At 36.3% G+C, this 61640-nt stretch overlaps 1 protein-coding gene across 1 annotated transcript; it reads right to left on the minus strand.

Moving 5' to 3' along the window:
* Positions 1–29080: 29080 nt before the first annotated feature.
* Positions 29081–56475, minus strand: LOC115419172 (endothelin-3). The gene is made up of 4 exons (XM_030133824.1): positions 56253–56475; positions 53488–53722; positions 34467–34619; positions 29081–30091 (listed from the first exon to the last, which is right to left on the minus strand). Exons 1-4 carry the CDS (start codon positions 56320–56322, stop codon positions 30040–30042), a joined length of 510 nt encoding a protein of 169 aa, XP_029989684.1. The 5' UTR covers positions 56323–56475; the 3' UTR covers positions 29081–30039.
* Between the last annotated feature and the right edge of the window lie 5165 nt (positions 56476–61640).

The following is a 61640-nucleotide window of genomic DNA, read 5'->3' on the forward strand; positions in this document are numbered from 1 at the left end:
TCTAATTTAGTCAGACAACTCTTCCTGATGGAAATCTTTGTCTTCGCAGTCAAAAATGAGAAACTGTAGTGTTATTTGTGGACTTTAACCGAAGTTGACATGTTTAATAAATTACACAGTCCAACAGCTCCCATGCTGTTTTAGAGGAACCCTCACTCCATTGCACAACCTACAAGCTCCAACTTCATGGACAACATCTCTAAAAATGGCAAGTTCTGGCACATTTAGTTCATTGTGGTGTTCTATTTTTCAATGTTTTGGCCATTTTACTGCTGAGGCTCACCTCAATATGTTCCAGTGTTCCAACACAACACTACCAACATGGACTTTTCTGGTTTTTATCACTTCACTGCCCACATATGACAATTTGGGCTCCACCTGCCAGATGTTATGAAACAGCGGAGCTAAATGATTTATCACACGATGGTTGTTCAAAAAGAAACTATTGTGAACATCTGCTACAGCACCTGTGGTCATCTACAGAAACTAGTTGCCTCAACCTCAGGCTACAGCAGCGTGGAGTACAGACAACTCATGAGCGTGAGTGATAAGTGTTGGGGGTGGAATTTGACCAAATCAGTGGGAGGAGTGCGGCATTGAGAATCCACTTCCTGCCTTCGAGCAAAACACTGCAGGTTTCAAAGAAGTCAGTCTGAGCACATCTGCAGTGGTGAAAGATTTTATCGGGCAGAGTTGGACCATCTACGCTGACCGTTAGATCTGACTAGGACCAACCTCCAACAAAATAAATAATGCTGTTTCAGGGGATCACAGGTCTCAAACATGAGGCCCGGGGACCAAAACCGGCCCACCAAAGGTTCCAATCCAGCCCATGAGATGAATTTGGAAAGTGCAAGTTAGGACATCCAACTCAAGAATAATATAATAATAACTCATAAATAATGACAACACCAATTTTTCTTTTTGATTTAGTGCAAAAAACATTAAATTATGAAAATGTTTAAATTAACAAACTATCCTTTAACGATAACATGTGAATAACCTGAACAAAATGAAGAAAATTAAGTGCAATTTTAACAATTTTCTGCCTGTTACTAAATGTTTTGTGCATATTAATTTATATTCTCATACATGATGCTGTTTTATCTCACTCCTCATTTTTGCATTGATTTGACAGCATGATGTTATGTTATCCCTACTCTCTTTACTCCGATTCACTTAATTTATTCAAAGTGTTATGTTTTTGCAATTTGTTGTACACATCTCTCTTATTGTGTTGCTTCTGTTTTAGTGTTTTTATTTGCATCTTGTATCCTGCTGTTGTGCCCTCTGCTTTGTCTGTCAAAAGCACTTTGTAAACTTTGTTTTAAAAGGTGCTATATAAATAAAACTATTATTATTATTATTATTATTATTATTATTATTATTATTATTATTATTATTATTATTATTATTATATGTATAAATGATAAGTCAAGGCATAATATTGATAAAATTGTACTTATATTTCTTAACAAATTCCGTTTTTTTTTTCAGGTTATTCACATCCTTTTTGTTTGGAGAGTTTGTAAATGTAAATATTGGCATAATTGAACGTTATTTTTTTGCGCTAAAACAATTTGGAGTTGTCTCTGCTCCCCAACTCTGGAACTCCTTGCCACCGGATCTCAGAAACACCACTTCACTCCCTCTCTTCAAATCCAGACTCAAAATGCATCTGTTTAGGACCTCTTTCTCTTTGTGAACACACTTGCATTGTCCAATTTTTTTTAACCTGCCTTTTATTTTTTACTCTGCTTTATTGCTTGTTTTATACTCTCTTGTTTTACTGTTTCACTGTATGGTGTCCTTGAGTGCCAAGAAAGGCACCTATAAATAAAATGTATTATTATTATTATTATTATTATTATTATTATTATTGGTTATCATGCTATTATTTGACTGGTCCGGCCCACTTCAGATTAAATTGGGCTGAATGTGGCCCCTGGAAGAAAATTAGTTTGATGATGAGTGGATAATAACCATCCACATGGTTCACACTCAAACAGAGCAGATGACAGTAATGCACATTAATCCTAACCAAAATATTAATTTAAAAGTGTTAATGATGATATCCTCCTGAGACCCAGCAATGCATTTTTGTTCTCTGTAGTGGACAAGAATTTCACAGCTGTACTTTAAAATAAAAAATGTAAAAATGTCCACTGAAAAGGACATTATATTTTTAAAAAAATGCATCTGAAAAAACTGTTGCATCATGCTGTTTCCAGTTAAGGCAATTATTTAATGTAAAATGGTGAAAATGTTTACTTACTGAGTCTCAGGAGGAAATAATGATAATACCACCCACTGCCCATAATAAAAGCAGCTTGGATCCAACCCATAACTACTGTACAGGAGAGATTTTTCTAAAAGTCACTTGTTTAAGTTGTATTAACATTTACAGTTTCGCATAATTAAAGGAAGGGTGTGGCTTCCTGGAGTGAGATGGACGTCTGGTGAGTTGGACATTTTCAGCTTCTAATCTGCAAAAATCTAAATATTACCAAGTGTATTTTTCTCATTTCTAGTCCAAACATCTCATCACACTTAAAATGAGACACAATCACCTAAAGAGGAACTTTTCAGTGAGATATAAGAACTATTATGGAACCAAAATGGATGAACAAAAGGTCATCTACAGATATCAAGTGTTGAAATAAGACAAGGCAAATGTATTTGTATAGCACCATTCATGCACAAGGCAATTCAAAGTGTTTTAAAAAGGAATAGAAACACATAAAATTACATTAAAATCATAGAGAATAAAACATTAATCAAAAGGAAAGTGCAGAAAGGATAAAAATAAAGAAAGAAATTCAAACAAGAATAAGAGACAGTTAAAAACAGTGTTAATTAAAACCAATCAAAAAAGTTAAAATTGTGAGTTGCTGTGCAGGTATTAGAACTAAAAAAGAAAAATATATTGTGAACTGTATATGTGCAAACATGGACAAATGTGTTGTTCTCCTTATTATTTTTGGTTGTTTATTGTAAAGCGTCTTTGAGTACTTAGAAAAGTGCTATATAAAACTGATGAATTATTACTATTATTATTATTATTATTATTATTTTTTTTTTTTAGAAACAGAGGTTCATTCGTCCATAATAGTCTCATATATACCTGCATGCCTGTAGTATGTGACTGAGTAAAAACCTGTTAAATTGTGAAAAAAAAGTTTATTTTACAGTTTATTAAAATAGCTTAGAAATATTTCTTCGTATCCCTAAAGGAGACCATAGTTTTTTTTTGTCTTTTTTTTTTTTTTTTTTTTCATTTTATTGATACAATAACACAGTGGTTCTAGCCTTTTTTGGCTCGTAACCCCATTTTAACATCACAAATTTCTGGTTGAATTAAGCAAAACAATCTTGAATTGAGCACACAAAAAAATCTGCCAATGGAACAAGTGAAAATTAACAAGTGATAATTAAGTTAAGTCTCCAAACAAAGAACCCATCTCTGTGACTCCCCGTCCTCAAGAGCCCCAGAGTTAACTTTTTCCTCCTTCTTTATACCCTTTACTTGGGGTGTTGTGTTCCTCCCCCTAACTTCAGCCAATCCCTTCACGCATCACCCCCCAGCCCCACAGCTGTCCTAGCCCCTAGCCCCACAGACCTTACCATCTTCTCTTTATGACTAAAAATACAATAAAACTATAAACATTCCACATTCCCAAAAACTAAGCTAACCCACCTGTGACCTCTGTCTGTATTTTCCCATTCTACCCCTTGAAGCCTGTAACCTTCTAATGCCAATAAGTCACACAAAATACAGGAATCAGGGCTATATCGTATTACATTCTAATTATATAATGCTTAGGTTTTTATATGTTCTTCATCTGTATAATTCTAACAGTTTATTGAATAAAACTTTTTTTTTCCTGCCAGGAAGCTCTGCTGCAGGGGTGTGAAACCCCACAATGGCTCACCAAAGGGTCCAATCCAGCCCACAGAAGGAATTTATGAAGTGCAAACATTACATAACAGATTATATATTAAGTATTTTATTTTCTATTCCACATGCCAGTTACCAAATGTTTTGTGTCTTTGTAGATCCATTAAATCTCATTAAATGGCATTGTATATCACGCTAGTTCTGAAGGCTTTTGGCGTGATATACGAATGCATTTTTGACCATTTGTGTTATTCAGCGCCATTTAATCGTGTGTCAATTTACACCAAGATCTCTGGTTCACATAACCCCAACCCTTAAAGGAGTGATATTTAGCTTTTTTTTCTTAAAGCTGTACCTACCGATGTGTCATGTCTCACAACACTTAGTAAAAATTTGAACATGAACAACCCCCCTCCCTCCAAAGCCCCTCCCTCTTCCCCCTGCCTGAGCTCTGATGCTCTCCTCCTCTCACCTGATGCGTGCGGTGGAAGCGGACGTGGAGGCAGAGGTCCGGTCTGCTTTGGTATGTCCCTGGACCCCTCCCTCAGTAATCAGATACATCATCCACCTGCTGGGGCTCCTGTTCCATCAGTAGACCCTGTATTTAAGGGTCTGGTCTGCAAGCAACTCTTAAAAACTCACTTTTATAAACAAACGTTTCATTAAATCTCTTCTGTTTACGCCCCAGTGAATTCATGTTACTGACTTGACTTCTTCCCTGGAGTCTCTGTGCTTTATCACCTCACAGGTTTTCCCAGGATCAACAGCGGTTTTCCCTGGATCTTCACAGGTTTTCCTAAGATCATCTCTGGACCTGCTGCTGTGGTCCTGCCTCTCTCCACCTTTATCTTCTTCACTCACTTATCCATATAGTTACGATAGTGTTTATTATACTGTTCTATACATGTTCTAGTTCAGTTATCTGTGCATGCATCTCCCCCACCTCCCCCCTCTCCCCCAGTCTCTCTCTATCTCTATCGCTCTCTCTTTTCTCCTCGTTTACTTTCTCGCTCTAACCCCAACTGGCCAAGGCAGACGGCCATCCTTCAGGAGTCTGGGTCTGCTCCAGGTTTCTGCTGTTAAAGGGAAGTTTTTCCTCGCCACTGTCTCCAGTCATAAGTGTTTGCTTCAGGAGGATTCTGTTGGGTTTCTGTAAATTGGCTTAAAATTTGATTTGATTTGATCTATCTCCCCTTTATGTGAAGCACTTTGTAACATGTTTTAAAAAGTGCTATATAAATAAAGCTTTACTTACTTATTTAAGGGTCTGGTCTGTATTTAAGGGTCTGGTCTGTGCAGCGCTGGGTCAGTGTCTTCACTGCACCTCATCACCATGGAGACGAGGTGTCCAGGCGATGGGCGCACACATTGTGAACGCGTGGCCTCCTGCAAATTTTCCGTGTACATTTGAGGTTTTATAATCCATACATTTATTATCCTACATCATCCTACATTGTGTGACACCAGATACATGTACATGAATGAGTCCCACAGTCATGAAAGCTGACCTTTGACCTGTCCGTTTAGTCCAGTCCATCTGACTCCTGGACTTTTATCTCCATCCTTCATTCATCAGACTCCTTCTGCTGCAGTCAGGTTCTTCTGTTTGTTCTCCTTAGTTGTTGTTTCTGTTCATAAATCCGTTTTTTCCTTCCTTTCAGTTCTATCCATTCTCATCCTAGACAGTAGACTGTGGTCAGTGACAGGAGCAGCACCAGTGAAGCGTCACATTCAGAGGTACACATATCAGATGGAGTAGTAATGGATGATTGACAGGAGGCTCAGCCAGGCTCGGCCAATTATTTCATTCGGACTGAATAAAATGATTGGTCAGACTTTTATCAGAAATATATGAGAATTAAACATTTCTGAGTTTCAGTACCTGGTAGATTTCTTTTACATTTTAGTTTGACACACGCTTATTAGGAGCATTTGAAGATGGCAAAAGAAAAGTGTAAAAATGCCACATCATACAGCAGAGCTTTAACTAAAATGAGATTGACACCCATGCTGTTCCCATTACTTTTGCAAAATTTTCAAAGAATCCTGTAGGAACAAAACATTTCTTCCAGCCTTCCAGTTCTTTATCACAACACCACGTCTGTTAGCAGAATCTTCCAATGTCTTTTTTTTTTTTTTTTTTTTTAAATGTCACTATGAATTAGGTATTGCGTTATATGGTCTGTCAGTCAACCTGCTAATTACTGTGTTAAGATATTACAGAAGTTGACGGCATTGTTATCAATCACAGCTGTGTGTCAACATTTAGTGGTTGCAAACATTTCTTGGTAATGGTGTTATTAGGTATTGTGATCACTTTGCTTTGTGTGTTTGTTTGTTTGTTTGTTAGCAAGATAACTCAAAAAGTTATGGATGGATTTTCAGGAAATTTTCAGGAAATGTTGATACTGGCAAAAGGAAGAAATGATAAAATTTCGGTGGTGATCGGGGGGGGGGGGATCTATCTTGGCAGAGGTCTGTGCTCTCCGAGTGCTTTTCTTGTGTACTAGTGTTTTTTACTAAATAAATATCAGCTTGGAAAGTTTCACCTCAGATTCACACACACATAGAAGAAAGAAAAATAAAGGTGTGCATGACTGTTCAGACGTTTCAAAATTTTAGCCCTCCGAAAAGGCTGGACAGGCAGCCCACAATGTTATGACTCGTGTTTATCCTTTTCTTGTTTTTTATGTATTTTTACCACAGGTCATAAACCTTTAAATAGAAAGAGACACATAGAAATACATAATTACAACATATTCTACACACATAGAAAACAAATAACAAGTAAACAAAGTTGTCTTCCACAAAACAAGGCAGACTTAAATCACAAAATGTTTATGTTTATGTTTATGTTTATGCATTTGGCAGACGCTTTTTTCCAAAGCGACTTACAGTGGAAAACCAATTAAATCACTCAATCAATCAAATTTTATTTATATAGCGCCAGATCACAAAAAGTTATCTCATGACACTTTATATATAGAGTTGGTCAAAACCAGACTCTGAGCCAATTTACAGAAACCCAACAGAATCCTCCCGGAGCAAACACTTGTGACTGGTGACAGTGGCGAGGAAAAACTTCCCTGTAACAGCAGAAACCTGGAGCAGACCCAGACTCCTGGAGGATGGCCGTCTGCCTTGACCAGTTGGGGTTAAAGAGAGAGGGTAAAGAAAGAAAAAAAGAGAGAGCGATAGAGATAGAGACTGGGGGAGAGGGGGAGAAGGGGGGAGTAGGGGAGACAAATGGAGGCAGTTGAGGATAAGTGAGTGGTGATGACGAGGGCAGGGAAGAGGCAGGACCACCGCAGCAGGTCCAGAGATAATCCTGGAAGAATCTGTGGTTATCCTGGGAAAAAACCTTATTAGAATATTTAAAATGGAATGTTTGTGTCATGATCTGTGCTTGTGTGACTCTAAGCTCCTCCCTCTGTCATGATCTGTACCTGTGTGGCCCTCAGTTCCTCCCTCTCCTCATCTCCTCATCTCCTCATTATTGGACTCACCTGCTGGCGCTGCGTGGCTGCGGCCAATCACCTTCCAGCCTATTTAAGGCTTAGGTTTGCAGCTATGCAGCGCTGGTTCATTTCTCTCCATTGCCACTCCATAACCCGGACATTTATTCATCTTCTCTACGGACTCTGACCCAGGTTTTGTGTTTTTCTGTTGTTTAGTTTTCATTTATGTTTAATAAACTTGTGTTTTTTTTCCCTTCAGTACTGCGCATTTGAGTCCTCTCATTTTCCCCGTTGTGACAGTTTGAAAGTGCTAGGATAGGAGGTGCTCTCGGAAAATACATTAGACTAAGCACAGTGACTGTATTAACCCGGGAACTACATAATTCCAAATTGAACAAACCAACAGCTGACATCAGTGTTTCATATTCATGGCCAAAGAAAACAGGATTTTAATTAACGGTTCGACATGATATGTTAAGTATCTTTACTCTAGCGCACATCTGAGGTACTTGTACTTCACATAATTATTTCAATTTAATTCTACTTTAAACTTCCACCCCATCCAACAGGACGACACCGTTTTCTTTGCGCTCTACATTTGTCTGACAGTGTGTGTGTTTGAGTAGGTGTGTGTGTTGTAAGGTCGTCACATCCCTGTGGTTTGCAGAAATGCGCTGTGTTCCATTAAAGGATTTGGGAGGTTTTTAAGAAACTGCACTGTGCACGCTGAGATCTGTCAAATCTGAAGTCAATTAGAGATAAATTCTGTGTGTGTGTGTGTGAGTGTGAACTGAGTGCAGTATCAGTACAAGTCAACAGGTTCAAATCTGTGGTCGGAGAATGCATTACAACACCAACACCAAAGAGTGACTGTGACTGATCTCAGCTGTACATTTGGATCCACATGGATACTGCACTCAGTCCGACTGTACAACACAACTCAGCATGACACAGATTCTTTAAATAACTTACAATGAATCATAGCATAAAACATGTCATGCAATACCCTGACCCATCTGCCACAACGTAAACCTTAAGTCAAGCTTTGTTTCAGATTTGTTGAGGGGAATTTCTGCTTTTTAGTGACTCAAATCAACTCTCTCCTTCAGCTCCTGAGTACCCTCTGACTAATATAGAGTGTGTGTCGTACAATATTACACAATTTACATTTAAAAATATACAATTACATAGAATTAAGGCTGTTAGAATTAACACAGATTAACCCATAAAGACCCAAACATCCAAAACCATCTACTGACTGAAACTGTTTAACACCTGTTGATCCATAAATTTTATCAATCCATGTCAATAATTGGTGTACAATACAGTTTTTCACCTTTTCATGGTCATCAGATATGACCCATTTGGATGTTCAGAGGCTCCGTAGTTACCGTGGAAACACCATCATCTTCTACAACATTGATTCACCAGTAAAACCCGTGCAGTCGGATCAGTGACAGTGGAATAACATGAACAAAATTGAAAAAGAAAACAACAACAACAACAACAAAATAATAAATAATTCGAAAAAATAAGCAAAAAAGTGCACTAAAATAAAAAAGAAGAAAATAAACAACAAAATGGAAAAAAAAAGGTCAAAATAATGAATAGTGAACAAAAATTTATAATAAATCACCAAAGTAATAAGTAACATTAACAAACACTGCATGAAAAGTGGGGTTTTCGTCAGTTAACGTCCCTGTAAATTGCTGTGGAACTTGAAATTAACGCCTACTGGTGGGAATTTGAAGTCACCACAGAAAATTATCTCTAACTGCCGGGAATTGCCGTGAATTCCCCCCCCTCTGGCTAGAGAGCCTTGGCAATAACCCCTCCCCAGCCCCTTGGGCTATGTGAGGTTTTCGTATGTAAATGGTCCTGCTGTGAGGTATACAAATGCAAATGGAGTCGTACATGACACAGCAGTTTACAGTGGAGGTGAGACAACAACTCACTGACTTGAACCAGGCAGACACTGGATGAGCCACCAGACTGTGGACAAGAACCAGAAAAAGGCTGGAGCACAATCCAAAAATTGTGGTAAGTATAAATTCAATTAATTATTACACGTGTGCTATTTAGGTGGGAATTTTATCTTAGTGTGACTTTCTTAGTTAATTGCACAGTGTATGATAGTGTGGTTTGACTGGTGGAACTGATTAAAGTAATGAATGTGTCACATTGACCTGCTTGAACCTGGAGGGGTTTGTTCCTCAAAGTGACTTAGTCTTGTATTTTTTTAGGAAGGTGTGCACCGTCTGCAAAACAGTGAAGGAAACAACAGATGGTATGAACCAGAGCAAGGGTCAGATTTTAAAGAGTTTGGATCCAGTCTGCTCTGTAGAAGTAAATGTATGCCTTTAACGTCTGCTTTTTCTGAACTATTTCTATTTGGTTTTCAGACTGAGCTCACCCACAGTGAAGCAGGGACTGCTCATTTAATGGCAGCTCCAGCTGAAGGTCCAGGCTGGAATGGAGTAGAAAGTGGAGTCCTGTTGATTAAGGAACTTTAATAGTTTGTTGTGTTTTGTTTCTCTATTGTTATAATCCTATGCATCTATTTTTTTACTCTTCCTAACTTGTATATTTTAATTCCAGTGGCCTGTAAGACATAAAGATACATTGTGATGGAACTACACATACAGCCAACCAGATCTAACAGTCCAGGCAGAAGCCATGAACATTTCAGCCCACAGCAGAGAAGAAAGACGGTAAGATTTATACGAATCTGTGTTTAATCTGAATCTGACACAAACACCACATTCTACTACTGTTAACCTCACAGTGCAGCACTGATGGTACTTCTGTCTGGACAGCAGCTGGAGGCAAAAGAGGCTGAACTGGACAACAAGGAGGAGATTTATGGAGGGGATCACAATGGATATGACGTCTGATGAAGAAGATGGCACTGCTGATGGGACATCTGGGTGGACTGTAAGGCCTCCATCCTTCCAGAGTCTGGAGCTCTAACCTATGAGCTGCACTCTAACACACACTACAGCAGAACCAGCATATGTTCTACCACCACAGACACTACAGCAGAACCAACACATGTTCTACCACCACAGACACTACAGCAGAACCAACACATGTTCTACCACCACACACACTACAGCAGAACCAACACATGTTCTACCACCACACACACTACAGCAGAACCAACACATGTTCTACCACCACAGACACTACAGCAGAACCAGCATATGTTCTACCACCACAGACACGACAGCAGAACCAACACATGTTCTACCACCACAGACACTACAGCAGAACCAACACATGTTCTACCACCACAGACACTAAAGCAGAACCAACACATGTTCTACCACCACACACACTACAGCAGAACCAACACATGTTCTACCACCACACACACTACAGCAGAACCAACACATGTTCTACCACCACAGACACTACAGCAGAACCAACACATGTTCTACCACCACAGACACTACAGCAGAACCAACACATGTTCTACCACCACAGACACTACAGCAGAACCAGCATATGTTCTACCACCACAGACACTACAGCAGAACCAACACATGTTCTACCACCACAGAAGACTGGACTGGACCACCCTCAGAGAAGATGGCACCAACACTTGTCTGATGTGATGTTTTTAGGTCAAAGATCAAACTTATTTCATACGTTGTATAAATTACTTTCATAAGTTACAATAAGTTGATAATAGATAAATCAGTTAAAATCTGTTAAAATGCAGTTGGCTTAAGAATTGATAGGAGTGAGATGTCTTCTCCTTAAGGATCTTTGTGTTCGCTGTGCGCTAAGGTTGTATACAGAGTGGGCGCTCTTTTGCTAGAGATGATCTTTGACGTATATTTGCCGTTCGCTATTTTCTCTGCAGTTAAAGTTCAGAAAAACTCATGTTCGCTAAGTGTGCTCTACTACTGTGTGCCTTGGAAAATTTTCTTCTTTGTAAGTGTATATATCCGAAAACAACATTAGGTTCTAGATGTTGGTTGACTGAAACTGTTCTGTGAACGTGTAATGAAGCTAACGTTTATGCTATTCAAGCTAGTGATGTGAGTGCATTACGTGTGTAGAGTAATTAATAATAACTGTCTGTTAGTAATTTAAGTTGGATGTATTTTATATGTTGCAGTTACAAAAACGTTAAAGAAAACGTCAAGTAAAGGAGAAGCTCCAGCTCAGAACACAAAGCCTTGTTTGGACTGTACTGTGTTGTTGTTTGTGGCTGGAGCTGCACAGACACATGTTGTGAGGACAGCACATCTGACTGAACTGACTGTGGACATTCTAAGTTTGTTTAATTTGAAAGTGTTGGCACTGTTTTCTTAAATATGTAAGTGTGCTTTTTGCATTCTACATTTTATTAAAGCTTGTCTTTATTTTTTAACATGATCTTGGCAGTCGTGTTCTTTCTTAATTGATATTGGTGGTGATGTTTTCAGTATGTGAATTATTACCCTGCAACAATAAATAAATATGTAAATAAATATCTGAATAATAAACATAATAATAACAATAACAATAATAATAATATTTTTAATGGATGGGGCATATTATAATGCTGCACAGATGACCAATCACATGTGAGCTGTCCTTTGTGGTAACATCCAATGGGATGCTATAAAAAGAAAAAAAAACATCCAATGTGTGTCTCTGTGGTCGGACATGGCAGGCACCAGTGACATTCAAATGGAAATGAGGGTCGTTCACACCTCTGCGAGCTGTTAACCCCCGCACCCGCTCGCCCCCACACCCGCCCCGCTCCTCCTCCCCGGTTGGCTCCGTTTGCGGCAGTTTCCGGCACAGCTGAACTTTTCTGTAAACTCACGATAATTACCGGGAATCTTTGAAGTTGGCGGGCGTTTACGGGGTCGATAATCTAGTTTTTCATGCAGTGAAAACAAGCCACAAGCTGAACTAAACTGAAGAAAAAAACAAAACAAAAAAACAGACAAGAAAATGATCAAAAACAAGTAAAACAATAAATAAAACTACAACATTGATTCACCAGTAAAACCCATGGAGTTGGATGGACACAGTGGGATTATGTTCAGTTAATGATAGACTTTACTGAAAAAGTCACTTTTTCGTCAGTTTTCGCTGTTTTTCTTATAATAACCCTCAACTTTAATCAGAGATTTTATGAACATCTACATGATCAGTGAATTAAATATAGTTAAATTCCTGATTTATACTGATAAAATACAAAATACAGAGGATAATATTATAGATAAATGCTGATAAATCACTTACGACAGGTTAGATATAGTGAAAATTTTATTTAGGAACTGACATAAAAGTAGCACTGGGTCTTTATGGGTTAATCCATCATTCTGATTAGTGTGATTGTAAATATTAACTCCTTGAACTCATCTGCAGAATGACTCTGAGCATCTCCTCCAATACATTTGGGTCAGTTTGTCCAAGTAGAGTTAGCGTTAGCATTTAAGAAATATAAACTGATTCAGAACATCTTCACTAGTTGCTTTTCCATTGACCCTCAAATTGCGCAAATATAACTTGCGCATAAAAATTTGCCTAATGGAAAAACGACAATTTCGCCAAAAGTCTCATTTTACAATTAAAAGTTTTTGCGCTGGCAAGGGGTGGTTTTTCAGGCGTAATGCAAGTGGTATATCACGCAAAACTGCAATGGAAAGACCTTTTTCTGCAACTAGAGTCAGGTGAATTTAAAAAAAACAGATGTTGATGGACATTACAACAAGCAAAAAGAAGAAGAAGAAATGTGTCGGTATGTGTGGACACAACCCAGTTCTAAGGTTGTGCCAAAAATGGAGACGGAGGAGGTGGTACAGAAAAGTAAGTGATTTATTAAATCAAACTAACAATAACCAAAATACAATGCACAACAAAAAACACCAGTCGAGAGGAGCATGTGGACCAGGGCAGGGCAGAGCAGGACTGGACCAGATAGAGAGCAGACCCGAGAGAGACCAGACCAGACCAGAGCCGAGCAGAGCAGACCTGAGAGAGAGCAATCATCCACGTCGGACTGCTTAAATAGGCACGTCAAAATTCTAATAGTAAGAGACAAGAGTGGATAAAAGATTTAGGAACAGACGTCTCATTAAATGAATGGAGTACAGTTTGTTCAGTGACTCACACTAGAACCATCAATACCCGTTTAAGGTTGGTACAGTGAAATACTGTTGTATGACGTTAGTTTAACCCTTTCATGCACAAATTATGAGAACCTTAATCAAAATTTTTTCCTGAGTGTTTTTATTCTTCTTCAGGCGTGAAAAAAACAATGCGATTGAAAATTTTCTTCTGAAAAATAAATTAAAAAAAAAAAAATAAAATAAAAAGAATTTTAAAAAATTTAAAAAAAATACATTAAAAAAAATAATAATGAAAAAAAAAAAAAATTCTTATGGACCTATTTTTCATGAAGTTGCAAAAATGTCCACTCGGCTGGACACCACACGTTTAATTTTTGACGCACAGAAACATGTATTTACTGATAAATTGCGTTAAAACTATGGAGAGGGCTTTGTGATTCTGGGGGTTTCTGCTCAGAAGAGATCTACATAATGTTACCAATTCATGTCAGCTGCATCACCCAGAGTTTAAGGACACGGTGCCGAGTAAGCCACCAGCGGCAAACCAACGCACACTGCTGTGCCTCACCAAACTCCCTGCCAAGCATGGATAAATGTTTAAAACTGAATAAATGTGAAAAAGACATTTGAATGTCTGCATTCGTCATTCTGTCTTCCAAAGCAGACTGGAGAAGATCATGAGGATCCTTTGTACACCTATAGACTGAAGCAGAAATCATTATGAATCCAATCGTTTTGAATCGAATTGTAGCCCCAAAAATTGGAATCAAATCGAATCGTGAGATAGTAAAAGATTCCCACCCCTAATAACTACAATGAATGACGTCTGTAAATCTGAACACATTCATCTATAAGACTAATGTTCCAGTTCCAGTAAAGCTGCATTTTTTTCTTTGATCACACTGTGGGAAAACATTCTGATCCGATATATATGATGTGTCAGGTGCAGAAACATAAAGAAACAAAAACAAAACTAGAGTTGATCAACAGAGGATCTTAAAAACAGCATGAAACCCATTCAGTAGGTTGAAAACAGCTGGTGTTCTGTCATGAACTGCTGCTCATTGGAAAAATGATATAAGCTTTTAAGAGGACACTTATCTTCCTGTGCCAAAAAACTGTACATCATAAAAATAATAAAAGTTAACTTACAGCTCTGAAAAACAAAAAAAAAAGTAAGACAGCATTCCAGATTTCCAGATGAATAACATAAAAATCTCTGGAAAGTAATCAAGAGGAAGACTAATGGATGAAGGCCAGAGCTTTGGCAGGGTGGTCCCATATAACGTCTTAAATGCAGCTGAATAAAGTGACAGATAGGGTCAGCTCATATGGAGCGTACCTGCACAATATCTACATGAGTTTTCTACAGGTCAGACCAGTTACTCTACTGAAGTGACAGGATGTGTTTGTGCTCTGAACTATAGAACACAGAACAGACTGTGAATAAAATACTAACCCACTGTTGGGTTTCGGTCTGTTTGTTTTTAGTCTTCTTGATCTATCTATCTATCTATCTATCTATCTATCTATCTATCTATCTATCTATCTATCTATCTATCTATCTATCTATCTATCTATCTATCTATCTATCTATCTATCTATCTATCTATCTATCTATCTATCTATCTATCTATCTAAAAACAGACCGTACAGTCCAGCTGAATAAGCCTGTCTGTCTCCTCGTCTTCATCTGCCTCTTCATCAGTCTATACCTGTTCCTCTTCTGTCGTCTGCTTGTTCATTTCTTTATTTATGTTCATCATGACCGCTCAAATGAAAACATCATTATTAAAAGGTTCAGCCTGTGAGTTTTAGGAAAGTGTAAAATAAGCATGTCACCGGTCAACAGACCATGAGCTATTGCGAAGGCACTAGTTCCTTTCCTTTCCTTTCCTTTCCTTTCCTTTCCTTTCCTTTCCTTTCCTTTCCTTTCCTTTCCTTTCCTTTCCTTTCCTTTCCTTTCCTTTCCTTTCCTTTCCTTTCCTTTCCTTTCCTTTCCTTTCCTTTCCTTTCCCCATCAGCTGTACCATAGCTACAAATATTCTTCCTGTGGTCCTTACAATAATCTTTACAACTACTCAATGCAAATAACATACAATATAATCATACGAAACAATTTTTCCACATACAATAAAATATGAAAGAAAATAAATAACAGACACGACAGCTCCTTTAGGTCAGCAATGGTAGAGTATATACAGTACATACAGGGTGTGATTTGTTATGGGGGATGGGGAGGATCAACCCCCCCTCTGGTTTTTACATCCCTACTTCTGCTCATTGAATTTCATCCTTGGTGGGGGGGCAACCAACCAATGTAAATAACAGCAAGTTGTGACAATTTCCTTCCACCCACAGTGGTGTACAAAAATATTAGAACACTTGTCAAATCTTAAGAAACTGGTGGTTTATTTTTTTCCCAGAGCCTGAATTTCACTTTTTTGCCATTGCAAAAGGTAAAGGCAAAGGTACTGAGAACATTAAATTTATCAGTCCAGTCCTTTTTTTTTTTTTTTTTTTTTTTTTTTTTACATTTTACTCTAATATTTAGTGTGGCCCCCCTTGGCAACAATCTAAGGAAACTCTAAGGAAACTCTCAGGAATGAGCTTCTGAGAGCGTGGAACGACACTGGGGTTGAAACTCTCAGAAAACACATCGACACAATGCCAGAAAGATGTGCTGCTGTGATTGTTTCCAAGGGGGTCCACACTAAATATTAGAGTAAAATGTAAAAAAAGGACTGGACTGATAAATTTGTAGGTGAAATATTCTCTCTACCTTTGCCTTTACCTTTTGCCATGGCAAAAAAAGGGAAATTCAGGCTCTGGGAACAAATAAACCACCAGTTTCTTAAGATTTGACAAGTGTTCGAATACTTTTGCACACCATTGTGTAGCCTACATTACTGACACTAACGTTCACCTGAACTGAACTGTCGCAGTGTCAGAATTTGTGAACGTCCCCACTGTATTAAATATTCTGTTTCTCCACTTCATTGGAGACAAATGAATGTTCTATGGAACCTTAAACAGCTTATATATTTAAGCTTTTGATTCCTTTTTTTAACAGTAGCAGTATTTGACTGGTGTCCAGGATATTTCAGATCTTTCACCGTTTTGGCGCTCTCTATTTTGACTGCTCGTCATTTTATGCACCTTTTAACCTTTTTCCTCACTCCTTCTGGCAGTAATACTAGATGGAACTAATTTTTCTGCCTCTCTTGGCAGTCACTTTTCTATTTCTTTCAGTTGTTTACCATTTATTTAGCAACTGTATTTCATCAAAATATCAGTTCAAAGGCCTCACCCTTCTTCTGCCATATATATTGTTGAGCATTATGTCAAAACAGCTCTATTTATGTCTCATCTGAACAGATAACAGACTTTCTAAAGGTTTCACAGTGTTCTCCAAACACCTAACTTTAGTCTAACTTCTGAACTCAAGTTTGGAAAAGCCTGTGATGCTTCTGAACTCGTCCAAGCAAAACGTGTCAGTGGCCAAGTGGCAACATCACACACTGAAACATGAAGCCAGTGTTCAAGTTGCTGAACCAGCATCTTCATTTAAAGTGGACTGAAAGTGGGTCAGACCCTGTAGACCCCTGTGCCAACATGAACCACTTTAAAACTGTACAATGAGTTATTTTTAAGGCTTTGAATAATGCATGATTCAACCCATAAAGGCCCAGTTCTACTTTTGGGACAGTTCCAAATTGGTTTTTTCTCTATATTTAGCTTGTTTTAAAGGGCTCATATTTATCTAAACCCACTTTTATTAGTCTTTGGTTCATTTATTAGCTCCGCCAAGGAACGGCGGAGGTTATGTTTTCATCGATGTTCGTCTGTTTGTCTGTCTGTTAGCAAGATAACTCAAAAAGTTGGACGGATTTTGATGAAATTTTCAGGAAATGTTGATTCTAGCACAAGGAACAAATGATTCAATTTTGGTGGTGATTGGGGGGGGGGCACTGATCTGCTTTGGTGGAGGTCTGCGCTCTCCAAGTGCTTTTGTAGTTTCTAGATGTAACTATCTGAATTCCAGAAATCTTGTCCAGTGAAATTCTCAGGGTGCATGGCATTGAATTTGAACCCTCCAGCTGCTGCAAAACTGTCTTTATATTCATTTGGGCAAAAATCCAGTGGATTTCTACAACCTGTTTGAATTCCTTCTTAATTAGTTCTATAACTAATTCCGTCTCCACATTTGCACATGTCAGGTCCAGACTTCAGACGAACATTTCTCCAGTATTTCTCCATAATTGTTTTTCAGCAGCAGCGGTTGTAGTCCAGACTTAAAATATGTCCAAACTTGGAGCCCATTACCTAAAATGTTCAGTTGTTGGTTGAACGGGACAGAGCAGCACAGCCAACAACCTGGAGGGGGCGGGGCCTGAAGTGTCTCATGTGCATTTAAAGGGCCAGCGCTCCAAACCACCTTTCTGGTGTCATTACTCAGAAATAGGGTTGAAGATGGACCTGTGGAGTTGAATTAATGAAGAATTCAGACCCAAACAGAGCATTTACAGTTTATGGAGACCACAGGGAAATGTGGGAAAAGGAAGAATTCCATTTAAAAAAGCAAAATATCACCCCTTTAAGTGATTTGTCACCATTTACTATGACATTGTCCTCTGTATTTTGCATTTTTTCAGTGAACATAAGATATTTCCCTAAATTTCATTTACTGATCATGTAGATGTTCGTTTGAAGCTCACATTAGAATTGAGGGTTATTAGATCAAAAAAGAGAAAACTGAAGAAAAATTGACTTTTCCATTAAATCTATCATTAACTGAACATAAACCCAGTGTGTCCATCCACGGTCATTGATCCAACTCCATGGGTTTTACTGGTGAATCAATGTTGTAGAAGATGACAGTGTTTCCACGGTAACTACGGAGCCTCTGAACAGGTCATATCTGATTACCATGAAAAGATGAAGAACTGTATTTTACACCAATTATTTGCACTTAATAATAAGAATAGTGGTTCAGAAGTTAATAAACATTTTACACAAGTGGATGATTTTGGTCGATGGTGGATATTTGGGTCTTTTATGGGATAATATAGTTCAGCCATTTTCAGAGGCTCACAATAAATAACATAATCTTACTATATAACGTATATTTTTACTAAAGAAGCCTATTTTTCATGGTTTGTCGTTAGTTCTTGTGTTCTTGTATAAATATTGAGAATATTTACACCATGACTCTAGAGGCCTTAGGACAGATTTACAAGCCTGCAACCACTCCTTTTTGACCAATGTGTATTGAGTTTATTTTATTATTACTAGTGTACATTGCTTTATTGTCTTGATCACCTTTATTTATTAATATATTTGCTCTATTAGTTCCTTGTACAAATAAACTTTTGTTTTTTCTTCTGCTCCAAATGAATGAATGAATAAATAAATGAATGGCTCACTGGGCCTTATTTGTTATAAGTTATAAAACCCATTTAAATGATAATTTACTTGGTATTTTTATTTCACTGTTTTTAATTGTACATCTGTTTTTATGTCTTTTTAATCTATTCTTGTATTTTAGTCTATCATTTTGCTTTTTTATTCTTCTGTAGGACACTGTTTTTAATTGTACAACTGTTTTATGTCTTTAATCGATTCTTGTATTTTATTCTTTTATTTTGGTTTTTCCCTGTAAGTCGCTTTGGAAAAAAGCATCTGCCAAATGCATAAATGTAAATGTAAATAAGCAAAATTATCACTAATAATGCAGATGACAACTTACTACTAAAAAATGTAACACATTTAATGTAATTAATTTTTCAATGTGTAATGAGGTGATTATGTGTTTTTTTTTATGTAACTTGCCCAACACTGGTATTCTGAACTCATAATGAAGCAGTAAATGAGGATATGCCTTTAAATGGTAAAGTATTTAAGTATTTATTTATCAAATCTGTCAGTTTCCAAAACATAAATTGATATAATAAAAAGTAGAACTGTCCTATGCACAAAAAACAAAGTTGCTTTGATTGATTTTTGAGTTCTGCCAAAAGTATTACATTCCCTTTCCAGATGAAATATGATTGTAAAGTGGATATGTCACTTTTATTGCATATTTCCCACCGTTTGCCTCTTCCCCGCTGACTGTAACCTGTTCACCTGCTAATTTCCATCACAAACTCATAACAGTTCAGACTTTGGTCACACACAAGGGAAGTAAAAAGGCTTTATTCTTCAAGTTGGCGCTGGATTAGTATCAGATCTGTGTCCCTGCACAGGGGGAGAAAACAAATCTCAGACATGTAGATGGAGCTCCTGGCTCAGAATGCACCTGAGGATATTGAAAAAGAAAGACAATACATGCTGGAGTGAATGCTATGTATTAGTCACATAGATTTTACAGTACATTTTTATAACTTAATCTCAATGTGCTATGAAATTTTTCTATAGAGCAAATAATCAATCAGATCCAGTTCTCCAGTTTGAAGATAAAACATGTGAACTCACTGTCTTCTGTTACTCAAAGTCACTGTAATGCCTCATGAACACTTTTTGAACATCTCATCCACACATATACAGTGTTTTAGATCACTAAAATTTAAAACACCTTCCAAAGTGAAGATTTTTATATCCTGTAGGCGTACAATAGTGGACAGAGGAATGAGATTAGAAAATAATGGAGCACATCCTTATAAGTGCTATAGATAGATAGATAGATAGATAGATAGATAGATAGATAGATAGATAGATAGATAGATAGATAAAACCAAAACTAAGCATTTAGAAACAAAAAGAAAACTAATAAAATCTAGTAAACCTGCTCTAAAAACTAATTCAAACTAACTGAAAAAAAGTCAAGCCTAAATAAAACTAAACTATAATAAAAAATCCAAAACTGTTATAACCTTGGTAACTCGTTGCTGCTGATCTTCATGAGAGACTAAAGCCGCTTCATCTGCTTCATCTGCTTCGTCTGCTTCAGCTTCATGTCCAACAGAAGCAGTAGTTTTCCTGATGCATTGTTGGTTGGTTAGTGAAGGTCATTAGAGCCAGAGACGGGAGAAACCCAAAGAAAATACATGAATAATTGTAGACAGGACGTAAAACATGTCACTGTTCTAGATCAGTCACAGTTAAACAATACAGTATTGTGAGATTTCCTAATTACACTGATGCTTCTGGTGTTCAGGGGTTTTATTAAACATGTAAGTTGGAACAGAATGCATGATGGGACTTGATAAATTGACTTCAGTTTTGGCTGTTACTGCTGGTATTTGATAGGAACGTCCAAACATTAGACAGAAAGGCTTCGGATTTGGAATCGACCTGTGCAAAACATCTGAGCTTAGACCCAATAAAAACATATGGTCAACACCGGCCTGAGTGCGAAACCTTATTTTTTACATATTTATATATATTTTTGTAGCATTTGTCACAGGTTACTTTATGATATTTGGGAGATTAGGAGCCAAATGTAGAGGAAAATCATCATCTGTTCCAAAAGAGGTTAATTTTTTATTTCACTGTCTTGTCTACAAGGACGTATTCTAAAATGTCTTCAGTTTATGTTGACTTATTTTGGCTTGATGATTATGAAAACGTTATTCACCCTCAGATGGGGAACTTTGTTTTCTGGGAAATTCAATTTGCCAAAACTGGGAATCAAGATGGAATGTTTTATTTATGATCGACCTATAAAATTGAAATGTGTCCTCTGGTGACCTCCGTACATATACAAAATAAAACAGTATGTCTTCTATAAGCAGGTGATACTCTTTTATGTGTTGACTGGGTATTGTTTAATGTCTTTTTACGGTCTTCGACTATGTGAACTGCCGTGGAATTCTCATGTATTATGATGAAACTGCGTTGAAATGATACTTGGTTAAACCTTACGTTACCTCTCTAACCTCAAATCCTCCCTCATGATATAGGCCCCTGGTGTTCCACTGTTCCTCCTGCACAACTAAAATCTCTCATCACTGTCATAGACTTTTGACGTTTCTCATGATTGTTTCTGTTGCCAAGTACGTCAGCACTGACAGATGATAGAAGAAGACGCTCATACAGATGACTTTACGCACCTGCAAAAAGAACTGTGTTCAGTGTCATTTAGCACTGGGTATTAAGAAATGTTTTGGACAGCGGTAGAAATAAGTCGGGGATTTTATTTTTATTTTCTACTTTTTTGTTTTTTTTAAACTAACTTAATATTGCATTATGTTAAAAAAAAAAAAAAGTTTGATCTGGAAATGAAACAAATAACTTTCCTCAAAATTATCCAAAATCATAAGTTAAAATATATGACTGGATCCAGTAGTTATTCAGACACATACTTCACTTCCATTGAGAGGACATCTGTTTCGTGAGCCCCTTTTCCACATCACTTCTGTTCCGGGAATATTTCACCTTTACTCCTGAGCGAAGTCTGTGTAAATGAAATGGTGGATCATTTGTTCCACCTCTGTAACTCCTCTGGAGGTACTAATAGAGCCCTGATAAAGGTGGAATCAGGATTCAGGAATGCTACGTAAAAGGAACATCTCTGGTTCTGTAACCAAGGTTTGACGTTTTGATGATGTATTGCATGTGTGGCCTCCACGCCAGGGGATTTAAAAATGAGCGTGGGCTGTGTACAGTAAACAATAGGCCTGTAATGGTACAGAAAATTTTCGGTTTGGTACATTTTCGGTTTTGAAAGCCACAGTTCATTTTTTTTTTCCAGTTCAGTGCGGGAAGAAAGAAAACCCCTCAAAATGTCTTTAATGCATTTATGAATTTTGAACATTTTCCCCCAATTTTTGGAGACAATAGAATATAGAAAAACAGAAATAATATAATTCTGCTGCTATAAATCAAATAGAAAATAAAATAAATAATATATTACTAAATGTATTTTAAACATTAGTATTGCACTTTTCCCTGACAGGTAGGTTTGAACAAACAAAAATCTAATCACAGTTCTGTCAGTTCCCATTCTGCATAAAAATAACAACAAAAAAATTCCACATGAAGTGCAACATTAACAAGAGGGTAAACTGGTATTCTGTTTAAACAAACTGAAGAGAAACACTGACCACACAATGAACCAAATTATTTATTTTAGGACAGAGAACAGACTGTTTAGGACACTGTGTGTGTGTGTGTGTGTGTGTGTGTGTGTGTATGTGTGTGTGTGTGTGTGTGTGTGTGTGTGTATGAGAGAGAGAGAGAGAGAGAGAGAGAGAGAGAGAGAGAGAGAGAGAGAGAGAGAGAGAGAGAGAGAGATAGTGTGTTTTAGAACTACCGTAGTTCATAGGTGTCCGTCTCATCAGCGTCTCTTTCCTCGTTGTTGTCTTTCACCTGAACCCGTAGTGATCCCAAACAGGACTGATGATGGTGGAGGGTCTTCAATCTCTATCTTCCAGGTTCACATCATATTATTTGTTTTGTTTTTTTTTTTTTTACCATATAACAGCTGCTATTTTGTATTTCAGATCAATGTGCGCTCCTTCAATATCAGTGGCGGCTGCTCGTCTTTCAGACAGGGGAAGCTCATTGTTGACTTACATTAAAAAAATGTCAAGTTCTTTAAACATAAATTCGTCCCTCCGTTCCTTTTTAAGAAAATGGTCAGTGACCTTATCGTACCAACTAAACAAGAAAACGTTGAAATTATATTAAATTGAAACAAGGAAGTACAATGAGTGTGTTTTATTTACAGTGCAAGAAATGAACAAGTAATTTCGTAGTGGTTTCTCTCTTGATTTCACAGCAGAATGTGCGATGGTATTAAACTGAACTGTGTCAGTGAAGGAGTAGATCTCATAATAGCTGTCAATCAAACAGGATTCCGCCTTTTGACTGATCCTCCAATCAGCACGTGGAAGCTCAGCATCCAGCCCGGCTGAGCTCCGCCCACAGCTCCATTCACCCTCACAAACACCGAGCGTCCGGGGGCGGGACAACATGGTGGCATTTATCCAATTACCGTCCAGTTTTGAGGCAATGAAAAAAAATTGTTTCCACTCAGTCCCATTGAAGTGCATGGACGCTGAGATTCTACAAACAAATGCACTGAGCAGAGATCGAATGAGAAAACAGCGACACGGGAATGGAGGAGAAGTGAACAACATCGAGTCTGTTGATTTGTGATAAAGCTGATTCTGAACGAACTCGTCTGTGAGATGAACGTGTTCTAACACATTTGGAGTCAATAAAATGTCAACACAACCATACATATTTAACCATTTAATTTTCATAATTTTAGGGAAAGCCGGGCTTCCCTTGCAGTCTATGAGAAATCGCCCCTGTTCAATATATCCATGTGGAACTTAAGTGGATTTAAAGTTTCGCATCAAACAACGTCTTTAGTTTCTTTTTCTCAACATACTGTGCCATTTCGGTACAGCTGTGTACCAAACCGAACAGGTGCGTACTGAAACAGTTCGGTTTGGTATGTGTATCATTACAGGCCCAATAAACAAACATATCAATGCCACCAGACAGATGTGGAACTGGGGAGATGCCCAGATCCACCAGCTGTTGGCACTTTGGGCAGAGGACTCTATCCATGCTAATATTTGTAGAACAGTGAAAGACGACAGAGGTTAGCTAATGCCGCATTTCTACTACGTGGTACCGGCTTGACTCAACTTGACTCGGGTACCAGGTCCTATTCCTGGAGACCGTTTTCCATTACAGGATAGTACCAAGTTTAGAGCACCTGGAGACTAGGGCCTCGATAAGGGGGGGTAAACGTACCAAATTCATGGGGCCCAGCATTTGTGGGGGGGCCTATAGAGCAGAGCAGTGGAGGGGGTCCAGTGGATACAGGCGAGAAGTTGTGAAACTTTGTGTAAGATCTGAGAGGAATAGAAGTCAGGAGCCGAACACTGAAAGTATATAAAGTTTCATTTTTATTTTCATTTTCATGCTAGTGTAAGTGACGTTGTTATGTATGGACCACACCCCCCCATCCCCAGGCTCAAAAACCGACCTGGAACACAGCATTAATCCTCATTGGATACGTTTTCAGAGAATGATGTGTTGTCTTTTTTATTCAGGCAAAATAATTATATAGGCGACATCCAAAAAATTATATATATAAAATAAAATAAAACTAGATATGTGATCAAAGAGAAGCTAACTAATCCATTTAACTATGTTTTCTCACAGAGAAAAGGGTTTAGTTCCCAGTATTGCATGTGTTTGTACCATAGACTGCATTTTTTCCAGAACATTCACCACAACAAACAATCCCACTTTGATTTTAAATTCAAAAGCCATACTCATACCAAGTCTTATTAGAGTCTTATTAGACATCTGACGAAAGATTTTGAAAAAGATCAAGAATGCCCGACTTTATTAAATTCAGACCAAGACCAGGCGCAGTTTTCCCAGGTGTCTTAAAATTCTTTTTGTCTTTATTTTTATTTATTTTTTTAAAGGTTATCCGTTCTCAGTACCACCAACAGCCACAAAGAATAGTAAATGTTTTTTTCTTTTGTTTTTTATTAACATAATGATTGCATTAATCAGTGTTACTCCAACATTTCTGGTGTGTCTTTATAACCACTTGTGGGCAAAGTGGGTGCTTGAGAATTTATGTGGAACATTCTTGAATAGTTTTTTTTTTTCTTAGTTGGCAATAATCCCAGAATGAAAATGAGTATGAACAGCTTCATATTCGTTCAGGGCACAATCCTGTGATGTGCTGAACTGACCTGATAAACACCACAACAGTGTCCGTACCTTTATAACGGTAACGGTCGGTAAAATAAGGTATGAGACATTACAGACAGACCTACTCGTTCATCCATGTTTTAAGGCAAAATCATGGAGATTATTGACACTGGTCTGTTTACATCTGTGTGATACATGACTCAGTTAGGTGATTACACTAAGGTGTCATCAGGGACAGGTTTACTGTGTGTTCCCAAAATCAGAACCAAACTAGAAAAGCACTGAAAAGCCCGATTAGGTACTTTATTACGCCTTCCCAGACAGACAGACAAACAAACAAACAAACAAACAAACAAACAGACAGACAAACCCCGATGAAAACGTAAGCACCGCTGTTCCTTGCAAGGTTATAATAGTTTTGGAATTTTCATTATAGTTTAGTTTTATTTTGTTTTTACTTTTTTTCTCTAATTCAATTATTTTTAATTAGTTTTTAGAGCAGGTTTGCCAGTTTTTATTACTTTTCATTATTTTCTAAACACTTAGTTTTAGTTTCTTCATATCTTTTCTCTTCTTCATCGTCGAATTCAAATAAATCCCAGACAGGACTCTGCTGCTTTCTCCTAACTTTAGTCTCCATGTTTCCAGGTAGAGTGGGGACCAGAAGACGACTGGAAACCACTAGTGAACACAAGTGACGGACCGTGAAGTTCCGTATGGTACCACCAGCTAAAATTACTTGAGGGAAATAAATTGATTTTATATCAATCCGACATTGACAAAGATGAAAACGAAGGGAATTTTATCCAGAATTTTTATCTGTTTTAGTTTTGTAAACACACAATACAGTTTCAGTTAGTTATCGTTTTTTCTTTTAATTATAGTTTTTATTTATTTATTTCAGTTAATGAAAATGTTTTTATAATTCTAGTTTTCGTCATTTTGTGAGTTTTCATTAACGATAATAACCTTGGTTCCTTGGTGGAGGTAACAAAGTGAAGCAGCGTCCAGTTGTTCTGCTCCTCACCTGTGGGACAAACTTCCTGAACACCTGAGGTCTGCTCCAACTGTCAGCTCCTTTAAATGAGGCCTGAAAACATGATTTTTTAATGGAGCTTTCTCTTAAACTCTTAATTAATGTATTTTAAATGAACTTTAAAATCACATTTTTATCGCTGATTATTTGAAAGTGTATTTTAATTTTAATGTTAATGTTTTTAATATAATTAATGTCTTTTACTTTAACTTTCTCTCATCTTAAATGTATTTTTATGCCTCTCCTGTGATGCTTTTATGTTTCATGTGAAGCACTTTGAATTGTCCTGTACATGAAATGTGCTATATAAATAAACTTGCCTTGCCTCATAACACTTCTAGATTAGGTCTCCCTTGCAAAAGAGATTCCCAATCTCAATGGGACTTCCTGGTTAAATAAAGGTAAAATAAATGAATAGATAAATAAAATAATTAGTATTATACCGTAATGTTAACTTGGCTTAGAGGTGCCAATGCACTGTATAAAACATACATAAAGTGTAGCTTTAAGGTAATGTGATCTTTCACCTGGATAACTGTAGGTATTGTACATATTTTATTTCTTTTATTGTTATGGTTTTTTTTTTTGTCAAATAATTGTTATTCATTTAATTGTATTTATTTATTTATTTATACTTTTGCAATGTTTTCACATTTACAATTTGTGTGAGTGCTATGTGCCTCCTGTTCATATTCCTGAGGTCTTTTTTTATTTTATATATATATATATGGGATTTATGTTAAGAAGGACAGCAAAAAACTTCATTTTTATGTATTTCTCGTAGTTAAATTTTTGGATTTATCAAGTCATTTAAAGTGGATTAAAAGTGTCAGAAACAATATAAAAAAGCAGTGACAATGGTAAATGGTGATTTAAAACATACTTGTAAAACAATGTTTGGTTTGAAATCAATACTGTGTATAAAGTTTATTCAATGTGGATCACATGACCAGAGCAGAAATGACACTAAGGCATCATGGGTAGTAACCAAATTGATAAAGTCAGAGATGCAACAGATCCAAGATGATGTTAATTCCACCCAAAGTTCAAGAGATACAAAACAGTACATGGTGTTTATTCAGTATTTTATGCGTTTACTTGGACACTGTGATGTGTTTTGAACTGTATATCGGACGTTTATTTAATGCATCCACTTTTATATTGGTACATTGGGACTTGTCTATTTCCTGGCATTAGCCTTAGCAACATTCAAAGACTGAAATATGCAGACATTGTTCGTATTTTGTATTTTTTCATAGTTTCCATGAGGTGGCAGTTGCTCTGTTGGACCAGTGTATCTACAGGTACAATCAGAGAACATACTTTATTCACTGAGTATAATAGATTTAGATGTGACTGTAGTTTTTCTCAGCCGAACCAAGGAGGGCTCAGGATAATTAACTGTAGTTTGGTTTCCTTTTTACAGTAAAAAACTGGATTAATCATAATATTAGTCTAGCTTTCTTTACCCATCTTATAGTCACACTTAATTCAGTTTAACCCTGTAAAGCCTGAACCATTAAATCATTGACATAAATTTCCAGTTCTTTGAAACTGGAGCCTTTAGTGGTCCTTCTGAACAACCCAAAAATGTTTTTTTTTTTTTTTTAAATCAAATATCAATTTCCATGTATGAGTTTCAATTTTGTATCATATTTGATCCATCGGATCTCAGTGCTCAAATATTATTATTTTTGAACAAACTAAAACATAATATAACACAAACATGTCTAACAAATTGGTAATTCCTTTTCAAAATTGTCAAAGTTGTGCCTCCTTCCTCATTAAAGGTGGGGTAGGAGATGTTTTCCTGGAGTATTTTTTTACTATATTGCTTAAAATCCCCTTCACACTCTGATTGCAACCAATTAATTAAATGCTCTAACACAAAAATAAAAACTTTTAGTCATCTGTGGAACGGACAGGACTGAAAAAACACCATCCAATCATTTCAACTGACCCATTGAAATGATTGAACGATATGTCTATCAAACTCAACTGCCATTTGTCCCTCCCCCCTCTGCGAGTACAATTAATATAATGGAGGCGTGGCTTCGGAGGAAAGTCTGAAGAAAGGGGTTTGGTCTTTTGAATTGTGTATTTTCAAAATGTAGCCATTTTTCCAGGATCTCCTACCCCACCTTTAATGACAGTCTTGTAGTGTCACTGGAAAGGCCTCTGGTGAATGAACTCCTCCCCCTGGTGGATTATCTGTGTATTGAATGTATCTAATTGTATACATCAGGTTTTTCAAGAAAAAAAAATATCACACTGATCATGTAGAGGGCTTCAAAACTCATGTATCAAATATGACACATTAGGTGTTATAGGGTTAAATATGCTTCAATAAAGCCAGATGTGCGTCAGAATATTTCAAACAAAGCAAGGAGTCCAAGTTTTCCTTTTGTCAGAGAAGGAAAGTGAATTTTGCATGAACATTACAGGGAAAACATTCAGAAGACAAATTCCCAACTTTAATGAATCTGTGTTATTCGTCGCTTTTCCATTGACCCTCAAATTGCGCAAATATAACTTGCGCATAAAAATTTACCTTATGGAAAAATGACAATTTTGACAAAAGTCTCATTTTTCGATTAAAAGTTTTTGCGCTGGCAAGAGGTGGTTTTACGGGCGTAGCACAAATGGTATATCTCGCAAAACTGCAATGGAAAGACCTTTTTAGAGTCAGGTGAATTAAAAAAACGGATGTTGATGTACATTTCAGCAAGCGATGAAGAAGAAGAAACATGTCGCGGTACGTGTGGACACACCAGGAAACCCAATCTTTTTTAATTTAGTATGAGATAGAGGGGTAATATGTAACAAAAATTAATATATGTGTAAACCAACACCATATTTACGTTCGTTGTCATGTTTATGGAATGACTTCTCGTGTTGTCTCATGATAATAAATAAACAAATCATCGCATTTTTGATTTCATGGAAAAATTGACATTACGCACTTCTGTTTTTCGCCATTTAGTAAATATCGGTAAAGTTTTGCACAGATGTCCAGTGGAAAAGCGACTAGTGTTAGAATTCTGTCTGTGCAGATGACTGGTTGTTGTCTGAATCACACATAAAAGTAAATAAAGATAAATAACATTGCATTATAGTACTGGTCATATTACAGCTTGACTAGAGACTGTAGAGGACTGCTGATTAGCATGATATATCATTTTATATAAAACATCTTATTATAAACCTTTATTGTACATATAAGTATTGTATGAAAATATAATTTATATATACTGAAACACATTTCATTTACACAAGAAGTGGCATAGATTCAGCTCGATAGAAGAAATACTGAAACACCAGAAAAGCAATTTCATTTTCCAGTTTGTTAAATCCACCAAAACTTCAGTGAAAATTATAACAATCCACTGAAATGCTGACATCTCCACAAAATGGTTAGAAATGAACAAATTCCATTCATGAGGGGAAACCTACAAACCAAAGTCGAATCTTGGATGTTTCAGAGGCGGTGACAGAGCAGTTAAATGTTTTTTCCCGGTGGAGGAAACAGTCACATGACCTGCTTCTGCTGCTGATGTTGGAGTGATACAGGATGAGGTTATGGAGTCCGACGGCAGCGGCAGCTCTTGAACTGACCTCCATGTGACGGGGCGCCGACATATGAGTGGATTTTACACAGTCTGCTCAGTCTTTCACGGTCCACTCACTCCTGCTGGCCACGGTAACTATCCTTGGTTGTGATAGATAATGAAAAACATGGTCCACGCCTGCTGAGCAGACACATGCAGCACGCTGGGGGACAACAGCTCCATGTTGTAGCATCTCAGCTGGAACCTCAAAAGACTGAAGGTTTTTGTGCAAGCAGAGCGGCTCGGTGGTTAATAATCCATCCGTCTGATGACAAGGTACAGAGCACATTAAAAACACGCGTCCATTTTTCAGAAATGAGTCACTGTGTGTTCATTCCTTGTGCTGAGTCGTTCTTTTCACGTCTGTTTTAGGCTTCGTCTGCCTGCAGGGAAAGAAAATAGTCTTTAGTCAACACTGCAAAAAAGGGCAGTCTAAAAACAAGACAAAGACACTAAATCTGAGGAAAAAGGTACAGATTATCTGTCCATGCAGCACAAGAATTTCACTGGACGAGATTTCTTGAATTCAGATCGTTAAATCTAGAAACTAGAAAAGAAGTCAGAGAGTTCCACCAAGGCAGATCAGTCCCCCCGCCCCCCCATCACCACCAAAATGTCATCATTTGTTCCTTGTGCCAGTATCAACATTTCCTGAAAATTTCATCCAAATCCGTCCATCACTTTTTGAGTTATCTTGCTAACAGACAGACAGACAGACAGACAGACAGACAAACCCCAATGAAAACATAACCTCCTTGGAGGAGGTAATCAGACATAATCACCTAAAGAGTAACTTTTCAGTGAGATATAAGAACTTATGTGTAGACAATTGACCTGGAAAATCTTATTTCAAGAAATCGACACAGTATTTTTTAATATCGACACAGTACTTTTTAATATCAGCACAGTACTTTTTAATATTGACACAGTACTTTTTAATATCGTTACAGTACTTTTTAGTATCGACACAGTACCTTTTCATATCGATATAGTATTGTGAAAACAGATATTTTCCTCCACCCCTACAGCAGTAGTTCAACTCTAACAGACCAAAGCCTCATTGTCCAGGACAGGAAGAAGGGAGGAGAATTAAAAACAGTAAAAAGACACAAGTAATATGATGAATGAGCATGTTATCTGCCGCATAGTAGTTACCAGAGGAGCACTTTACAGCATACTTTGGATGATATTAACGCTCACTAATTTAATAAATAGTTCAAGTTACTCCCATCTTTAATTTATTAAGGTGTTTGAGGAATAATCGAAAACATAAATCTGAGAAATACACTTTTTCTTTTCGGTGAGCTGCACGAACCATCCCCTGCCTGTCTCAAAAGAACGTCCACAAATTATATCGACATCTTATCTAACTTTTAAATGCTTCTTCTTCTTCATTTCCATCTTGTAGGGAAGTGCTCACTGAAGACGTCTATTTTACCTTGTGTTATTGATGACACTGTGACAGATCTAAAAAGGTTATGTAACATCTAATGCTTGCACAAACCAGTTTCTTTTCAGATGTACTTTTAAAAGGCTTTTAAAATAAACCCCATTCCTGTAAATCCTGGGTTAGTTATGAAACCCTTCTCCACCTCAGCACATCCAACAAATATACAGCTGTAGTTAATTAACCCTTTCATGGGCGGGGTCAAGGGTGTTGTGGATGGACCGCCCACTAGTTTTTTGATTCAGAACTTTTGAACCAGACAAGTTTAACACAAATATTATACATAATTGTAAAGGTCAAAATGTCATCTTAAACAGACTCAAAGGGAAAAATTTAGTTTAAAATATTTTTAAATGACAACTATCAAAAACTACTGTATCACAGATGGACAAAAAATTAACGTCTATTTTTTGCAAGCATTGATGTGAAAATTTCCACACATCTTTTTAAGGTATTTCAAACAACATGATTTGCTTTGTACTCTACAAGCTTAATTCAGTCAAACCAACTTAATTTTAACCTCCTCAGACCCAGCTGTGGGTTTTCTGTCTACATTTGTGGACAAGAATTTCACAACTTTATACAAAAAAAAAGAAAACTGTCCACCACAAAGGACATTCCATAAAAATTTTAAAAACTGCATCTGAAAAACCTGTTGCATCATGATGTTTCCAATATAGACACTTATTGAATAAAAAACAAAAACAGCTTTTACTTTGCTGACATTTCCTGGGTCTTAGGAGGTTAAGACAAATATTCCACATAATTGTAAAGGTCTAAATGCTGTCTGAAACAGACTCAAAGGGCAAAATTTAGTTTCAAATATTTTTAAATGAAAAATATCAAAAACAAAAAATGGACAAAAAAGTAATGTCTATTTTTTTGCAAGAATTGATGTAACAATTTCCATGCATCTTTTTAAGGTATTTCAAACAACATGATTTGCTTTGTACTCTACAAGCTTAATTAAGTTGAACCAACTTAATTATAATTATGTAAAAACTACTCCATTTTGTTATACTAACTTATTGTTTTACTTTTATTCTACTCAAAAATATCCATGCAAATTGATACCTTAAGTTTTTGAGTAGGCCTAACTTATACACATTGAAATTCCAGTTTTATGATCAAACTGTTTATTTTAACACCATACATCCCAGTTACCATAACTGCCTGCATATTGACATTTTAATAGCACAAAAAACTGTAGCCTCCATAAAAGCGTCTTATAGTGTCCAAGAAGGCGCTATACTGAAAAAACAAGATTTGGCGTAGTAATATTATTAGGTCAACTGTCACAATTTTTATTTTCTAATTGTAAGTATTAGCGAGAACTGGAATTATTTAAGTAAAACTAAATATATCATTCATGTAATAAATAAACTGTGTGGGAAGAGTCAGTTGTATTCTGTATTTTCACTTAATATTCAAAGGTTTTAGTCACTACACATGAACCTAGAAATACCAAGTAAGTTTTAATAGACAATCTAAACTGCAGAAAAAATATGTCAAATGTTGTGTAAATGTTACTTATATATTGTCTGTTAATAAAAGTTAGAAAAAGTATCGTAGCGAGCCACACTGATCATAAAGGGGGCAGTTTGGGCTGAGTCATGTGACTCACATAGTTTACAGTGTCACTGAGTCATGTGACAGTGCTCTACCTTACAGGTTGTAAATATTGGTTCAAAGCCAGTGTCTGTTGTGTGTTCTGCAGTTCTATGACTCATGTTCTGCCTATAGGGGACAGTATCTGAGTGAACTGAAGGAATATTTCAGTTTGACACCATGACTGAATGCTCTGTGCTGCTGTCAGACAGTCTGCACTGGTTTACACATGTGTAGTTTAATAAAACTAAATACCACTGTCTTTTCATAAGTGTGTGGTGTATTAGGACCCAAGAAGTGTGACCAATATTCACTCTCCTGTAACTTTGTTCAACCAAAATGTCAGTATTTTAAAAATTACCTTGAAAAGCCAATAGCTTTAGGTGCATTAGCATTAGCATTTTTCAGTTTGAAGCAGTTGGAGTCAAAGTAAAACTTACAAAGATGGAGAAAGTCAAATTCAATTCAGTAAAATTCAACCCTAATCCTAATCAGTAAATTACCTGAGGTATGCTAGTAAAAGAAACTTATATCCGCAAGTAAAGTTTACTTGATGATCGCCCTTGTAGGACTTACTTACAATTCTAAGTGCAAATACTTCCCTAAGTTTTCCAAAGTAAATAACACCCCCAGTTTTTTTCAGTGTATATAAGTGTGATGTATTATTATTATTATTATTATTGTTATAAAACCCATCTTTCCTCCTTGGCTTTTGAAGCCATGTGAGATGTTTGAAGGCACTATCTTTATTCTGTTGTTTTTATTTGGTAGTTGTTTATACTTCTTATTTATCTATTTATTTATTTTGTTGTTTTAATTGTATGGCTTTTTATCTTTTTTTTTTTTTAATCTATTCTTGTATTTTCTTCTTTTATTTGGGTTTTATTTATTCTTCTGTATAGCACTGTTTTCTTTTTTGTACAGTTTCTATGCCTTTAACCCTTTCATGCATACTGGTCACTATAGTGGACAGCTATTCTACAGAAGTTCTCTTGTTTATTCATGGATTTTGTTGTTTGAGTTCCATATCAGTCAACACATTGGACACTCATGCATCATCTCACACTCTGCAATTCATACCATTACTGTAACTTTGCTGTTCTTGATAACCCTGATCTGCAGTACCATGTTTGAGTGGAAATCAAATGCTTGTTATTAGACTGTAATTAATGTTATGTTTTTTTAAAGTTGTCATTTTTTTGTATATTATCTCCATGAAGTAAGTATTGAATAGTATTAGAGTATGATAAAATGTGAGAAAACATCAGATTAGCAGCATTAAAAATGTTTTTATTTCATAGATTTCACACAGTATATCAGTAAATACATGTTTCTTTGCTTCAAAAATTAAATGCCTAGTGTCCAGGTGCAACTCCATGAAACACAGGTTCATTTTTTTTTTTTTTTTTTCAATCGCATTCTTTTTTTAATGCCTAAAGAGGAATAAAAACACTCAGGAAAAATTCTCATAATTCATGCATGAAAGGGTTAAATATATTCTGTATTTTATTCTTCTATTTTGGTTTTAATTATTCTTCTGTACAGCACTTTGGTCCCCTGTGGTTGTTTTGAAGTGCTTTACAAATAAAGTTAGATTGGATCATTTTATACACACACACACACACACATATATATATATGTATATGACATAGATAGATGCTTCGACTCTTGATGCTGAACAGTACATGTGTTTGTGTGCTTACCTGTCTGTACAGAAGCTGCTGCATTCGGTGTCGCTCCTCAGTGCACACACACAGCGCTGGGCCTCGGACCCCCCCCTCCCCCGCCCGATCCCAGCAGAACGCTTCATCCGCAGGGAGCCCTGGTAACTGGAAATACCATATGGAACTGTGTGCCTGAGGAACACAAACACATACGTACCACTGTTAAAAACCTACGGACATTACAAGGACACTTTTAAGGCAACGATGTGGTACGTCAACAAACTCCCTGCACTAGAAAAAATCTAAATCTTACCAAGTGTATTTTCTCATTTCTAGTCCAAATATCTCATCACACTTAAAATAAGACAGAATCACCTAAAGAGGAACTTTTCAGTGAGATATAAGAACTGATTTATAGACAATAGCAGCAAAACTACTAGTTGGATTCATGCCAAATTGGGTTTATAGATTACCTATGACCCAGAATAGATGTGATTACATTTTGGGAAAGGTAGGTCAAAGTTCAAAATTTTTTTATGAATTTTTAAAAAATCTTTCCATTTACTTATAATGGCTGAAATACATGCAAGGGGTGGGGTTTGTTGTGCCTGGCACCACTTGTTTTATGTTTGTTTTGTTTCTTTTTTTAAAAAGATTATTTCCTGGAAAAATGTAATTACACCAGAAATTTGCACAAGTACTAAACACATTTTTCCTTGATCAAAACAGAATCTAATATTTTATCACAAAACTTTCATCTGTAAAAGAGTGCAGAATTTGGATGAATAAAGTTATAAGATGTGGCTTTACCAGTTAAAAAAAAAAAAAAAAAAAAGCATGCAAAAAATAAATAAATAAAATTATGTTTTACAGACATTACAGTTTAAGATCCTGCTAAAATGTTCATATTCTATTAGTTACACTGGAAAAATCTAAATCTTACCAAGTGTATTTTTCTCATTTCTAGTCCAAATATCTCATCACACTTAAAACCAGACAGAATCACCTAAAGAGGAACTGTTCAGTGAGATATAAGAACTGATTTATAGACAATAGATCTGGAAAATCTAATTTCAAGAAATCTTACCAAGATCATTTTCACTTGTTCCATTAGCAGATTTTTTTTTTTTTGCTTAATTCAAACAAAAAAAAAAATTTAGTTTTTTTTTACTTGTTTTTAGAGGGGCTTTTTTTTTCCAGTGTGAAATTTTGAACACAGATGAAATGCTTACTGTTTTTTCTCTCAGACATGGACCTTTGTGTGTCTAAACCAAAGAACAGAAGCCAAACCAAAACAATCAACAGAACCGCAGTGGCAGTGACTGTTGATTTTTTGAATGAATAGAAAATTGCTCACAGGAACATGATCTACCCAGTGTCTGTGACTGAAGGTCAACTGAGATCATGATGATTTATGAATTCCTGTGCAGTCGTGTGTGTTTTTGTGTGAAGCCACAACATAAGAGGCTTTCAGTGTGTTCTCTGAAGGCGTGGCCAGGTTCACTGTCAGGACATCTGTGTTTTCTGGAGGGTATATTTCTTTGCTGTTTCTATATTCTTATGCATTCCGATCACTTTGGATTTGCTTTAACTCGGCTGGACTCTTGGCTCTTGAAAACATGCTGCATTTTGGTCTCCTGTCACTGTTTCCAATAAAATAAAACCAGAAATAACGGTCAACATATTTTCCCAATTCCGCTAGGTTTGTTGAGCTTAACCCTTTATCAGGCAAGTGACTATTTATGGTCGTTTCCACATACATTACAAGACAGTGACAGTAACAGTTCCAGTGAGGACAGTGAGTCCACAATCCGAGGTCCAATGTGGTCTCCAGGGTCTGTAAGGTCCAATGTGGTCTCCAGGGTCTGTCAGGTCCAATGTGGTCTCCAGGGTCTGTAAGGTCCAGTGTGGTCTCCAGGGTCTGTCAGGTCCAATGTGGTCTCCAGGGTCTGTGAGGTCCAATGTGGTCTCCAGGGTCTGTAAGGTCCAATGTGGTCTCCAGGGTCTGTAAGGTCCACCTGTGCTTTGTTTGGTTCTATGAAGTAATGGAACTAATGTAAGGAATGATGTTCAAAGGGATCATGTGGATGTGGACAGGGGTCTGGACCAGTACGCATGGGGGTCTAATGCTTGATAAGGGGATGCTCTAATCTTCAAAAATACATGTTCCTTTTTTTCTTGTATTTTTTTTTTTGTCACTTATTGGTAAGAAACCAAATGTGCTAACTTCATTGACCTTCATTTTCTACATTAAAAAAATTAGAAAAATTTCATAAAAGTAATAAACTCTTGTTAGGTCCTCCAATAACAGACTGAGGTTGCAATTCAGAATTTTCGAGTATTTCTATCTTATGTTTGTTATTTAATGCCATTAGATGGCGTGTCAGTGCGCTAGCCACTAATTGCGCTAATCACTAAACCTAAGCCCTAATCGCGCTAGCTGCTAATTGCGCTAATCACATGTTATTTTACGTGGTGTAAATATACACGCTGAAAGCTTATAATGTGTACAGGTAACATGCCAATTAAAAGAGGCCTGTTATCTGTACGCAGTTTATGATATCACGTTGCACTGTCATTGATCCAACTTCATGGGTTTTACTGGTGAATTAATGTTGTAGAAGATGACGGTGTTTCCATGGTAACTACGGAGCCTCTGAAGGTCCAAATGGGTCATATCTGATGACCATGAAAAGATGAAAAACTTTACACCAATTATTTACATGCATTGACAGGATTAGTGGATCAACAGGTATTAAACAGTTTAGATCAGTAGATGGTTTTGGTTTTTGAGGGTGAACAGAATAAATACAGGGTTCTGGATATTGTGAAATAATGAATTCTGCCCTTTTTTCAAGTGTTTTGCTCATTTTCTGTTCACTTTAGAAGTACTTATTCAGTTTTATGCCATATTTCAAGCTTTATTCTTCATATTTCAAGAAGGTAAGTGTTTCCATGGTAACTACGGAGCCTCTGAATGCCCAAATGGGTCATATCTGATGACCATGAAAAGATGAAAAACTGTATTTTACACCAATTATTGACATGGATTGATAAGATTAGTGGATCAACAGGTATTAAACAGTTTAGATCAGTAGATGGTTTTGGTTGCTGGTGGATGTTTGGGTCTTCATGGGTTAATGCACAGTATGAACAAGCACACAAAAAAATCAGATTTCACCAAAAAAATCCGAATTGTGCATTAAGATCAGTGGTGTAGTCCAGGGTATACGGCAGTATATGGAGTATACCTATTTATTTTTCAGTCATTGCGTATACCCACTTCTAAATCTCCTGTCGTACCTGAGCCACATCACTCATGTTTTCTCCTAGGATGGTGAAGCCATGACCTCTGCCACATATTGGCTAGTACTTGGTACCTTCACTGATTAGATTGGTTAACTTTAGGTATGAGGAGCCAATCAGAGGCAGAGTAGGGTGGGTCATGCAGAGGAAAATATTTCTAATTAGCTCTGCTCCTGATCAAGTTATGATAATTTTATAATAGTAAGCAAATACTACTGATGGATTTTTGGGTAAAATAAATAGAGTAGTCTTATATGTCACTGTTTCTAAAACAGCGTTTTTCTGGACTACTTAAAAAAAAAAAAAAAAGGCAAAAACTGAGAGTATACCCACCTCTCCAGGGACCACTACACCACTGATTAAGGCCTGCTGTCTGAACGTACTCAGAGTGACATGATGCATCATAATCATATCAGAGTGTCCACTGGATTAATGTTAATATGAGTGGGAGTAATGGATGCAATATGCCGGTTTTATTGACCAAAACTGTTCCACTATGAATGTATAAATATCAAATTATGTTTTTGATCCTGTTGCTATGGGTCATGAAGCCTCAGGGATCCTAGGACACCACTTTGACAATCATTGCTTCAGACGCTGTTTGCTGGAATTCATTACGTTGAAAGATGTTTCTAATATTTTGTCCTTTGTCACCATTTGGATGCAAGATGGTGACTTGGTATAAGAAACATTTGTGAGTCAATCAAGTACAAAACATTAACCCATAAAGACCCAAACATCCAACACCAACCTAAACCATCTACTGATCTAAACTGTTTAATACCTGTTGATCCACTAATCCTGTCAATCCAGGTAAATAATTGGTGTAAAATACAGTTTTTCATCTTTTAATGGTCTTCAGATATGACCCATTTGGGCATTCAGAGGCTCCGTAGTCACCATGGAAACACTTACCTTCTTGAAATATGAAGAATAAAGCTTGAAATATGGCATAAAAGTGAATAAATACTTCTAAAGTGAACAGAAACTGAGCAAAACACTTGAAAAAAGGGCAGAATTCATTATTTCATAATATCCAGAACCCTGTATTTATTCTGTTCACCCTCAAAAACCAAAACCATCTACTGATCTAAACTGTTTAATACCTGGTGATCCACTAATCCTATCAATACATGTAAATAATTGGTGCAAAATACAGTTTTTCATCTTTTCATGCTCATCAGATATGACCCATTTGGACCTTCAGAGACTCCGTAGTTACCATGGAAATACCGTCATCTTCTACAACATTGATTCACCAGTAAAACCCATGGAGTTGGATCAATGACAGTGGATGGACATACTGGGTTTATGATTATTTAAGAATATATTTTACTGAAAAAGTCACTTTTTCCGCAGTTTTCTCCGTTTTGATATGATAACCTTTGAATTTACTCTGAGCTTTTATGAACATCTACATGATCAGAACGGCTGTGTATTGGCAAGAATCTGGTGATACGATACAAATCCCAATACGAGGATCACGGTATGATATATTGCAATATATCACAATACTGTTAATAAGGCAATATTTTTTTGTTTTGCTTCTGAAGACTAACATCTGCCTCTCTCAGACACTAAAAATGCTTTTAGGATGTCTGAGCTAACCATTATTTAACAAATTTGCGTTATCAATTTCAAAAAACTACATGTATGACCTGCAATATCACAATACTACTTTTGTCATATTCAAACAACACAGCAAAATACCCATGTGAATATAGAAATAAAAGACCAAAAAAACCAAAAAAAAAACCAACCAAAAATAAACTTCCGCCATGTCTGCATTTGAATAAATACCTAAAAAAATTGATACACATTTTATAATATCGATACAGTATTGTGAAATGAAATATCGCAATATATTCTGGAACCGTTATTTTCTTACATCCCTAATGATCAGTAAATTAAATATAGGAAAATACATGATTTACACTGAAAAAAACTCATAATAAAGAGGATAATATTACAATAAATGGTGATAAAACACTTAAAAAAGGTTAAATACAGAGAAAAATTCATTTGGGAACTGCCATAAAAAAATGCGACCTGGCCGTTCAGATTAAAGTCACATTGCAAAATATCAGAAACAAATCGGATTTATGACCACATATGAAAGTGGCCTGGGTCGGATTTGAAAAAAAATCAGATTTGTGCTGTTCAAACTGTCCTTAACCGTCACTTTTTCTGCAGTTTTCTGTTTTGATATGATAACCTTTGAATTTACTCTGAGCTTTTATGAACATCTATATGATCAGTAACTTAAATATAGGAAAATAGATGATTTGCACTGAAAAAACTCAGAATAAAGAGGATAATATTACAGTAAATGGTGATAAAACACTTAAGATAAGTTAAAAAGAGGTCCTGACGTAATACGTGACCACGCAGACATGCACTGTGTTTACAGAAGGAAATATGTTTTTCCTGCAACTCCTCCTCTGTTGTGACTTTATTTGGGGAAAGATAAAGTACAAGTAATTTGTGTTTGGATTTATTATAATTTCATGACACATATGCAATTTCATGTTAATTTATTTCTGAGTAAAATATACAGTATATTTTATTTGTTATTTATGTTAAAAGTTGACCTAAAATAAGCCACAGTGAATGCTAAGATTAAGATAACTATGTTTCCCATGAGGCTTAGAATTACCTAAGAGGTATAGGAAATTTTTCACGGAAGTAGATGTATGTATGCCACGAGTTGTGAAAAGTTGTATGTGTTTTCAAGTTGCTGCACGCTGTAAAATGAATGCGTATTTTTAAACCGAGAGTCTCGCTTCGTTATTTTTGGACGTAATATGGATAATTACAACATCCTCTTCCTGGGACGCAGAATTGTTACATTTGTTGCATTTCAGTGATGTTTTAATCGGATAAATGCGACTTGACCATTCAGATTAAAGTCACATTGCAAAATATCCAATCCAATCCAACTTTATTTGTAAAGCACTTTAAAACAACCACAGTGGACCAAAGTGCTGTACAGAAAAATAAATAAAACCAAAATAACAGAGTAAAATACAAGAATAGATTAAAAGACATAGAACAACTGTAAAAAATAAAATTTAAAATTTAAAAATAAATGAATAAATAAAAATACAGAAGAATAGATAAAACCTAAATAAAAGAATAAAATACAAGAATAGATTAAAATCAGAAACAAATCAGATCTAGGACCACATATGAAAGTAAAGTAGCCTGGGTGGGATTTAAAAAAAAAAAAAAAAATCTGATTTGTGCTGGTCAAACTGTCTTTAACAGTCATTTTTTCTGCAGTTTTCTCTGTTTTGATGTAGTAACCTTTGAATTTACTCTGAGCTTTTATGAACATCTACATGATCAATGAATTCAATATAAGAAAATAGATGATTTACACTGAAAAAAGTCATAATAAAGAGGATAATATTACAATAAATGGTGATAAAACACTTAAGAAAGGTTAAAAATAGAGAAAAAATCATTTGGGAACTGCCACAAAAGTACCACTGGGTTTTTATGGGTTAAAAACTTCCGTGATCATCCATCACTTAACAAAATCCTGATTGTACATGCACACCAGAATAAACACTGTCTGAAGTCATTACAGTGTTTTTTCTGCAGATCTACTTTGTGGTGTTCAACAAATCTAAATTCTACACAAGTTCATAAAAAAACATACACTCATTTTCATTCTTTTTCATGTTTGTGCTTCTGGTTGGTTAAAGAACGGCAGATATTTTGCATTTTTGGATCCTGTTTCAGTTTCAGCCCATCTTGGCGTGCAGATGTGTGAATGATACGTTTCACCACCTCGTCTAATAACTGACCCTCTACCGCTAACGTGTCAATAAACGATTTGCCTTTTTTCTGTGAGACAGTGTGAGAGTCCTCTGCCAGATGTTCTCTTTCAATTCTGTTTTCTTTTTCATAAAATACAAGGTGGCTTTCTGCACTGTTTATTATAATGGGTTTCCTGTTTTGAGGTTTCAATCTGTAGCCAGTTTTTCTGCTCTGTCTATTACATAACATCATCAAATATTTCATGGGTCAAATGTTCAAACATGACAGCAAACGTTTATAGTTTATATAAAAGTTGGGCTTTTCTTTGCAAGACACAGTTGGAAGGTGTATCTTACAGACATGTGACAAATTAAAGGAAAAACTTGAATGAACACAATGAAGGTAAATGTTTCCACACACTGCATGGGACAGATGAGCAGCTGATATCTGCCATGCGCTGGTGTGTATGAAACCACCAAGCAGACCCAGATGGTTCTGATGTTGGATATTCAATATAAAGTCTATAAGACTCTAAAAGATGTTTCACAGATGGAAGGAGCTTCAGACACAACGTCAGCTCAACTAATGAGGATTTAAACAGATAATAGTCACAATGTGAAATGTGGGTATTAGTGATGTGTCAGGAAAAACAGAAGAGCAGGTTCAGGGATGTTTTAATTCACTCAGAAGTCAATGAGAGCGGATTAATTGGATGACTGGACTCTTACATTTAACTTAACTGATACCACGCTTTTAATTGACTGTGCAATAACTTGTTTTACCTCCCAGTACTGCTTTTTTTTTTTTTTTTTCCTGATACAGTACTCTATTTTACAAGTGTGGATTTTGATGATGATTTTCAGGAAATGTTGATACTGGCAAAAGGAAAAAATGACTCAGTTTTGGTGGTGATCAGGGGGGTGGGGTGGGGGTGGACAACGACACTGAGCTGCCTTTGCGGAGGTCTGCGCTCTGAGTGCTTTTCTAGTTTGTTTGTTTGTCAGCAAGATAACTGAAAAAGTTATGGAAGGATTTTGATGAAATTTTGATGAAATTTTCAGGGAATGTTGATACTGGCACAAGGAATAAATGATAAAATTTTGGTGGTGATCGGGGTGGGGGGACGGACCTGATCTGCCTTGGCGGAGGTCTGCTTCTCTAGTATTGAATACTGAAGAATTGCAATTCCCACTTTTAGATACCTCTCATATTGTCTGTTCTTGTTGGTTGAAATGTGAACGTTGACATCCAGTTATGTCAGAGGTGTCAAACATGCGACCCAGGGGTCAAATCCGGCCCACCAAAGGGTCCAGTCTGGCCCATGGGATGAATTTGTGAAATGCAAAAGTCACACTGAAGATATGAATCATTTTAGTTCAGGTTCCACATACAGACCAAATTGCAGATTTTGATGAAACTTTCAGGAAATGTTGATACTGGCACAAGGAACAAATGATTCAATTTTGGTGGTGATTGGGGGGGCACTGATCTGCCTTGGCAGAGGTCTGCTTTTCTAGTTTAAGTTGAAATTTCTCTTTATGCTCAGAACACATGAAATGAGGAAAATAAATGTAATCAATAATAAAAAATGTGAGCCGTACACAGTACTACTGAAGTGAAAACATTAAAAGCTGTCACAGTTTGCTTCAAAGCTGTCCTCTCCCTCACCTTACTTCACCTCATCAGTGACATCAGGTCCACCTGTCGCTCTCAGGTGTGTCTTATCAGCTGGTCAGTATATAAGCAGCTCTGCCTCAGCCACTCTTTCCCAGATTCTTCTGGGTTCTTGTTTGACAATCCAGTGTTGTTTTGGACCTGTTTTCCTGGTTCCAACCCCCTCTGATTCTAACAACTCCTCCTGGCCTTTACCCCAGAAACCCCACCCGCCCTCTGTCTATAGCAAGTTTTCTCAACCTTTTTTGAACCACACCACATTAACAGCATTATGACCCAACAGATGCTTGAAAAAAATTGTGGGACTGGGAGGTGGTACAGAATTGTAAAAGTAACATGACAGACCTGACTGAGGAGGATGTGGTGGGTTATACAGCTCTGTAGATAAAGCTGTGAGAAAGTGACAGTGAGCTCCACCCCCCCCAATTGAGAACCACTGGTCTATAGGATTAAGACATCTGCTTTCTGTTTCCCCAGTTCTGTTCCCTGCCTGATTGCCGTCTGTGTCAGAGTCCTCTGTCAGAATCAGTGAGTTTAACTCAAAATAAAGAACATTTCTGACTTTGTGTGTTGAGTGTGGGTCCTCCATCCTGTGCACCATCTGTTCCAAAAAACCAACGTACTAAACCGTGACACTGTGACTTCTGTCTGATCAGCTTTCAGCTCAGGTTTATATGTGTAGCTTCAACTTTGGTACAAAGTGATGAAATTGCTTTAAAACTTCTGTAAACTCCTGTATCTGTTGTAGTGTCCGTTCCTAAAACGGCTATCCTAGAACCTAAACATCCTAAACTTGTTTTGCACCTTACACTTCTATTTTAGCACATTAGTTATTACCCAGATCTTTTAATACTTCTAATTTATAATGGATAGTGTTTGCTCTTGTGTTTTTTCTTTTTTTTTTTTTTTTTACTCGTGTTTGCTGTGGTACTCTATTTTTTATTGTACGTGTTTCTGCTGCTACACTGTCATATCCCAGTTTGGGATAAATAAAGTACATCTATATCTATAAAAACCTGCAGTCCACAGGGGTTCTTCCCTTCAACAGCACCTGTGCTTCAATAAAGATGAAAGATGTTGGAGATTACCACTGTCTGACCTCTGACCCCATTCTGCCACTAATTCCTTGACCTCCTTATCCCACATTTCCTGTGCACTAAACATTCAGACTGTCTGGAGATTCTGAACCAACAAAGGGTGAAGGGTTTATGTGGATGTCATTGTGTTGAGATAACAAATACTTCAGACGCGGCGCCTAAATTATCATCCAAATCCAGACCTTTTACATGTGTATCTTTTGTGCAAACAGTCCCATAAACATGAAAGATGGGCTATAAAATAAGTTGCTCACAGTGAGAGTGGTACCTCCCGTTGTCAATGTATTTGGTTTTTTATAGTTTGGATAAAGAAAAGTAAAACAGGAAAATGCTGTGTTACCATGTGTCTGTGTGAACTGAATTAAACAAAAAATGCAACGGGCTTCTCTGGAGGTTTGTCTTCTCATCTCATGGTGAAATGATTCCAGGCTGAAGGAGGTGCCCCCCTTTGAAAAGATTAAAGTGTTCAGAGGCTGAACCTCTTGTTGCTCTAGGATCTGTTTAGGAATGGCACTTGATCCACCTGAACTCTGGACAACTACCATTTATAAACTCCTACAGAGAGCCTCAGATTACAGCCTTACATGGACATATTGTACATTTTTACAGACCGCATTCATGTCACTTAAACATCTCATACTCGTCATTGCTTCTCCTTTTGTGCTCCTGTTCATTTGTGGAAGTACAGAGGTTAAGGTTTAGTGGTTTTGGAGTTCTGCGTTTCACTGACTGTACCGTGACCACATTGGCAGGAAATGGAGATATGCGTTTTTTTTTGTTTTTTTTTCAGGCATTAGCTTTAACACAAAGCTGTGCAGGGACTCTCATCCACCAGGAGGCAGTGCTAGTGCTTTGGAAAACACTAAAATCTCTGCTTATGGTGAGATGACGCGGTGCAGGGTCACATGATCATATATGACCACGCAACCCTCACCTCCCATGGACTAAAGAAGTACACTTCACCTTCATTCCATTAAGAAAACAGGTGACGCTCAAGTATATTGCTCAAGTATACTTGGAATAAGTATGCTTTATAACTGAAGAGCAGGTATAGTTAAAGTACTTTTTCAGTCTATATTGGCCTATTTATAAACTTTATATTCTTCACTATTAGCCAGGTGATACTTGTCTGCATTTAATTTATGCAATAATATTCAAAGATCCAGTGCTACTTTTGTGGAAGTTCTCAAATGTTTTTTTTTCTTTCTATTTAACCCTTTTTAAGTGATTTATCACCATTTTATTTATTTATATATATATATATATATATATATAAAATCTCCTTTTTTATTTTCCTTTTTTTTTCAGTGAAAATCTGGTATTTTCCTGTATTTAAAATACTGTGTACAAGTGGCTCATGTGCATTTAAAGGGCCAGTGCTCCAAACCACCTCTCTGGTGTCATTACTCAGAAACAGGGCTGAAGATGGACCTGTGGAGTTGAATGAATGAAGAATTCAACCCAAGCAGAGCATTTACAGTTTATGGAGACCACAGGGAAATGTTAGAAAATGAAGAATTCAATTAAAAAAAAAAAAAAACTAAATATTGCTCCTTTTTAACCCTGTTTCAACCCTGTCATTGGTTGACTTTAGCTAACTCCATTTCTAAATGAATGACTTGTCTTGGTTTCCTACATCCATGATAACAGCCTGTATATTGATCTTCTATGTAGAAGACTCTTTTTTTTTTTCCACAGAAATGTTTATTTTAGCTGCCAAATTCTCCTTTTGTTCTTCATCTGTAGCACTGTTATGATGGACGTAGGCATCCCAGACTGGTGTTAGTTTAGATGGAGTTAGCTGAGGTCAACAAGCAACTGGGTTCCAGCTCAAAACAGACTCCAACATGATTTTTAATATAAGCACAAGCATTTGGACCTATTGATATATTCCCTTTTAAGCACAGCAAATCTAAATATTTCATCAACCCACCCACTAAGAACTTGAGCATTAATCAGATGAAGATGAAGGTTGTTTCAGACCAATATGTTTGATCTTTACCTTTTTTAATTTAAGTCTGTATCTGATTTAACTTTGGCCGAGGAATGAGAGGATTCTGACACATCCTTTGTTGAACTACCATACCATGCATTTCTGCTACCGGTCAGAAAAACATCTCACAAGTAAAACCCCTTTGTTATAGCACATTATGTATGTTTCATCTATTTCACTACAATCCATTACTTGTATCTAAAAAACAAAAAGACTAAATCACTTTAAATCCTCAGCTGGAAAATAAAACCAGATTTCCTTTCTTCATAAGAGGCAGTAAAACCTCAATAGTCAGAAAACTGTACAGTCAAAAGGTCAACTTATTGCAGCTGCAGCTACTTTAGAAGCTATCCCCTCAGAGGCAGCTGATAATTAATATTAGTCAGACCAAATACTTCTACCTATTCTCACACATTCTTCCATGTGAACAGTCAATCACAAAAGGCACAGGTTTTATACTGGAGCCACAGATAAATCTAAAGTAATGTAGCGCCAGAAGAACACTTTCTAAATATCAAAAACAAAGCTCGGAGTATCCAACAGGTGAGTAGTGACCTATTCAAGGGTAGAGTTTGACCTGATGCAGAAACTTGACAATATTTCCTGTAGAATTTACCCATAATAACCCAGTGTTTTTTTTTTGTGTCAGTTCTCAAATGATTTTTTTCTCTATATTTACCAATCTTAAGCGATTTGTCACCATTTATTATAATATTATCTTCTGTATTTTGTGTTTTTGTTTTTTTTCAATGAAAATCAGGTGTTTTTCTTACATTTAACCCTTAGGGGTCTGAGCCTATTTTGGCCATTTTTGAGTACTTCTGATTTTGCCTTTATATACTATATAAAGAAATGTTTACTATACCCACGTTTGGTATCTCTTTTTTTTTTTTTTTTTTTTTTTAGCACAAATTCATCTATCTCATCTGTCTCTTATTTTTTCATTTTAACCTACTATATCAACAAAAAATAGAAAATCCGATTTGAAAAATGTATATAATTTATTGCATAAATAACACAAAGATGCTTAACAAACCTTTTCAAAGACTTTAACCTCCTAAGACCCAGCTATGGGTTTTCTGTCCACATCTGTGGACAAGAGTTTCACAACTTTATACAAAAAAAGGAAAGAAAACTGTCCACCGCAAAGGACATTCCATAAAAATAAAAAAAAACTGCATCTGAAAACTGTTGCCTCATGTTTCCAATATCGGCACTTATTTAATAAAAAAAAACAAAAAAAGCTTGTGCATTGCTGACATGTCCTGGGTCTTAGGTTAAAAGTAAATATTGGTTCCAAATATTAGGTATAGAAAATTAAAATTGGAGTAAATTAAAAGTATACTCAAATATCTGACATAAAAGCACATCTTTAGATACGTGTTTTCTCCCCCCTCCCCCCTCCCCCCTCCCCCCTCCCACCTCCCCCCACCACCCCACTCCTGGACCTCCCGGTTTCCACGTCAGGTTCAGGTGGGGGTCATCCTCACCCTTACCTGTAATGCTAAATGCTAGAATCTGCACATTCAGCCAGTTTTTGGTTTTTTTTTTTTTTTGAAAAAGGACAAAAAATGACATAGATATGGTCTGAAATATAACCCCCCCACACACACACACCTCATTTTCATACTTTTACTCACGTTTGTTTGCTCAGAGTTCAAACTGTCATATCTCCGGTTGTATTTGCTCGATCAACATCAAATAAAAAGTGGGAGAGTGTTTCAAGTCCACACTTTTGAATGCACTTATCCCCACTGGTCTACAGGACCGACTTACCAACGCTACGAGTTGAAAACGTCATGTGAGCTCCGTGAGGTGAGGGTGTAAAGGATAAAATCAACAAAATCATGGTCATTCTTTTTTTTTTTGTTTGTGGAAAAACCAACAAAAGTTTAAGTTAAAAAGAAAAAAAAAGACTATCCATATATAAAAACAAAAACAAAAGCAATTCTCCTTTGGTTTCCTGTTGAGTCTTAGATAAAGCTGCTGAGCCTCTTTGACCCAACAGTGATCTGTGTGTAACGAACCCACACAATAAGTGACAGCAGAGGAAAGCCATTCTGCTTAAAGCCTGATTAACACCACATGTTATGACCCCTTGGTACAAAAGAAAATACAATCAATCTGCAACTTGGCAGCCGTGTTCATCTTCATCTGTAAAGCACTGATGTCTGATAAGGGCACAGCGAGTCTGACCTTATCTGCTGTTGGATCAGATCATTTAACCCACGAAGACCCAGTACTACTTTTATGTCAGTTCCCAAATGATTTTTTTTCTCTATATTTAACCTATCTTAAGTATTTTATCAACATTTATTGTAATATTATCCTTTTTTATTTTGAGTTTTTTTTTTCCATGTAAATCATGTACTTTCCACTGTATTGCTTTGTATTGCATGGATCACTGTTATTTATTTATTAAGTTGGGATTACGGATAAAAATTAGCACTGATGCTAACTCGGGCATATTTACATGTTTATACTGAAATAGAATGTATAAATGTGTTCATTAATGTACACTGTCCCACCTAAATAAAGATAAAATAAAAATAATAATAATTTACTGATCATATAAATGTTCACAAGTGATAAAACTGAAGAAAGTGACTTTTTCCTGTAAAATCTATCATTAACTGATCATAAACCCAGTGTGTCCATCCACTGTCATTGATCCAACTCCATGGGTTTTACTGGTGAATCAGTGTTGTAGAAGATGATGGTGTTTCCATGGTAACTACTTAGCCTCTGAACGTCCAAATGGGTCATATCTGATGACCATGAAAAGATGAAGAACTGTATTTTACAACAATTATTGACATGGATTGATAGAATTAGTGGATCAACAGGTATTACACAGTTTAATTAAATCAGTAGATGGTCTTGGACACCAGTCGATGTTTGGGTCTTTTAATATGAATCTGCATCAAATTCTTCCTTAGAATTATTTAAAGCAGTGATATTTTTCTTTTTTTAAATGGAATTCTTCATTTTCCCACATTTCCCTGTGGTCTCCATAAACTGTAAATGCTCTGCTTGGGTCTGAATTCTTCATTCATTCAACTCCACAGGTCCATCTTCAACCCTATTTCTGAGTAATGACACCAGAAAGGTGGTTTAGAGCGCTTTAAGCACTTTAAATGCACATGAGCCACTTCAGGCCCCGCCCCCTCCAGGTTGTCGGCTGTGATGCTCTGTCCAGTTCAACCATCAACTGAACATTTTAGGTAATGGGCTCCAAGTTTGGAGATATTTTCAGTCTGGACTACAACCACTGCTGCTGACAAACAATTATGGAGAAATACTGGAGAAATGTTCGTCAGAAGTCTGGACCTGATATGTGCACATGTTGTAACTAGTTATAAAACGTGACAAATTAGCAGGAATTAAAACAGGTTGTAGAAATCCACTGGATTTTTGTCCAAATGAATATAAAGATAGTTTTGCAGCAGCTGGAGGGTTCAAATTCAAACTGTATGAACTATTAGGGTCCAAATACACAAAGAAATGAACAGACTAAGAAAAGTGGGTTTAGACAAATATGAGCCATTTATGATAAACAGCTGTAAACCTCTTCACCTCTTACATTTTTCCACCTCTCTATCCATTCAACCCGACTCCAACTATCACTCTTCACTTTATCTTTCATCCATCTTAAGTGTTTACATACATTTTAAATATGCAGTCAAACCAGAGTCACCCAGAGGAGGCAACAAATCTGACTATTATCTCCTCGAAGCTGTGACAGGCTGCACCGGTAGGTAAATCTGACACTGATATAAATCAGCCACTGGGACCACGTTCAGAGTGCAGAATTCAAACCGCAGTGCTCAATACACTGAACTGGCACAGAACTGAAGTCACACAGCACACTGCTGCATCTAACATGTAGCTCCGCCCACCTTCTCCAGCCTCCAGAGCAAAGAACGCCATAAAACAACATATAGAGTATTTAGAACAATAATTCCTATTCTGTACTATATACTATCACTAATTTGTGTATTTTTCTACCACAGTACTGTGGAAACTGATGGAAGAAAAGACAAAAGAATGAACTGAGGTATACTCCAAAAAAATTAATAAATAAATACAAGAGGTGAATGAGTTCATGTAACAGTATCCCTGATTGGCTGCAGTACAAATGCGAACATTTGATTGGTCTGTGGTAATGGACAAACCCATATTTTGTGCCACAGTAGTGTGGTAGTAGGCATTACCTTTTCATATATTCTGCTGATGGGAGGTAAAGGATGGACTGTTGTGTGGGAGGGGTGGGATTAAATAAGTTCTACTTCCTCCCACTCCTTTTTCGAATGTGCAAATGAAGTCACACTTTGTTTTCATGTACAGCAGTGGTGTAGTCCAGAGTATACGGCAGTCTACGGAGTATACCTACTTATTTTTCCGTCAGCATTGTGTATACCCACTTTTTTTTTTTTTTTTCCCTTGGATGGTGAAGCCATGACCCGCCCTACTCTGCCTCTAATTGGCTAGTACCCGGTACTTTCACTGATTAGATTGGTTAACTTTAGGCATGAGGACTGATGAGCCAATCAGAGGCGGTGTAGGGTGGGTCATACTGAAGAAAATATTGCTAACTAGCGCTGCCCACCTCTGGAACCTGATTGGATACCTCAGGTGCCAGTGTCACCCCAGTTGATTGACAGGTCAATGCACGTCTCGTTGAAAGATGTGAGATAATTGGAAATGAGAACAAGAAAGGCAAGTTTTTTTCTTTTTTTTCTTCCATGATTTTTTACTATCTGTTTTATTTCTATGGACTAAGTAAGATTACTTTGTTTTGCTGCATATTCGAAATAAACTAAACTAAAAAAGAAAAAGAGAGTGGAGTTGGACTACAAGAAAAGCACTCGGAGAGCGCAGACCTCCACCAAGACAGATCTGCCCCCCCCCGATCACCACCAAAATGTAATCATTTCTTCCTCGTGCCAGTATCAATATTTCCTGAAAATTTCATGAAAATCCATCCATACCTTTTTGAGTTATCTTGCTAACAAACATGCAAACACGTACACAAACAAACAAAAAGCAAAGTGATGACAATACCTCCTGGTGGAGGTCATAAGTTTGTGTTGGGCTGCATAACGACATGTCTGCTATCAGCTTTTGCCCTCTGTGCACCAGGGACATAAATGCCAGAACACTGAAGATTCTACAGTCTCATCTTACTTTCAGTTTAAGTATATTAACAACACTTGAATCATGGATGTAGGCAGGTAAGACCACTGAAATGGAGTTACATGATGTCAAATATGAAACAGACGCCAACACATACTTCACATGAGTTCATAAGTACGCACAAATCCTACACATAGAACCCTTAAAGCTGCCTGAAAATGATGTAAAATAAGATTAATAGTAAAAAAAACAAAACAAAAGAAAATATAATCATGGTCTGCTGGAATGAAAAAGTGTTTGGGTCTAGTGTGAAAGCAGCAGGTGGACGCCTCCCCTTCGCTGTCTGTTGGCCACCGACAACAACCCTCAGTGGAACTCAAATACCACAGAGTTCAGACTCTGGACTGTTTGGAATTAAATGTAATCTTTACCGTTCATGAAGTCACTGAAAACACCTCCATAAAACAGTGGGTTTTGTCAGCTCCGTTTTTCATCCTAAATCTTTCTCATGCTTTGCGGAGGGAGGAGTATTGAGTTAAAGCCTTGCAAATCGGATGCTCTAGTGATCCCCTTAACCCTTTCATGCATGAATTGTGAGAACCTCAATCAAGATTTATTTTCTTGAGTGTTTTTATCCTTCTTTAGGTATGAAAAAAACAATGCGATTGAAAATTTTGTTATGAATCTATTTTTCATGGAGTTCCAAAAATGTCCACTCAGTTTGACACCATGTATTTAATTTTTGAAGCAAAAAACAAAACAAAACAAAACAAAACATGTATTTACTGATACATCATGTGGAAACTATGAAATAAAAAATAAATTAATGCTACTAATCTGATGTTCTCTCACATTTTAACATACTCTAAGTATGAGTGTATGTACATCCTGTTTGAGTGAATTGTGGGAAATTGTGGTGCTTTGTTTTTATGTTGTTAACCCTTTCATGCATAGTGGTCACCACAGTGGGCAACTGTTCTATTTATTTATTTATTTATTTATTTATTTTGTATTATTTATTGGTTTATTTAATAGGGATCATGCATATTTATCCGATCCAACTTTGTTTGTAAAGTACTTTAAAACAGTCGCAGTGGACCAAAGTGCTGTACAAAAGAATAATTAAAACCAAAATAGAAGAATAAAGAATTTGTTGTTTTAGTTCCATATCAGCTGACACAGTGGACGCTTATGTACCATCCCATAATACACTGACATTCAGACCATTACTGTAACTTTGCTGTTTGTGCAAAGTTACATGCTAATGCTAAATGTTATTAGACTGTAATTAAGTTTTGTTTTGTTTGTTTAATTTTTTTTTTTTGCATATTATATCCATGTAGGTATGTTAAAATGTGAGAATATCAGATTAGCAGCATTAAAAATGTCTTTATTTCATCGTTTTCTCACAGTAAATCAGTAAACACATTTCTTGCATCTAAAATTAACATCATTTTCAGCTGAGAGGACATTTTTGAAAAATAGGTTTGTGAAAAATCAATTGCATTACTTTTTTTTTCATGCTTAAAGAGGAATAAAAACACTGAGGAAAAAAATCTTGATTAAGGTTCTTATAATTCATGCATGAAAGGGTTAATGACCCCAGGAAGAGTAGCTGCTGTGGTGTGCAGCAGCTAATGAGGATCAAACTAACTAATAAACTAGTCGTTACTCACTTCATGGAGATAATATGCAAAAAAAAACAACAACAAAAAATAACCTATGTTTAAGAAAATACCCAAAACACTGTTTAATAATAATAACAAGCAATTGATTTAGACTCAAACATGTTAGTGCAGATCAGGTTTATCAAGAACAGCAAAGTTACAGTAATGGTGTGAATGTCAGTGTATGAGATGGTGCATAAGTGTCCGCTGTGTTGGCTGATATGGAACTAAAACAACAAAACCCATGAATATACAAGAGAACAGCTGGAGAAGAACTGTCCCCTGTAGTGACCACTATGCATGAAAGAGTTAAGGAACCTGTTCTTCAAAGATGACACAGTATAAACACAGATATAAGTTTCAGAGGTCACATGGGAAACTTCCCGCTGTCACTTCCATCCTGGATGTGATGGATGACTTACTCTGGTGTGTTGATCCAGATGATGTCCAGGTGGCAGTAATACACACACTCCTTGTCTTTGTAGGTGTAACATGTGCACCTCTTGGCCCGCCTCCTGGCTCCCGGAGGGTCGCAGTCGGAGCAGGACGTCGACTCGCCAGCTGGAGAAGCAGAGGCGGCAGCGATGGGCAGGGGCGCAGTCAGTCGGAGCGCCTCCAGCTCCCTCCTCTGGATTACATCTTTACTGGATGAAAAACCTGCAGATCAGAGCAACACGAGACGCTTTGAGAACCTCCTTTCCTGGTTTAACGTGACTGAACATAAACATGCTGGAAGAACCCTGAGGGAACGTATAGACTCTGAAAGAACTAATGTTTCACACAAACACAAGGTTTGTCCACGTGAGCGTCACAACTTTGGCAAAAAGAGTAGTTACTTTTTTTTTCTCACTCTTAAACCCACTACTACCACCCCTTTTCGTAGGACAACTTTATTTTTTAGTTTTTTTCATGTTTAAGTAATAATCTCCAACTTTATATTCACATGTTCAGCCATTCCTTGCTTGTTTACATTTACATAAAGGGAGGGGTCATATCGACGAAAGTGTACAGAGACAGGACGAGACAAGACAGTGGGACAAACAGAAATAAGACAAAAACAGATACTGATTACAGATTCATCATTATGTATTGGGGTGTGTGTGTGTGTAGAGTTACTATTGGAGATATGGACACAGGCTCAGAGGAAGTTTGAGTCTTTGTTTTTTTTTTTTAATGTTTTTATGTTATGTAACTGTTTTGAAGCACGTTGAGTCTGCCTTTTACATGAAATGTGCTCTATAAGTAAAGTTGAGTTGAATTGTATTAATGAGGTCTTTGAGAAAAAACAATTATTATAATTATGTCATTATGATAAAAAAGTTTGTAGTGTGTGTGTTTACATTGTCATAAAACTCAATTTTATTCATCCTCCATACATTGATGTTGAACACTTAACCTCCTGAGACCCAGGAAAGTACAACAAGTGTAAGTTTTAAGCTTTTTTTAAAATTAAATAATTACCGATATTGGAAGCATCATGATGCAACAGTTCTTTCAGATTTTTTTTTTTTTTTTTTTTAATAGAATGTCCTTTGCGTTGGACAGTTTGTGGATGAGAGTTTCACAGCTTTTTACAAAAAAACAAACATGGACAGAAAACTCATAGTTGGGTCTTATTTTTGCACTATTTGTATCTGTCTTGTTCATTTAAAAAAAAAAAAAAATCTTTTATCTATTTATACTTTTTTAGTTTAATTTATGTATATTTGGTCATTCTGAGTCAGCAAACCAAGACTTTCATTGTACATGGAAACTGTTTCCTCACTGTACATACGACAATAAACGCTTCAAATCTTAATCTTTTTAATTGTTCTACCATTGCATGTCTGAAATATTTTTGGTGTTTGTCTTATTGTGATTATACAGGAACATTAGGAACCATCTGAAATATAAATAACCATCTGCTGTCCCTAACATTGCCTCAGGACCAAAAATCAACCTCTAAGGTGAGAGTAAATTGTTGGCATTTAATGTGATAACAACAAGTATCAACTAAAATGATTAAAATACCATCATGACAAAAAAAAAAGTTCTATCACACAGCCTGTGATAAGCAGCTGAGTCACAGATCAGACTTAGGATATAAGTCACTGAATGATTCTTTCTCTAATGACATGAATTGATACATTTTTTCATTTCATGTAAATGAGTCACCTGTGGCTTTTATTTGTCACTTTGGGCTGAGGCATTTGTTATCGTATTGTCTGGGTTTAACACTTCACTTTTATTGCTTTAATTACCTGTCAAACACTTAGCAGCACTAATTCATATTCCTGACATTTTCACAGTGTCAATGGAATTTTAGTCTTTTATGTGTCTGTGCACAAGTAAAGACAAGAAGTAATTTATTTTGGTCATGTTCAAACACTATGTGCATATATAATCATATATACTGGTATATAATAAATGTATCAGCAAAAGAGGATTCAGGAATTCAAGGATTTCAGGAAGTTTATGGTCACACCAGCACACATTTACACGAGATGGCATGAAATTTGATACCCGAGGTCCCAGATTTTGCCCAATAAAATCTCTTTTTTTTTTTTAATTTATTTTATTTAACCAGAAAAAAAAGATCCCATTGAGGTTAAGAACCTCTTTTCCAAGGGAGTCCTGACCAAGGGGCAGCGTGAAATACAACCCACAGCTACAACAAACAATAATTTACAGGACAAGTCAAACTATGAAAAACAACTGCAAGTCATTGAGTTAGTCTGTAGCACTTTAATCTATATAATAAATGATATATACATACAAAGACCCTTGTGTGTGTGCATACATAGAAGGGTTTGGTTATGAAATATTAATGGTGCAAAAGGAATAGGCTGAAGGTGCAGCTTTTGTGGTTTAATAGCACTGGCACTGATTTTTATGGCTCAGTGAATCTACTCCATGAACCTGTCATTACCTCTAATACTGTAAGAGTAAGTTTCATTAGTGTCTTTTATGAGAAAACAGATTTTTTACTTTATTTATTTTTTATTTTTTGAGCCACTTTAGCTGCAGCAAAAGAAAGAAAAATCACAATTTGCATGAACAAAAACACACTCAGATACCAGCCAGCAATAAAGAAAACTTAAAAAAAACCCAAAAAAAACAAAACATAAATAATGTAATTATTTAGACATATTTTAAGCCATTAGACTGTCCACATCTGTAAAAACAAACAAAATAAGAACCTACTTACCGTTTGTCACCGATGCTGTCACCACAATTAGAAACAAAACTCCCACATCAAGAGATGACACATTAGCCATCACACATGGAACATTAGAAATAAAAATGTGAAAAAATGAAAAAAGGCTGAAATGCTCAAACAGGAGGCTCAGTCCTTCCAGTGTCCGCTCTTCAGCTTCTTTCACAGTAAAGTCAAATATCCCAGATGTTCATCCGCAGATCTGCGCTGCTTCGACTCATCTGCGTCTGATTCCTTCAAACACGCGCACATTCATTATGAAGTCAGAGCGCAGCGTAAAGTCAGCCGTAAAAACACAAACACTTCCTGTTTACTTTTCAAAATAAAACACTCTCAGTCCATAAATCAAAAATCTTGGAGGAAACTGATAATTAGACCAACTACCATTTTCCTGACAGATCTGTGTTGAATATTTTTTACCATAAATGAATGAAAATACATGTCTGAACAGCACATCAATCCTAATATTTCACATTTTCACATTCATCCTCATGTTTTATTGTTACACCAGACACACTTTTTTTCATTTCTGAGCTTCAATTTCAAGTTTTCACAAGTGTAAAATAAAAAATAATGTGTGTGTGTGTGTGTGTGTGCATACATAGTGTAATAAAAAGTTGTGACAGCGTGCACATATTTAATTACATGTTTCTGAATAATATGTTGTTTTAAAGGAGCAGTTTGTAATAAAAAGCTTCATTTTTAAAAGGAAAAAGGTCTTCTTTCATACCCTACTTATTTAGTTTATTGATTTTAGATGTAGAGTGGGACGTGTCTATATAATGGACTTCCTTAAAATAGGTTATGATTTTTGTATTTTGACACATAACCCTTATTTTATCCATCCACATGACAATAAAACAGCTGATACTCCATGTTTCAAACACAACAACTGCTAATTCTAAGTAAAGATAGAAGATTATTACAGATTATTACAGATTATTATTATTATTATTATTATTATTATTATTATTATAGATAAATTACAGTAGAATATGAATACAATTACCATACACTTGAAAATGAAGATATTATGGTGGAAAACTTAAGTCATGGGTTAAATTTTGAATCCACTGTGAGGATTTCCTTCATTTTTATATTAGGTTTGTATAAAATGACTGAACCCTGTGCTTTTATTTTGAAGTCCGCTTCATTTCCACTAAACTCCAGCAGTGGTTGCTTATTGTAGGTTTGACTCCAGGCTTTAGATCAGCTCATCTCCTGGTCTGAAGGGCCTCCAGAGGAGACTCCTGGAATCTGAAACACAAACAGTGTGTGAGGTCAGAGGTTGGAGGGTGTGTTTGTGACCCTGAACGTCGGCTCCGTAGATCAGCGGGATGATGTTATTGTTGTGTACTTTTACTGCACTACTTCAGTATAAATCTGAGGTACTTACATTCATACTTCTACTTCCACTTCACCTCAGCAGTAAATATTGTACTCTTTATTCCACTGTAAATCATGTATATCTCCAAATGTGTGGGTTTTATTTGTGGTAAAACAGCAGTAAAATGAACCCAGAGTGTCGTTTATAATAATAAACACTGACAGAGTCATTTATTACACCACCACTCCTACTGCATGGTTTAACTCACACATACATATTCTACATATTCTTACTTAGGACACAGATCTTGTTCTACACATAGAACTTAATTTTTTACTTTTTATTTAGATGTACTTTTTAGTACAGAGTTAAATTGATCATGAGTTTCTTCCATTTTCACCTCAGTGACAAAGTCCTTTTCCATCACAAATGTTCCTTTACTTTATTCGTCCATTACTTAACATTAGGGATGCACAGATACCACTTTTTTCCAGACTGCATGCAAGTACAAGTACTTCCATTTGAGTACTTGCCGATACCGAATACTGATACTAATCCTTAATAATCCCATTCCAGTTCTTAGTTCCTTTTGTAAATGTGCTTTATTGTTGTTGTCATTAGTCTGACTGGAACAAAGTGCTGCTACTGACATTTAATGTGTTGGAATGAGCGTTTGTCAATTAATCCACCAGGGGGCGCCGCTCTGAATTAACCATACTGGACAAATAAAATGAAGAAGTCAGTAATAATAAACATGGAACTGACAGAGGTAACACTAATGTGATACTAACGTTGATATTGTTGAGGGTAGTCATAAATGTGTCAGTAGTTTTTCTCTAACTTACACAGTGGCTCTTTGAACAGATCCTCTACCTCCACAGTTCCGCTGGTATTCTCCGTCTGGGTACTCATCCACCAGCACCTGGAAAACAGATGGAATATACGCAGAGGACGGACAGAACACTGCGTCTGTATCCGTCTGTGTCTGCAACGTTACTTTTGTCTCTGTCGTTTATTTAGTTAAATCTCCACTCTGCTGACATTACTCCTCCTCCTCGTACACTGTTGGAGTAATATAATTACACTTTATAGAGTTATTTTTACTATTGTATTGTTTTAACCCTATAACACCAAATGTATCATATTTGATACATGAGTTTTGAAGCCCTCTACATGATCAGTGTGATATTTTTTCCCTAAAAACCTGATGTATACAATTAGATACATGCAATACACAGATAATCCACCAGGGGTAGGAGTTCATTCACCAGAGGCCTTTCCAGTGACACTACAAGACTGACATTAATGAGGAAGGAGGAAGAACTGGGACCATTTAGAAAAGGAATTACCAATTTGTTAGACATGTTTGTGTTATATTATGTTTTTATTTGTTCAAAAATAATATGAGCACTGAGACCTGATGGATCAAATATGATACGAAATTGAAACTCATAAATTGATATTTGAAAAAAAAAAAAAAAAAAAAAAAAAAAAATGGGGGTTGTTCAGAAGGACCAATAAAGGCTCCAGTTTCAAAGAACTGGAATTTTCGGTCAATGGTTCAGGCTTTACAGGGTTAAACTACCACTAAGTGGAAACGGCTGAACAGTTGAACGGCTGAAAACGCCTCTGTTCAACTGTGCAAAAAACAATTGAAAGTGTTTCATCTGCACTCTTCTCTTTTATTTCAGTTTAATTGATTATTATTTATGTTTTAATTGTGTTTTTAACTTGTTTCTTTTCTGTTTTTGTAAAGTACTGAATTGTCCTGTGTATGAATTCTTCTATACAAATAAATTTGTCTTGTCAAGTTACAGCCAAATGGAATTGAACCACGTAGTTGAACTCAATGTAGTTTTAGTTTCCCCAACAGTGTAAATACTGGCTGTTTTTAGTGAACATATCATCTGTAGTTACTTCAAAATAAAGGAGCTTAACACTGTCTCATAACAAAACATGTTTTAACCCCAAAACATTAGAGTTTTTTGGACATATCCATAAGATATGTGAATGATTAGTGTTCATTATTCATTAGTTTTTTGTGTAAGAAAGAAACAAAACAGCTAAATTCTCTCCACTTCCATGAGTTAGTGGATGTGTTTTGCATATTTAACACTATTCCTCTTGTATTATCACTGTCTTTAGTTCTTTTTTTCTTTTGGTTTAAATGTATTATATATTATTTCCTTCTTTCTGAAGACTCTGATATAATTTGGATATCATTTGGCTGTTGCTCATTAACAAATCAATGTAAAAAATAAAGTTTGAAAGGCATAAGTTCCCTTGTAATGGAGTATTTTCAGTGTAATATCAGTATTTTTACTTTACATGAGGAGAGAATCTGAAAACTTCTTCCATCACTAGATAAACATTTTTGCTGAACTGATTAAAAAGACTAAATTACATGCTTATCTTTATACTGTACGTCTGTGAGTCGTATTAAGTGTCATTCATAATTTACCTTGATTACAGTGCAGAATGTTTTTTTTTTTTTTTTTTTTTTTTAATGAGGAAAAGGTTATTGGAGGTTGAGTACAGATGGATGATTAATTGGCTGATACACTGTTTTATACACTATTATTCTTGGCAGGAGTAGAACGCCTGCAGCTAATATTGCTCTCCTAACTGGAAAGAAGGGAACATAATAGCTCAAAAGATAAAAATCACTCTCATCTATGTTTTTACAGTGAGATGTTCTACATTTACTGACTTGACTTAATGTTCATTGATTCAAATTTATTCATCTCAGTATTTATTTTGTCAATTTACATTCTCAGTTGAGCAGTCATTGGGTTTTTTATAATGTCCAATATTATTTATTTATTTATTTTTGGTGGTGGTAGTTGGATGTGTGTGTGTGTGTGTGTGTGTGTGTGTGTGGGGGGGGGGGTGCCAAGGGGAAGGCTTGTTCCTGCCCTGTGCTATTATCATATCACCCTCCAGGCTTGAGGTTTCAAACATGCGGCTCGGGGGCCAAATCTAGCCCACCAAAGGGTCCAGTCTGGCCCCTGGGATTAGTTTGTGAAATGCAAAAATGACACTGAAGATATGAGTCTTTTTAGTTCAGGTTCCACATACAGACCAATTTAATCTGCAGTGGGTTGGATCGATTAAAACTATCATAATAATCTATAAACTAATGATATTCTTGTGGTTCAAACATGTTCTGTACATGAAATCACCTGGTATTCCAAAAATGTCTTCATTAAAATTAAGTTATAATTAGTATAAAAAAAAGACTTCAGTTTAAAATTATCTAGGAATATTGAATTAAGATGGTAGATATGTTGTTGTTGTTGTTGTTGATTTTTTTTTTTTTTTTAAATTATGTGAATGCTTGATGTTCGATGTGATTCTATTACCACCTTCAAATCCCAGTTTAAGACTTATTTATTCATACAGGCCTACTCAATTCCATAATTTCACTTTTGTCTACTGCCATTTTATGTACCTATGGGTTTTTTTTATGTATATATGTAATTTTAATTGTATTTTATTTATTTTTAACAACTTTGTACGGTGACCTTGAGTGTCCTGAAAGGCGCCAATAAACAAAATGTATTATCATTATTATTATTCGATGCTGTACACATTTCATTTGTAAGCGGTGTATCAGGTGAAAAGGACAGGCAAAAAAAACAACAACTTCTGCTTCTGGCCTATTCCTTTTTTTAGCTTTTATGTTTATTCCGATTATTGTACTAAGTGCAATGACTGATGTACAAACCAAAATAAATTCATTCATTCATTCATTCATTCATAAATACTCACAGCTCCTATTTTTTTCTCTTTGTAACTGTAAACATTTTCATGTCATTTTACTGTATTTACACTAAAACAAACTATCATTTCTCAAAAAAACACGAATAAACCTGAACAAAGATGAACATTTTGAAATGTCTGAAGTGCAAGTTTACCAATATTCTGCCTGTTATTACATGTATTGTGTATTTGTTGATCCACTGTGATCTGTAAGTTGTAATTTACATGTAAATGATAAACTGAGACAGAATATTGTTAAAATTGCACTTAGTTTTCTTAAGAAATTTCAG

Source organism: Sphaeramia orbicularis, chromosome 5 (genome assembly GCF_902148855.1).
Source record: "Sphaeramia orbicularis chromosome 5, fSphaOr1.1, whole genome shotgun sequence".
NCBI lineage: Eukaryota > Metazoa > Chordata > Actinopteri > Kurtiformes > Apogonidae > Sphaeramia > Sphaeramia orbicularis.

Bases quoted from the DNA above. Each gene is read 5' to 3' on its own strand.
- LOC115419172 (XM_030133824.1), bottom strand. From the start codon at position 56,322: ATGGCTAATGTGTCATCTCTTGATGTGGGAGTTTTGTTTCTAATTGTG. The intron at 34,620-53,487 runs GTAAGTCATCCA...TGTGTTCCTCAG, and splicing joins ATCTGGATCAACACACCAGA to GCACACAGTTCCATATGGTA. The intron at 30,092-34,466 runs GTAAGCACACAA...CTTTCCCTGCAG, and splicing joins AGCAGCTTCTGTACAGACAG to GCAGACGAAGCCTAAAACAG.